The 72,089-nt window shown below is 32.1% G+C and overlaps 2 protein-coding genes and 1 long non-coding RNA gene across 4 annotated transcripts; all 3 read left to right on the top strand.

Moving 5' to 3' along the window:
• Window positions 1–15,585: 15,585 nt before the first annotated feature.
• On the top strand, window positions 15,586–17,523 carry LOC117931955 (probable inactive leucine-rich repeat receptor kinase XIAO). The gene is made up of 2 exons (XM_034853023.1): window positions 15,586–15,606; window positions 16,294–17,523. Exons 1-2 carry the CDS (start codon window positions 15,586–15,588, stop codon window positions 17,521–17,523), a joined length of 1,251 nt encoding a protein of 416 aa, XP_034708914.1.
• Window positions 17,524–19,402: 1,879 nt separating this feature from the next.
• LOC117932732 lies at window positions 19,403–20,093 on the top strand. Of its 2 annotated transcripts, none has more exons than XR_004654213.1 (3): window positions 19,403–19,562; window positions 19,664–19,882; window positions 20,013–20,093. It is a non-coding gene; the product is annotated as an uncharacterized LOC117932732 (long non-coding RNA). The 2 variants fall into 2 exon arrangements; XR_004654214.1 differs by having other exon boundaries at window positions 20,016–20,092.
• A 16,000-nt stretch (window positions 20,094–36,093) lies between these two features.
• Window positions 36,094–45,158, top strand: LOC117932132 (putative ABC transporter C family member 15). Its single transcript, XM_034853194.1, has 11 exons — window positions 36,094–36,956; window positions 38,157–40,504; window positions 40,663–40,749; window positions 40,830–41,480; window positions 42,192–42,356; window positions 42,803–43,097; window positions 43,221–43,435; window positions 43,576–43,881; window positions 44,089–44,152; window positions 44,240–44,479; window positions 44,586–45,158. Exons 1-11 carry the CDS (start codon window positions 36,920–36,922, stop codon window positions 44,708–44,710), a joined length of 4,533 nt encoding a protein of 1,510 aa, XP_034709085.1. The 5' UTR covers window positions 36,094–36,919; the 3' UTR covers window positions 44,711–45,158.
• Window positions 45,159–72,089: the final 26,931 nt, after the last annotated feature.

Raw genomic sequence — 72,089 nt, 5'->3', positions numbered from 1 at the left:
TATATGCAAGTATATAATAAACAAAATAAACACAATTGCATATAATTTAAAAGAGTTAGGGAAGAGAGAGTGCAAACACAAGAGTTTATAGTGGTTCGGCACTTCTTTGCCTACGTCCACTCTCCTCAACCTCTTAACCGAGTGAGAGTTCCACTATCTTGAAGCTTCAACCAAGCTTCCAATCTCTTTACAATTGGATTATGGTTCCAATTCACCCTCTTGGACTTTTGGCTCCAAGCACCCTTTACACTTCTTCAAGAGATATCCCACTCTTGAACAACCTCTCAAGTGATACCCCTCACTTGAGAAAATTCCTCTCAAAGAAATACAAAGATTGGATCTCACAAAATCCTAGTACAAGAACTTTTAAGCTCAAAGATACAAGAAGAACTAGGATTGAATGGTGCACTAAAGATATGCAAGTTATGAAACAATGGTGCACTAAAAAACACTCTTCCAAGGCTCAAATATAATCAAGAATTATTTGGGAAGGTTAAACTTATGAAACAATGAAGATTGGAGCATTTTTATAGAAGAAAAAAGTCAAACTAGTCGTTGGGGGTTCGATCGGTCGAGCTAGGGGTCGACCGGTTGACTAGCCGTTAGCATTTAATGCTTGGAAAGTGACCGTTGGGCCTCAATCGGACCTCGACCGGACCTCAACCGGTTGAGGTTCAACCTTGACCGGGAAGAAAAGGCCACTGGGAGAGAGAGAAACTTTTTGACCTCCCTCAACCAGTCCTCGACCGGACGAGCACAACCGATCGACCAGTTGAACCAGTTGAGCCATTTTTTGGCTCAACACCCAACCTTTTTCAACTTAAAACCTTTTAACACAAGTTTGAAAATCATTTAACACAAGGTTTTAGTTGAAAACATGAAATCATCCAATTCTTAAGATATTTAAAACAATATTACTCTTGGATGATTTTGGTGCATAAATAAAGAATGAAATGCATGAAAGTCCTAGTGCACCAACAATCTTACAAAGAGATCTGTGAAACCAAGGTTTGGTTAATCTTGATTTTGATGATAACAAAACAAGGTTTAGAACTAATGATCATATTTCAAGTGTGATTAGGCAAGACAACTTCCAAAGTGGTAATCCAAAGACAAATCAAGCCAAGGAGAAATCATAAAGAAGAAGACCACCTCAAAGAGAAGAGTTTTTCAAGACCAAAGCTTCTTATGATCTCTTTGTAAGGTTGTTGGTGCACTAGGACTTTCATGCATTTCATTCTTTATTTATGTACCAAAATCATCCAAGAGTAATATTGTTTTAAATATCTTAAGAATTGGATAATTTCATGTTTTTAACTAAAACCTTATATTAAATATCTTTCAAACTTGTTTTAAAAGGTTTTAAGTTGAAAAAAGTTGGTTGTTGAGCCAAAAAAGGCTCAACCAGTCGAGACTATGGCCATCCGGCTAAACCGGTTGAGGAACCAGTCGACCGGTTGTGCTCGTCTGGTTGAGGTCCGGTTGAGAGAGACGCAAAACTTTCTCTCTCTCCCAGTGACCTTCTCTTCCCGGTCGAGGTGATTCTCTTCCCGGTCGAGATCCGGTCGAGGTCCGGTCGAGCTCCAACGGTAACCTGCCAAGCATTTAATGCTAACGGCTAGTCAACTGGTCGACCCCTAGCTCGACCGGACGAACCTCCAAACGGCTAGTTTGGTTTTTCTCTTCTATAAAAAGGCTCCAAACTTCATTGTTTCAAAAGCTTAACCTTCCAAAATCATTCTTGAATATATTTGAGCCTTAGAAGAGTGTTTTTGAGTGCACCATTGTTTCATAACTTGCATATCTTTAGTGCACCATTCAATCCTAGTTTTTCTTGTATCTTTGAGCCTAAAGTTCTATTACTAGGATTTTGAGAGATCATTATTTGTATATCTTTGTGAGGAATTTTCTCAAGTGAGGGGTATCACTTGAGAGGTTGTTCAAGAGAGAGATATCTCTTGAAGAAGTGTAAAGGGTGCTTGGAGCCAAAAGTCCAAGAGGGTGAATTGGAACCATAATCCAATTGTAAAGAGATTGGAAGCTTGGTTGAAGCTTCAAGATAGTGGAACCCTCACTCGATTAGGAGGTTGAGGAGAGTGGACGTAGGCAAGGAAGTGCCGAACCACTATAAACTCTCGTGTTTGCACTCTCTCTTCCCTAACTCTTTTAAATCATATGCAATTGTGTTTATTTTGTTTATTATATATTTGCATATAATTGTCTCTTATTTTTGCATAGTTTAAATTTGTGAAAAAAAGACCATCACCCTATTTACCCCCCCCCCCCCCCCCCCCCCCCCCCCTAGGGTGATTACCATAGTTTGGATTAGCCTCAAATTCCTAACAAGATCTTATGAAACTTTGGTATTGAAAAACTCTTCTCTTTGAGGTGGTCTTCTTCTTCATGATTTCTCCTTGGCTTGATTTGTCTTTGTGATTGCCACTTTGGAAATCGTCTTGCCTAATCACACTTGAAATATGATCCTTAGTTCTAAACCTTGTTTTGTTATCATCAAAATCAAGATTAACCAAACTTTGGTTTCACAAGAATATTTATAAGCTTCTTACTAGGCTTAAGTGATTTGAACTTACCTTAGGTCCGAGTAACTTAATATATCTAAAAAATGGTCCTAATTGGTCAATTAACTCAACGAGGCTCAAATTGATCAATTAGCTCAGTCTAAAGATATAGTTTACTAACCCTTATGCAACCTTATGTAATTACCAAAATATCCTATGCACATAAGTGAACCAAAAACCCTCAACCCTCATAAATAGTGTTATCAAGGTATATGAGCTTAAGTCGGTACCATTGGGACCCAAAGAATAGTATTAGCTTTCTTAGTATCCAATTTTGAAGTTGATTAAATATCCCACTACAGAGAGTCGACTACACTCCAATATTTCATATATATTACAATGAGAGACTAAGTGTTCAAGTTCGTGACCTATTATCCATTATATACAATCTCCTCATGAACTAGTGTCCATAATCTACCAAAATGAAGATTATTAGCTTTCCAAGAGTATTTCTAGCATCCTTAAGTTACAAATCTTCCTATTATGCGATGATTTGACATGTCCTTACTCACAAAAAGCTTATGTCAAGTTTCACTTAAGGAACTATTATGTTACCTAAACACATATTCTTAGGATTATTAAAGGAGACACTATCTCAAAGTCCATGAGATATCATAATGCGTCAATTGAAAATACTTGTTGCTACCAGCTTCCATCAATAATAACTCAATCCATAGGGAATATATAATCACTTTACGATTCACCCATAAGTAAAAATCAGTGCTAACTTTGACACAAATTCAGAATTCTCTCAAGGTTGAGAGATAATATAACATAATAGCTTGGCGAAGTCATGACTACCCAATAACCTTACGTCTTGACTTACCATATGTCATGTTCAATGTGTAACCATACACATTAGTGCACTTACCATGAGATTTTCATCCCAATGGCCAAGACCAATCATCTATCTAATTAGGAGGTAATGCACTAGAGCCTCTAATGGATTACCTAGGTTCACAAATTAGCTATGAACAAATCATTAGTTTGCAAGGAACCCATAACTTGGATCTTTCATGCAACTCCTAATACACCCAAGTTATGTATAATGTAAGAGATGTAAGTCAAAATGCTCACAAGAATATAATGCATGGAATAAGGATAGATAAAAGTAAACCTAAATATTATTAAATAATAAATAATAAATCCACATTTGTTACATCATCCCATGTTTTTAAAAGTTCTATCTTAACAGTCTCATAAAGGCTTTACACCTTGGTCATCACCACAATTATCATCTATTTAGGACATTTTCAAACAATGTCATTGCATGGTGACAATAATAAAGGTGTTGATCTGTATCCCAATTTACATTAACTAAGCTTTAATAAATTGAATAAGGGCCTAACTCATCCTCACCTTAAACTAAAAAAGCATACACTTGTGGTACCATGAAGAAAGGATAAAAAAATTGAAAATTAAACATTGAAACACAAATAGAAAATACAATATTACAATTTTAGAAGAAGAAGATGTTTTTATATATATAAATAGACCACTCTACTTTCCTTCTTCATTTATTTTTCATTATTATTATTTTTTTATTGTTGGCTATTTATATAAAAGAGAAAAAATGAGTCGAAGTGGTTGTCATCTAGAGGGGAAATGCGTGTCATGATAGTTGGGACCATGGTGGTTTGTTTCTTTTGCTTACCATGGTGTTGCTATTGAAGTAGCAAGGCTTACTAGAGAGAGATGAGAAGATGAAAGTTGCAAGTAAAAAATGATTGAAGTGTAGGTTTGCAAGCTCAAATCTTCTATTAGAAAGGTGAAGACAGAGGGAGAGAGAGATGTCTAGGTAGCTAGTGGGGCGTTTGAATTAAAAAAATAAAAATAAAAAGCTAAAAAATTTGCAAAAACAAGTCATTTGGTTGTTAAAATCTAGCTTAATGAGCTCAGAGTTTGCCAAGTTAGGCTAGCATGTAGCTAATGAGTAGCCTAATAGAACCTACCAAGCTTGACTTTTTTTTCACATTTTTAAATGGTTTTTAAAGGGGACCAAAGAATTGAAGTGAGACATCTTCCTTGTAACCTTATTAACCCTTTTAAAGTGTCTCATTTTAATCATCTTTTACTTATGCCCTTACAAATTAAATTCACACAAACTGCTTAAGGCACCTTATATTGATAAAACATGATAAATCAAATACTTTTGTCCTTGTAATGTCATGATTTTGTATGATTTAAGTATGATGAGAATGAACAATTTTACACTGCTCAAATTGTATGTTTTAAAAGTCATTTTTTAGATATTTTATCTAATTAATAAACTTATTTATTATGAATTTCATGACACATCATAGAATAGTTTGTATTTATTTTAATACATAAATACTATATTAATATGTCTAGAGCTTAGATTGTAGATAATCATAGTGCATAGTATTAAACATTCGTAAATATTATGGTTTTTAGTTTTTTTTTCCAACTAAAACATTTTCTTTACAATAGGAAATAAGGTTAGAGTAATCAATTTAATTTATTACATTAATAAACAATTGTTACTTTAATAGTATGGTTTGACTTGGTTGTATGGATGGTGGAGTTACAATATGTGCATCAGGTTTATTGAATAGAGATTTTGGACTAGATATATAATAATAAGGTATTTCAGGGCACATAAGAATTGTGAATTTAAAAATTCTCTAGCAAACTTATGGTTAAAAATATGAAAAGGCAAAATTAAGATTACATGTGAGATTTGGATAAGAAATAATTTAGCTCAAATAAATGAGTTGAATTTGTGTCATTTTAGTTTTACTATAGAAATTTCTTAGGTAATTGGGTAAGTCTCGCCTATGATTAAAATTAATAGTGTTGGTTTTAAAGAATTAATTATGTTGGTAAAAATATGGGTGTAAGATTGTATATTTTAGAAATCAAATTTTTATTGAGAAATAAGAACTTCTAATTTAAAAAATGCAATAGTTAGACAAATATATATATATATATATAATGAAAAAAAATCAATTTTGGGAAATTGAAATATGATTGGGGTTTTTGCAAAAAAAAAAAAAAACTAAAAAATAGGGAGGAAGAGAAAAAAAAATGATTAAAAGTGGTTGACAGCCACCACCTAAGCAATAAAAAAAGAAGAAAGAAAATTTATTAATGAGTGGCAGGTAAGAAAGAAATGGGAAAAAAATGAACTAAATACAAGTGATGTCTAGTTTATCTAAATTCTCAAATTAGAAAAGAGTCTATCTATTATTTGTCAAGAATATATCCTTCATAGTTTTGATCTAGAGTATCAATCATGGACAATCTTGTATCACATTCATTTGTACCAATACTTTGAACCAATGAAAATTAAAATGACTAAAAAAAATGTCAAAGTCAATTTTTATCATCTATATTTTTGTAATTATCTTCTTATTTTTATGACTAGTAACACAAACTTCATTTTGAATATTTGTGTTATCTTCATCTAAAAACATGTCTTCTACTCAATAAATTCGTAAAAAAATTATTACAAAAAATGCATTTAATATGGTGACATCATACCATCTTTAGAGATTAATTTTAATGTTACCTTTGGTTGTGTTGGAAATTTTATATTTGTTTCCAAAAATGATTTCTCCACATATTGATTCATCCAGTTGCAAAAAATATTCTTTTCCTCACAAGAAATTTCTCATTGCTACAGTAATTTTTTGGGCATGAATAGTATTTTATGACAAAAAATAGACTTTTGTGATGATTTTTTTTTAAAAAAAATTTTATGTTAAAAAAAGTTCTTTTAGGGATAAAATTTTTATTTATGGTAAAAAATTATGTTTAACCACATAATATATTTATGGCAAAAAGAAAATTCATAATATTTTAGTATAAATCTTATATTCATAATAAAAAATAAATTTAATCACAATATCAGTTTTAAATGAATAATTTCTACAAAATCTTGTTACATATTTTTATTCATCACAAATAATTTTTACCAGATAAGCATTTAACCTAAACATAGGACTTGTTTTTAGATTTAATAGTGTTGTTTATTTGTTTAGGAAGATATCTATCACAATTTTCATTCTTATTGGTGGATTCATGATATCCTCTTTTACTTCAACAACGAATATGACCATTCCCTCCTTATTGAATATCGTGACCTTTGGTAGAGGTCCTACTTCGTAAAACCTACTTTGAATTAGAGAAGTTTATAAGAATACAATTATGTCACTTTTAAGCTTGAGAATGTGACACCCCAATGATATTGATGCTAAATGTTATAAAAGAATTGACCTAACCTTCATTAGACATCAATTGTTTTTCAAATGAGATAATAAAAATTTAATCCAAGAATTATTATTAGAACCAATGGTTGTAAGTTTGAGTCATGAGGGATTAAGGGAGTGGTATTGTTGGGATGCAACAACATTACTTTTAAGTTTGAGGATGGATTACCTAAATGACAACAATGTCAAATACCTAATGAACTCGTCAAATTTTCAACTATTGGAGTGAATATATCATTTTTTTTCCCTTCATTTTCATGACAAAATAATTAAATTTTATAATCAAATATCACACAATCTTCCCTACAACTCTCTTATCATCCAGGTTTCCTTTACCATTATACCACATTTTGTTTGATTAGGAATGACAATTTCGCGGGTTTCCTAGGTCACCCGCCCCGACCCGCCCCTATTGGGATGGGTATAGGAACATAGCAATTGGGGATGGGCCGGGTTTAGGATTTTTTTAAAAACCCGAATCGGGTTCGGGGCGGGGTCGGGTGTAGTTATAATTTGACCCGCCCCGCCCCGCCCCAAATATGAAATTACTACTTTACCCCCCACTTATAAATATTAGCTTCCTCTCCTCATTTTAGGTCTTCTTCTCTCAGTTCTCGTTCCTGTCGACGCTAGGGTTTTTCCTCCCACTCAATGGAGAAATCCATCAGATAATCCATTCGAAAATCCATTTCCTCTCGATTCATCCTTGTTTATCCCATATTCACAAGAAATCAAGAAATCACAACTATTATCTTCACGTATCTACAAACTGGTAAGATTTTTTGTTGATTTTTTGGTTGAATGATGCCTTGATTTGGTGTTGTATTCCATTTCTAATTCAGGAAAGAGATACGAGATTTAGGATTTTTCCATTTCCAGTTTTAGATTATTGAAGGGTTTTTTTTTTTCTATTAGTTTTCGGGTTGCTATTTAGGGTTTTGAATCCGTTTCTTGCGAATCTTAATAGGGGCTAAGCAGATCTTAATATCTTATCGTCAAAGCAGTCTAACTGATAAAACCCTCCATAGAGAAAGAGCAGAGTGTCCATTTAGATTTAAGTTCATAGTTTTCTCTGGACCATATGAACTTTCAGCTGCTTTTCATAAACATATATGATTGTATAATAGCTATTTCCAAGTTTGTTAAATGATTGTATATTTTGCTATATCTAATGGCTTTTCAATAAACTTTCATGTGTTGTCTCTAAAACAGGCAAAAGTTTTATGATAGTATTTTCTGTCAGAGCGACTGAAAACCTATATAATATTCAATGCATGTAATAAAATCATGTCTGTCGGGTGAATTAGATTCACAAAATTATTAGATATATTACTGACTTACTGTGCAGGATTCTGGAGTCATAATTTGTGTCGGTTGGATTCCAAGAATATGTTAGCTCCAAAAAGAATTATAAAGGATTCATGTCTCTGTTATTTAGTCATGATACCACAACAACTCAAGCACACATGCTGCAGTTGCCATGGCTCTGCTGGAACCAAACCCACCTTTGGAAGAACAAAGCACAGCCATTTCTCTTCAGCATTTTCTGAATGGTTCTATAATTATAATGAACAATTTATGTTATAGTGTACTAACCTATTAGCTTCATATTCGTGACAGAGATAACCAGAAAAACTGACACAAACCCATACTAGCAGCATTCTAGTAGCATTTTCACTTTTATTTTGTTGATTAGTCTATTATTATTATAGTTAATTTTTAAGTTTTCCAATTTTATTTGAGGGCATGAACTCAGATAAAATAGGCAGATTCTCATGTAGCTGAAACCTTTTTGTTGTTGAGGTGGTGGATGGATATCAAGATATTAATCCACTTGTCAACTGATGTTGCTAAACTATACATTGTGGTAAGGATGGAACTTATGAATTTACAGTGTTGTTTCTCACAATCATGGTTTTAACTTTTTGCTTCATTGAATGACTTTCAAATTGTGTTCAGAAATACTTAAGTTGGAAATGCTTACTACTAATCTGGGTTGGGTCAAATAAAAATGTGAAAATATTTGCTAGAATCAATTATCCGAGGAAAACATTAGAGAAGGTCCATAACCAAACCCATTCAGTCATACATATTGACATTTTGTCATGTCAACTAGCACAGTGTTATCACTACTTCACCATAACTACTTTGTTAAAAGTTCTATTTTCTTTTTTTATAATTGGAAGATTGATATGCATAGGAAGAAAATCATGATTTCTCTGTAGATTATTCAGAGGTGGTGTTGTTTGGGAAATATAGCCAGGAAAACAGTCATTATAAAACCCCAGCTATTTTTATGTTTTCTGTATAAGTAGATAGGTAGTTTTTAGAACAATCTGTGCACTTCTCTAAGATGTAAGATGCTGAAAAGAGCTTCCCTTTCTTGGTGGTTTTGAGGCTCTTGCAGAATTGCAATCAGAATGTCCCATGCTTTTAATTTCATAGAGTGAAATTTCTTAGGTTATATAATGCACTGATATTACAGCCACAATGGTGTACATCAACAATGTCTGATCTTGAAATTGGGTTGAGAAGGGGTCTAATAATTTTACTCTGTTGAAAAGAATCAACCATATTATTACCTTGAGGAGGAACGATCTTGTTATCATGAGTCTCCGTATATGCAAGTAATTGCAGAATTTCTTATAAATTAAAATCTTGTTATCATGTGCCTGTGATATATATCATGCTCTTTAATGCTGCTCTTAGGATGTATGATGGCATGGTAGACGAGTAACATACAACCTCGTATATAGCAAGACCAGAACCTATGGTTGTTCCACTCTCTCTGGCCTACACAATAATAAAGACCTGGATTTCTTATTTATACTTTTACCCAAAGATCAGAGAAAATTTCTCACAGTAGAAAGATGATTTTAATTATATCAACCAAAAAACAGAGGATCTTAGTAAAAAAGTCAAGACTACTGCTGGGAAAACCCCTGCATATAGAAAGTAGAAGTCGATATAAAAAATTATGTGAGAAGCATATTGGAATCCAGCATTAATTATTGAAATATTTATTTTCTACTGGTTATATGAAAGTTTAATTTTGTTTGACTCTAGAAATGCATTGAGGAATTATGGATTCTTATTGCTTCCATATTATGATAGCACAAAAACTTAGGTGGATCTAAAGGAATAGATAATCCTGAAAAATTATTGCCTTTTAAACCCTTGCTTCAAGCCCTATCCAAGCTTTAGGTTATTAATTTTGGTTTGAATGTTTTACTTGTAGACTTTATTTTATATTAAGAAAAATGACATCAGAAGAAGGGGAAAACTTTTCCATGCCAAGTGCGGGTTCAACTCCAATTACAGGCAGTACTTCAACTACTGATGGAACCTTGATATCTAAAAGAAGAAAGTTGACTTCGGTTGTTTGGAATGATTTTGATAAAATCATAGAAGATGGACAAGATTATGCTATTTGTAAGCACTGTAAGGGAAAGCTTAAGGCCGATAGCAAGAATGGGACAAAACACTTACATATACACATAGATAGGTGCATGAAACGAAGAAATGTTGATATTAGGCAACAATTATTGGCAGTAGAGAGAAAAGGTCATGGAAAAGTTCAAATTGGTGGTTTTACCTTTGATCACGAAATCTCAAAAGAGAAGCTTGCACGTGCAATTATATTGCATGAGTACCCACTTTCAATCGTTGACCATGTGGGGTTTAGAGAATTTGCTACTAGTCTCCAACCCTTGTTTAAGATGGTTTCCCGCAATACGATTAAGGGTGATTTAATGAAGATTTATGAGGTTGAGAAAGATAAGATGATTAGCTACTTAGAGAAACTTCAAAGTAGAGTTGCTATCACATGATTACTACCAAAAAGTGCTATTTTGTAGACCTAATTATAATGGTTTTAAGCACCTTTGAGTAGTAATCATATTCATTTAACCCAATTAATTCATTAAGGTCCTTAGTAATTGGTTTTAACCATTTTGTGGCAAGTTTACATGTTTATATCAGCTTATGAATCAATTCAAGCATGCCAAATGATGGAGGAGCTACTTAGACAAGCCAACCAAGGCAAAGAAAAGCAAAGAAAAGCAAAAGAAAAGCAAAGAGAAGCAAGGAGGAAATCTGAGGTCAGCAGCTGCAGTGTTCTTTGGCACTTTTGGAGCACTTCCTGAAGTCCATTTTTTACATGCTATATACCGTTTCAAATCTCAAGAAGTCAAGAATCCAACGCTTCAAACCGTGCATAATTTGGAGCTGAAACGAGGAAGTTATGACCTTCGGAAGAAAACTGCTTCAGGTGTGCGAAAATTTCGCACACCTTCTGAATGGTGTGCGAATTTCGCACCCCTGTGCGAAACCTCCCCTGTTTTGCCGACTCCACACGAGATCTTTTATTTTTAGATATTTTTGTATAAATTTCCATTCTTCTCCTTGTAATCCACCAATCATAAGATTTCTTAGCTAGGAAGGTTGGAAAAACTTCTCTATTTATACTCCTTTGCATCCGTTGAAACATAAGGAGAAATATATGTAATATACCCATATATATTGAAATATACCACAGAGCCTTGCTCTGTTTCTCCTTCTCTTCTCTTTCTCATTTTCTTAGTAGCCAAACATCCTTGGTGGATGAAATCCCCAAGTATGAGAGGCTAACCTTTTAAGTTTCTCAAAGTATGGATGTTATGTGATGGCTTGGATGCATTCCCATGGAAATTTCTTGCACCCGGAAGGTAAGGTAGTCGTTTTTCATTAATAGTTCATTAATGCAAAGTTTAGTTTTTATTTCCATTGAACAACTTCCAACGGCCAATACTTGATAAGCTTTTGGATTTCTATCCATTGGTTATCTCCTACGAGCTATTGGAAGGTGAGGTTTTCAATTCCAAGTTTTGCATTAATCCATTAGAACCAATTTCAATGGCCATTGAAAGGTGAGTTTATCACCCGGAATGACTTTGAGTTGCCAATATTTGGTAAGCTTTTGGTTTTAGACCATTAGTTATCTCTTACGAGCCATTCAAAGGAAGTCTAAGGTGAATAACCATTGATGAAATTCACTACCATCTGTTTTGCCATTTTAAAGGATTAAAACTTGATTTGCTAAATCCATACCGGTTCGGGAAGCAAGCATCACCATAGTTGCAACCCCAACGCGAGGAGCTTATCCTGAGATTTCCAATTTGCATAAGAGCCAGAGCATAACTATCCTATCTTTGAGAAACTTGTTTTTACACCCTTTCATTTTAGTCTTTAATGTTAGCTTAAATTAGTTTAAATCTTTCTAAAACATTTACATCTTCTTTTAAAGCTAACATCCATAAGAAAATCACCTATTTTCCTAATTTGAATATCACTTGTGTTTGCGAAAACCCTTCCCAATGAACGATCCTAGAACCACTATGCTATAGTAGCTTAGCTACTTTAGTAATAGTATCTAAGGTATAAATATTGTTGATACGCCTTTAAAGCTAAGCTACCATGAGTCGCATCATCACAACTGATATGTGGACATCAAATCAAAAGAAAGGCTACATGGTTATCACTGTACATTACATTGATGAGTCTTGGTTACTACACCATCATATTGTAAGGTTAGTTATGTTTTTTTTTTTTAACTTCCAAAGTGTTTTTTTATTTGATCCTTTAATGATATTGTTTGTGTTAATGATATTTTTTATTCTTAATTTAGGTTTGTTTATGTGCCTCCTCCACACACAAAAGAAGTTCTTTCAGATATATTAATGGATTTCTTGTTGGATTGGAATATGGATAGAAAAGTTTCTACAGTCACTGTGGATAATTGCTCAAGTAATGACGGAATGATCAATATCTTGGTGGAGAAATTATCTTTGAGCGATTCACTCTTATTGAATGGAAATATTTTCCACATGCAATGTGCGGCACATGTGTTGAACTTAATTGTTAAGGAAGGTTTGGATGTCATTGAAGTAGAAATTGAAAAAATTCGTGAGTGTGTTGCATATTGGTCAGCAACCCCATCAAGAATGGAAAAGTTTGAAGATGCAGCTCGCCAATTGCGTATTCCATGCAATAAGAAGTTAAGTCTTGATTGTAAGACACGATGGAATTCCACATACTTGATGTTATCAATTGCTATAACATATAAAGATGTGTTCCCACGTTTGAAGCAACATGAATATACTACATGGTTGTGCCATCAGAGGAAGAATGGAATATGGCAAAGGAAATATGTGGAAAATTGAAATTGTTTTACAACATAACAAAGTTGTTCTCAGGACGAAATTATCCCACTGCAAATACTTTCTTCATCAAAGTGTGCGAAATCAAAGAGGCATTGTATGATTGGTTGATATGCTCAAATGATGTCGTGAAAACGATGGCATCAAGTATGTTGCAAAAGTTTGACAAGTATTGGAGTGGGTGTCATATTGTGATGGCAATAGCAGCTATATTTGACCCAAGATACAAGATAAAGATTTTTGAGTTTTACTTTCCACTAATGTATGGGTCTGAAGCTTCAAATGAGATAGAAAAAATCCGTGGAATGTGTTATGAGTTGCTGTCTGAGTATCAATCAAAGTCTAATTTGGGGCAAAAAACTTCATCCTATGGCACTTCATCAGGGTCAACTCTTTTGGAGTTAAACTATGATGAACAAGATCCTCTTTCAAAGTTTGACTTATTTGTTCATAGTACCACTAGAGAAAGTCATACGAAGTCGGAGTTAGATTATTACTTAGAGGAGTCTATTCTGCCAAGGAATTCAAATTTTGATGTTTTAAGTTGGTGGAAGAGAAATGGTATAAAGTATCCGACTTTGCAGATTATTGTTCGTGATATCTATGTTATTCCGGTATCTACAGTTGCATCTGAGTCAGCCTTTAGCACGGGTGGTAGGGTGGTATCAAAACATCGCAGTAGGCTTCATCCAGATACGTTAGAGGCCTTAATGTGTGCTCAAAGTTGGTGATGGAAGGAAAAAGAAGGTAACCGATTTACATAATTATCAATTTTATGAATTGTTTTTTATTAAAATATTTAGTAAATTTTTCTAATATTTTTTTTGGTGTTTTTTTTTTACTAGGTGATTCATCAATTCATGACTCACAACCCAAACTCACAATGATGGATGAAAATGATGATTTACTTGTGCTTTAGATTTTTTACTTAAGATGATGTTAGAGACATTTTTTCTTTCTTTTTTGCTAACAATTTCTTTGTAATGTCTTTTTTTTTTTTTCAATGTTGTTAAGCTTATGGATATATTTTAATTTTGGATATTATATTTTGGTTGTAACTAAGAACCACATTCTTTACAATCAAGTTCAAGACTTGCAAGGTAGAGTCCTTATAAGGAAATGTGAGTGCAAGAACATATGCTAATTGAAGCCAACAATGCGTTGAAAAGGAAGGTACAAATTCTCAAATGAACCTGGTCTTTTATTTTAGATTGACATCCTGTGTTATAGAAAGAAACTTACTGAAAGGGATCACTGCTGATGAAAATACTGCTGCACATGTAAGATAATTTCTGAAAAAAAAGGATCAATCAGTAGGACTGTTCCTTGAATCCGGAATATTTTCTTTTTGAATTAGTATATATGAAGTGGTTTTCGCTAAAATGGTTGAAGAAAATTTTGCATTTTGAGTGCAGGATTTTGCCACTCTTGGTGTTGTCAATGTCAGATACTATGGGTATATAGTTGTGGTTAAACTTGAAGGGAAAGAAAGTAGCAAAATGGATACTCATTTTCAAAGCATTGAACTTCTTGATCAGCCTGAAGGTGGTGCAAATGCCCTTAATATTAACAAGTTTTTGTCAAACCCTACAACATGTCACTGAAGTATCTTGTGTAAGCTATGTTGTTCTCATGTTTTTACACTAGAAGTGGAGATATTCATTATGAACTTGTGAATATACTGTTACAGTTGAGGAAATCTTACCATTGGGTGGATTATTGGATTGCGTTGACAATTGAGAATTGCTTGGCGCCTTAGGAACTCATTATTCATGGATCTAGCCAAGGTTTTATTTTGTTTATTTATTTATTTTGTAGATAATGAGGAAATTATGTTAGTCCAAAAAGAATTTGTAATATTTCTTTTTCTTTTGTTTGAAATTTTTGTGAGATGGGAACTTGGAGCGTGCTGGATACAACATTTGCAGGATCAAAACAACACAGAGAAAGATAAGAAACCATCTACTGCAAAGACAAAAAATGAGATGAAGGTCGAGGGACTTGGTACTCCTCTTAAATCTCTTAAGAACAATAAGAAAAATTCAGATGGCAACAATATGAAAATGCAGTCTGAGAAATCAAAAACCCCTGTAGAGTCTGTTATTGGGGAAGCTGAAAATTCTACACTATCCTCAACAAAACCTCAGCTTGAAGCTAATGCAAATGAAAATGAACTTGCACTGAAGAGGATGCTGGTTGATGCAGCTTTTGCCCGGCTTAAACAATCTGAAACTGGACTCTACCGCAAGGTAATATTTTGTCAATACCATTGGAGGTATAAACTCCTTCTTTGTTCAGTTTCCTGTACTTATCCTCCCATGTCTTTGACAGTCTTTACAGGAACGAGTTGATCTGTCCCAGAAATATTACAGTGAAGTTGCACTTCCGAAACTGGTAACCACTGAATAATATCTTATTGAACTTGATTATGTCTGCATGAAAATAAGGTTGTGGTGATTTATGTTTCTATGTCTGCATGAAAATTGTCCAATTCAGGTTGCAGATTTTGGTTCATTGGAACTCTCACCGGTGGATGGTCGGACGCTGACTGATTTCATGCATACTAGAGGTCTTCGAATGCGTTCTCTGGGACATGTTGTAAGTGTTGTACTCCCCTAGGTTTTGATTCCTTTACATGTCTTAGTAAAATATTTATGCATCATAAAGAAACTCCTAATTTTTATCTCAATTTATTGATGCATTGCAACCTCTTGAACTTTGGCAAACTGTGTCTGCATCAATTGTTAATTTGTTATTTGAGGTCACAGTGTTGGACATCCTTCTGTCTATAAGTGTGTCTCCTGTAGCTATTTTCCAACCTTGTTTATCAAAAAGGTTTGAATCAATCATCACCAGTTACCTGCAAAAATTACCCAAACAAACACTTTTGTTTGTTTGGGTAATTTTTTATCTACCCCCAGAAGTAAATATCAATTCCTGCATGGGATATGTAAACAGTCAGAGACTCAGAAATTTGAGTCATAGATTGACAAGTCATCTGTTTCAGTGTCCTTTCTGAGAAATGGGAAATCTCATTGAGATTTATAATTAGGATTACAGAGATTACACAAAATTTATCAGCTTGTTAAGGTTCATTTCTCCATTTAAAACATTGTATTTTAAGAAAGTATCTTAAAATCTCATTGTAGCATTTTTAGTCTACAATATCTGCAAAGCTTGAATTTGGCTAACAACACCTTCAACTCTTCTCAAATTCCATCTGGATTCGGTAAGCTTGGCCATTTGATATACCTGAATTTGTCTAATGCTGGGTTTTTTGGGCAGATTCCAATTGAGGTCTCATGTTTGACGAAATTGGTTACTATTGATTTCTCTGTGTTTTACCTTGGAGTTCCTACGCTGAAACTTGAGAACCCAAATCTAAGAATGCTGGTTCAGAACCTGACAGAGCTTAGAGAACTCTATCTTAATGGTGTAAACATATCGGCACATTGGAAGGAATGGTGCCAGGCATTATCATCTTCAGTGCCTAATCTCCAAGTGCTGAGCTTGGCAAGCTGTTATCTTTATGGCCCTCTTGATTCTTCTCTGCAGAAGCTTCAGTCTCTCTCAAGCATTCGCCTGGATAGTAACAACTTCTCTGCTCCTGTTCTAGAATTCCTAGCCAATTTCTCGAATTTGACTCAATTGCGGCTCAGTTCTTGTGGATTATATGGAACATTTCCAGAAAAGATCTTTCAGGTACCAACCCTTCAGATTCTTGATTTGTCAAACAACAAGTTGCTCCTGTGTTCTTTGCCGGAATTCCCTCAGAATCGATCTCTAGGAACTCTGGTGCTCTCGGATACAAAATTTTCAGGGAAAGTATCAAACTCCATAGGCAATCTCAAGAGGTTGACTAGGATAGAGCTTGCAGGTTGTGATTTCAGTGGAGCAATTCCAAACTCGATGGCAGACCTTACACAACTGGTTTACTTGGACTTATCTTATAACAAGTTTTCCGGTCCAATCCCACCTTTTAGTTTGTCCAAGAACCTGACCCGAATAAACCTTTCTCATAATTATTTAACGGTTCCAATTCCTTTCTCTCACTTGGATGGTCTTGTAAATCTAGTGACTCTTGACTTACGAGACAATTCACTGAATGGAAGTCTCCCCATGCTCCTGTTTTCCCTCCCATCACTGCAGAAGATACAACTGAGCAACAACCAATTTTCTGGTCCCTTGAGTAAATTTTCAGTTGTGCCTTTTTCTGTACTGGAGACCCTTGATTTGAGTAGCAACAATTTGGAAGGGCCAATACCCGTATCTGTCTTTGATCTCCACTGTCTTAACATCCTTGATCTTTCTTCCAACAAATTTAATGGCACTGTTTTACTAAGCAGCTTTCAGAAACTTGGAAATCTTACCAACCTTAGTCTGTCATACAACAACTTGTCCATCAATTCAAGTGTTGGTAATCCCACTTTGCCCCGGCTGTTGAATCTTACCACATTAAAATTGGCTTCTTGCAAGCTTCGAACATTACCTGATCTTAGCACCCATCAAGATTGACACATTTAGACCTTTCCGATAACCAAATTCCTGGAAGCATACCTAATTGGATTTGGAAGAATGGTAATGGATCTCTTTTGCATTTGAATCTCTCTCATAATTTACTGGAGGATCTGCAGGAAACTTTCTCTAATTTTACTCCTTATCTGTCCATCCTTGACCTACATTCCAACTAGCTCCATAGCCAAATCCCAACTCCTCCCCAATTTTCCATCTATGTGGATTACTCATACAACAGTTTCAACTCTTCCATCCCAGATGATATTGGTATTTACATTTCCTTCACTCTTTTCTTCTCGCTTTCGAAGAATAACATCACTGGAGTTATTCTTGAATCAATATGCAATGCCAGTTACCTACAAGTTCTTGACTTCTCTGACAATGCTTTTAGTGGCAAAATACCCTCATGTTTAATTCAGAATGAGGCTCTTGCAGTGTTGAATCTGGGGAGGAACAAGTTTAATGGCACTATACCAGGGGAATTCAGGCACAAGTGTCTTTTACAGACACTAGATCTCAATGAGAATCTTTTAGAAGGAAACATTACAGAATCTCTAGCCAATTGCAAAGAGTTAGAGATTTTAAACCTTGGGAACAACCAAATTGATGATATCTTTCCTTGTTGGTTGAAGAACATAAGCAATTTGCGTGTCCTTGTTCTACGAGGCAACAAATTCCATGGGCCCATTGGGTGTCTCAAGAGCAATTCCACCTGGGCAATGCTTCAGATAGCCCTTTATTTAAGAGATTACACATGTTGTATTTTGCATCACACCTTCGATTTATGCCATATAGCCCTTTATTTCAGTCAAGAATTTCAGCACATAGCCCCACTGTTTATGGATAAAAATGACAGGCCATTTCTTTATTATATATCTTATAATTGCATGTTTCTTGTGTATCTTGTTGGGTTATAGAATTTGTTGCGTTGAGATTGCTTTTTTATTGGATTGGTTCATCAAACTAAAAACCTGGATAGAACCTTCTCAATATGCTATATAAATTAAGCCTACTTTTCAATGTTGGCTTGTATTTTTATCCTCATTTGGATCTACCTATCTGCCTAATTACCACCCTATTACAAGTAACTTCACTTAGATTGCAGTCTTAGAGACTATAAAGAATTCTGTGTAGATGTGTGCCAACTATTGTTCTTCTGAACTGGGGAATTTGTAATCCTACCATAGGTTGTAAGTTTTGGGTCTGTAAAACTGATTAGTTTATTACCAAATTATCTATGCATTTTGCTGATGTAAGTCTACTGTTTCTCTTCATGTTTATTATGATTGTTCAAGGTTGTAACAATGAATTCCTCGTTTATATGCAGGACCTCTGAACAAGGCTCTTCTGGTACGTATAACTTGCATTGAAAGCTCTCTTAGATATTCATAGTTTTTCATCCACCTATTTCTCACATACTAAAGTAGAAATACTTCATATTGTTCTTCTGAGGTCAATCATTGTTGGGCCTACCTTTTCATTTGTACATGGGGGACCACAAACCTGCATTGTTCATTCATTGGTGAGAATACTTGCAGGAGACTAAGTGAATCTTCTGATCTTTAAGTTGTGATGGTAGTGTTTGAAAATAAGCATTAGTTGTCCAATGACAATTTTTTATTGGTTCATATACCTTTTGTAGGAGTATGTCAATATTTGGTTGACGTATCATGTATGGTGGTTCCTCAGGATAGTTTAAACCCTGATTCACCCACCAAACTGATTTCTGGCAAAAACCTGATTTAATATGTTCTCCTTTGTAGCCACATAGCTGCTGAGTGTAACTCAACAACCATTTGTTGGAACTGTAAAGAGTCTGGACATCTTGCAAGCTAATGTTGTGATGAAACTCTAATTGCTTATGTTGCAGAAAAGCCATCTCCCTCCAAGCCCACATTTGGTGGTTTGGGCTATAAGAAAGGAGATTCTGCAGACAAGGAGTCTGGCAGCTGGAAAGGTCTAGGAGAATGGGAGAAGCATTGGGGGGAAACTTATGCTGGGAAAAGGCAGCCTGCACTTTTTGTCATCAATATTGAGAGGTCCAAATATACTAGTTTCTGCTCATGATAATGCTATGATAGGACAAAGAGGCTTAGGTTCTGGATTAGATGTTTAATTTTAACTTCCTTGTGATATACAGTGGCGAAGTGCATGCTGTTGAAGGAATTAGCAAATCCTTGAGTATAGGACAAGTTATATGGGCTCCATTGGCTGAAGGCTTCTCTCAATATTTGGTTTTTGTTGGGTGGTCATCAGAGACAAGGAAGCTTGGCATTAAGTATTGCTACAATCGGCCCTGTGCCTTGTATGCAGTCAAGGCTCCATTTTGTGAATCAAAAGCCAACGAACTTCAGTCCAAGTGGGTTACTTGCTTTGATTGATATGTTATGATTTGTCTATCTTTCTACTCATCAACACTCATTGTGTGTTGAAGACTATGCAAACAAACTTCAACTTTGATGTAATTTTACTTTCTTAATACATTTCAGCAGCAATGTAAATGAAGATTCAACTGTGGTTAATCTAACTCAAAGCATTAGTAATGCTTTCTTTCCAAGGTTCAGCCCAGCCCAACCCAGCCCAACCCAACCCAGCACAGCACAGCCCTGCCCTGCCCCGCCCAGTCCCGACAACACATACCCGGGTCGGGACGGGCCGGGGATGGGATTTAATTTTAACTCTATAACAGGGAATGGGAATGCCCCGCCCCGCCCCGCCCCGGGTTTGGGACGGGTTTGGGAAATAACTAAATATTTTGGAACGGGAATGGGATAGGGGTGACCTGTCCCAAACCCGCCTGTTGCCATTCCTAGGTTTGATTGTCCTTCATTTTGATCTAATTAACAAGATCATCATCTTTGTAAGATTTTTTTAGTATATTTTATTACTCCTTCATATTTTCTTCCTCCAAAATGATTTCGAATATAAATTCATCTATAGTGGTACCATTTTTTTTGTATCATTCTTTCAATAGCTTTTCAACAAATCTTTCTTCTCCATTGGAAGTGTTTTGAGAAGTTATCCAAATTAGCTAATGCGACATTCTCCTTCTCCTATAAACCTAAAACTATCAGTATCTACATAAAATTTCCATTGAAATATATTAATTATCGAAATTGTCACCTTTGAACTCAAGAATTTGGTTAGATCGAAATATTTCTTTTTTTACATGCATGACTTTATTAAAAAATTTGCACATTATGTGATCTTCTTAATACCACTTGTTTGAATCCAAAAATATAAAAAATAAAATAAAATAATAATGTTTGTCAATGACATTTTAGTAAACTAAAATTTAATTACTCTTTTTAATGTCACATGAATAGGAAACATATATTTGTAATCAAAATGATATTAATCTACCTCTTAGATAAATTTAGAACCATAAATAAACAAAAATCCTAGTACTTCTAAAATGTCATCTAATTCCAAATACTTTCAGTTTATCCTAAATAATTTCAACTTACACACATGTTAAATTTATCCTTATATAAAAATATTTTTTTGACTTCAATAAATTTAAGGGCTATTTGATTAAAAGAGTCATTAGAAACCCAATTTTGGAAATCTAACCCTTTATCATTTTTTGGTCTCATTTTGATAAAAATACACTTATTGTTAAAAATAAGAAGTATTTAGTTAAAATGGATGAAATAATTCTCAAATTGTGAATATAACCATTCCCATGTTTTTTCTTGAAAATAACTCATTTTTGACATAAATGCTTTTTACCATTCCAAGTATTTACATGTAGGTTTATAAGAGAGAGTTGTTTTTACAAGAAAATAATGTGGGCATTTTTGTCCAAATGAGGTCAAAAAAGGGTGAGATGTTAAATTTAAAAAATCCGGTTTTCAAAGACACTTTTAATCAAATAGTCCTAAAAATAATCCAATTTTTTAAAACACACTGTAAATACTTGAAATAATTAAAGGTATTTATGTAAAAAAATAAAAATAGGTTAGTCTTCAAACAAAAACATGAGAGAGAATAAATTCACAAATATAGGGAGTATTTAAACCCTTTTAACCAATTATTTCTAAATTTAATTCCATTTTTATTAAATTTGAGAAATATTTTTATATGAGACTACTATTTTTTATTTTTAAGAACTAAAAAGAAAGAGTGTATCCAACTAGAGTACTTCTTAGGTTTATTTGATTACAAGATCCATTAAAAAATTAATTTTGAAAATTTAACCCTTTATTATTTTTTTTTTTGCTTCGTTTTAATAAAAATACCTTTATTATTTTCTTATAAAAATAACATTTCTTTTAAAATCTACTTGTAAATACTTCAAATAATAAAAGACATTTATATAAGAAATTTATTATTTTCAAGTAACAACATGAAAATGGTTAATTTATCAAATTCAGGGGGATTATTTCATCTTTATTAACAAATTAATTCTAATTCCTATTACCTTTTTGAGAATAATATTGCTATACTTCAATTTTCTCTCTCTTTATTATTTCATCTTATTTATTTTTGGGACAATTGTGTTTTGGACTTAGTTGGGTTCAAAAATTAAGTTTTGATCCATATAAGTTTACCATTTAAGTCCAAAAGCTAGAGGAAATGTGAAAATTGAAAAGAAGGATATGAATTTTTTATCTTTCCAAAAATGACCTTTATTGACTATGAAAAAAAGAGAGTAGAAAAACATTAATTTAAATTTTATTCATTTTGTAAACCTCAATAAAATTTAATTTAATTTAGTGATTTGGAAAAAAAATACACCCTTTTCCAAAAAAAAATAAAAATAAATTATTATTATCATTATTATTATTTAAAAATCAAACATCTTGAAAAATATATATATATATATAAAATTATGTATGTAAAAAATAACTAAAAATATGTCAAAATTATTTTTTTTAAATGATATATTTTTAGAATATATTTTTTAAAAAAATTAGTTTTCTAAAAATAATAAATTTTCAGAATAATTATTAAAAAAAATTAAGAACAAAAAGTTTGTCAAACATTGTGGTAAAAAATATTCAAAATAATTTTGAATGGTATATTGATCTCTTCACATTTTATATCATTTTCATCAATTATACAACTTTTATAGGTCAAATCTTAATTTTTGAACCCAATTGGATCCAAAACACAATTGTCCCTTTATTATTTTTTTCCGAGTATTATGGAAAAAATTACTTCAAACAAAAAAGAAGCATTTTTGCTACTTTCATTTTTTTTTCTTTTATAAAAGGGAAAAGGATATTTTTGTCTTTTCCTTCTCCAATCTAATCAATATAATATTATCACCTATATTCCTTAACTTTTAGAAATATAACTCTTCAATAAAATTAAATTATAAAAAGTTACTTAAGAGTAAAGTGAATAAATTAATAATATTTTTTGCATAACTACTGATTTTTTTTTTCTTACATTTATTTATTTATTTAAATTTTCCATTTGACAAGGGGAAAAGGATGTGTTAGATTTGAAGATTGAGATTTCATTGGGCCTGGCTCATTCCATTAGGCCATCTGAATTTTTGGGCCTCTAGCCCATGGTTGTTGTGCACTCGGAGCTTTTACATGGATTACTGCTGCCTCTTTCTCTTTTCTTTTTAAAAAAATTTTGAAATATGAATATGTATTAACTAATGATATATTCATTATTAAAAAGTAAAAAAAAAAAAGACATTTTTATAAATTAAAATTAGGTAGAGGTTAAAGTTTGAAGGAAAATATAAGTGAGAAAAAGTAAAAACAAAAAAATTAAATAAATAAATTATTTTAAACTTTTTATTTATTTATTTAATAATTTTATATAAAGATTAAATAATTTAAAAATATACGAATCTTTTAATAATTTTAATTATATTTAACTTTTTTTTTTCTATAAAAACGAAAATCAATTATTTTATTTCTTTCCCGGTATGGGAACCAAACATAAGAAAAAGCTGATTTGACATGTGGGAACATGTAAAACCAAAGTCTTACACATCACATGATGGATAGCGACTCTCATATGTACTCTTAATCCCAATGATAATTGTTGGAACTTGAAAGACAAGATTTGAAATTTTGAACCATCGAAAGATTTCATTGTTTCTTATCATATACAATATATATTTGAAGTGGAATATAAGTTTATACTTCATAATAATTTATAAGCATGTAAGCCTATTTAAGACTTTCTGTATTGAAAAAATTAAAAGTATTTTTTAAGTTATGTTTGGTCTCAGCAAATACTAAAAATAGAAAAGAAAAATGTTACGGAAAAAATGTTTTCTTGTGTTTGGTTATACTATAGAAAATATGAAAAAAATAAAATATAATTAAAATAAGTTAAAAACTTATATATATTTAAATTATTTAATATTTACATTGATGAGCAAAAATAAGTTTAAAGTAACAAATAAAAATAATTTATTGATTTTAAGGCTATTGAATGAAAAAAAAATAGAAAAGAAAAATAAAAAGAAAATAAAAAATGGATTTGAATTTAATAAATTATTTTTATACTTTTCTTTAAACTCGTTTTATTTATTTCTTTCTATTATAACAAGATTAAATAATTTAAAAATATATAAATTTTAAAATAACTTTAATTGTATTTATTTTCTTTTATAATAAAACCAAAAAACCATATTTTCCTGCTCCCGTATAAATATTGTAGATATTGTCGGTTCTAAACCTTATATAATTAAGAGACACTCATACATATACCGATTTTTTACGATTTAAGTTAAAGATCAATATTGATATCATTTATTTATATATACCGATCCCCTCCTTTTTTTGTAAATATCATCCACTCAAATCTCTTATATAGCATCATAAAATATGAGATATCACGTTGAAAGTCGAAGTTGAAACCAAAATCACAATTTTTAAAACACAATATTTACATGTTTTAATAAATATGAAAGGATTTTTTTTATAAGTCAAAATAGAATTTTTATAAGCAATATTTTCCTAACTTTTATATACGAACTCTTTTTTAAACCATAAGCTTTTTGAATAAAATTAATAAACTTTTTTTTTAAAAAAAGTTTTTAGCTTTTTAGATATCCATCCAAACAAGGCCTAAAACGTTTTCTAATGCTCGTAGATTTTTTTTTTTTTTTTTCTAATAGAAGCTGAACTACTTGTAAAATTTCAAAAAATCACTTTGAAAAATTTTAAAATAATAATAATAAATTGAACTAACAGCTAGATATATGTACGTTTTTGAAAAGCATTATTGAAAGGCCCTAAACTTTACAGGTTGGGGGTGCTAAATTTATATACAAAGGCACAAAACACCCGTACGTAAATCTTGAAAAGATTTTGCCACACAAACGTACATGTGGAAGTCTGATGAATTGTCCTCCATCTGTTGTTAACATGAAAAAGGAAAAGTAGGCCAAATATGCATCTACGCATGTGGCTGCCAAGTACAAACAAACAAACAACCAAACTCTGCTTTTGAAATAATATAAGATAAGATGCCTTTGAATTTTGATTCCATCTCTCTTTCTAAGTCCTCACAGTTTAGCTCTTTTGTCACCCACTTTGCAACAGATGCAATGAATCTCTCTCCTTTTTTTCTTTCTTTTTCTTTTTTCTCTCATACTTTCTCCCCTTTCTTTCTTCTCCCATAAATAAAAGAAAGAAAAAAATGACAAAGGAATATAACGTGTTTTGACAATTTGCCTATATTCACGGAGAAGAGAAAATATTACAAAGCTCAGTCAAAGAATGACTCTAAAATAAATATAAGATATTATCACCCTTTGATAAGTCGATAATTATCAAAATTTTTAAATACAAATAATCAAAAGAGAGAAAATCTCTCTAAATCAACCATTGAATAGGAAACAAATATTCGGTTTCGGATTTTACTTATTTGGAAATATGATTTGGTCTTCTTTCCATCTTAATCTTAATACAGCCCTTTTAAAAAAAATTAAATATAATAATTTAAATAATATTTTTAAGTTTATAATCATCCGGTAAAAAAATTATATTTTCAAAGATAACTTCAATTAAATTTTGAATTTATCTTTTAAAATGACAGCTTTAATCATTAAAATAAATTTACTTTTTGAAAAGATAATTTTCAATGATCTTACAAAGCACCATAAATTTTAATAAGGATTCTCAAAGCTGTTGAAAAGTCATTTTTGAGGGCCATAGAAGGAAAGATACATTTTGAGATGGGAAACCACTTTTCAATAATATATGCTTGGTGTCTCTTTGTTCATTTTGTTCATCATTAGTACGCTCCTCTTTTAAACCTTTCTTCATCAATTTCACAAAGATTGTTTTTCTTTTTTTCTTTTTGCATTTTCTTTCATTAAAAATTAAAATCATAATTTTAACATTATAAAAGTTTGATCAAATATAAGGATTTTCTAAATTATTTCATGTGAGAATTATTTTGAATAAATCACTTCACGCGACCTTATAGATTTTTGAAGTGATTTTCAAAGGTTTATTAAGAGTTCGTGTTATAGTGGTTCAAGAAAATATTTTTAATTTAAAAAGTGGTTTTTTTTTTTTTTAAAAAAAAGGGAATTATTTGGTAATTATTTTAAAAAACAATTCATAAAAATAATTTTTTACAATAGTTTTTGAAAACTATTATTTGATTTTTACAAAATAAAAGTTTTTTTGAAAATATAAAATGTTTTTGCTGTATTTTTTATATTTTTAAATATGTTTTAAAAATAATTTTTTATTTAGTGTTTATTTTTTATGTTTACATAATTATTTTTTAAAATAGCTCTTAGAAAACAAGTGAAAATAATAAAAAAAAATAACTAAAAAGATTTCATATTCTTAAGAACAAAAACATAAACAATTTTTTATTATCAAATATGTTTTATATGTTTTTTGTTACAAAGAACATAAAATTATTCTAAAAATGTTCTAAAAATTTATTTGTAGTATTAAAAAATTAGAAAATCTGTGTTTTCTGGAAAAAAAAAAAAAAAAAAACACTTGATATGTGATTCTTTTAAAAATATTTTTAAAGTAAACATTTTTATTAAAAACACTTTGAATAGAAACATGTTTTGAACCGTACTTTAAATATCTCATTTTTTCTAACATTTTCAAACTAAAATTTCAAAATCATTTTTATATATAGTTTTTTACTACTGAAAAACAAATTCAAATAAGACAGACACCCAAGAATTCAAATAAGGTAGAATCCTCCTTATTATATAGAAAAGCATGAGTATAACATAGAATTTTAATATAGAAAAGCAAGGGTGTAAGATAGAATTTTCCTTATAATACAGAAAAGCACACGTGGAGCGATGACACAACACGTGAAGATGATCACATATTCTATATTTGGGAGACGACTACACAAAAACTAACTTATCTTGGTCTAAGATTCACGCATATATTGTGGACTCTATTATGTACCTACCCGCATAACGTCAAATTGATGAGCTTGGATCAATACAATCCTCATTAATTAATGATTCGGCATAATCTGTGTTGAATCTATGCTGGGTTTTGTGAGAGATGCAACGGGGATGTGCCTAGCAGACGTACTTCACCGATAAGTTCGGGAGGAAGTTTTAATTTGAAGTAAATATCATAATTTTTAAAATAAAAATACAAAAAAGTATAAATTTTATCAAATATAAAAAAATTTGGTGTAAAATTCAAAATAAAAGGTCTATTTAATAATTATTTTTTAAAATAATTATAAAAAATAGTTTTTGAAAACAATTTTTGAAAATTTGTTTAAAAATCTAAAATATTTTTTATTCGTTTTTAATAATTTTAAAAATAATTTTCATATTTAGTGTTTTATTTTTAATTATTTTACATGTTTGTATAATTATTTCTTAAAACAACTCTAAGAAAATAAGTGAAAACAATAAAAAAAAAATAACTAAAAAATGTTATTTGAGAACAAGGAAAAGTTGATTCAGATTCAGAAGATCAAGCAAAATTTAAAAAAATTTTTTTCGATAGAGTTTGTACAAATAAGAATCCCCTTCGTTACATGATTTCTTCTTCATATAGATAGATATAGGATCTATGGGGCAATTACTTAGAAGTACATTTTGCGCAACAGCCCTTCCTATCTGATAGAAAAGGATCCCATGATATTGAATTCACCCGACCCGATAGTACCCATTTTGGGAACGTCCAGTGCCAAAGTCACTGAATGGGTAAGTAGCCAATCCCTAAAACGGACTATGTAATGTACTTTATCTGCTAAATAGAAACATTAAACTAAAAGCCCATACAAAATGAGCACCTAGGAAAAAAAGACCATATGCGGATAATGAAGAACCATAAGACTGAATTACCTGGGTGGCGCTTGTACTAGAGTGACTGTGTCTTTGATCTCCTTTGGGAAGCTCTCGTCCTGGGGCTTTTCTCCACCAATTCTTTCTAGGCGAGCCTCTCGGTCTGTCATTATACCTCTAGAAGTAGAAAGAATTACAATCCCCATACCACCTAAAATTCTAGGAATTCGTTGATAGTTAGAATAGATTTGGTGGGGTGACAGCAAGTTTTGGTATGTTGGGAGATATCATTATTGCCGAACCCAATTCCTACATTGCATTTGCGGGTATACCATCAATAGGTTTCGCTAGGGCATTTATAACACGACCCAAATAAGCCTAAGAATAGCTAGGATTTCCAGAAGAAGATGTCATTCGTTTGATGAGAAATAAAAAGGAATATCGAAAATTCGAGTGGCTGAAGCTGAAGCAGCTACTTTCAAAGTAACAGAAAGAAAAGCAACGACTGAAGTACGAGGATTTTTGGGATGATTGAATTATATCGAAAGATTTGTCTCACAATTGACAGCGACTTGCGAACCTATTTGAAAGTTGTTGCGAAAAACACCGTATTTTATCTTTTTAAAAATTGCAAACAGAAAATAGTTTTCAGTGTCAAACATATTTTCTATATTTTTTTATTATGAAAAACAAAAAATTATTTTCAAGACAGTTTCCAAACAGATCCACCAAAGTTTATAGTTTGTATTAAACTCTTTTCAAAGTGACAAGCATTTTGAATAAAATTAACTAATAATTTGTTTGATATTGGTTTTAGAAAATACTTCTCCTATGAAAAACTTATTTATAAAGTATTTATAATAATTTGCTATGTGTCATAAACATATTGTCTATTTTAAGGTTAAACAATCTTTAGGAATTTAAAACATATTTATAAGATTAAAAATAATCCATACATATATAGTGTTAAAAACTTTTTCCTTTATTCCATATTAGGTATCACAAAATATTTCAATTAAAAGCATTTGAAAAAAAAAATTCCGGTATTGAGTATAAAAATGGGTATAATAATATTTTGAGAGTCTTTAATTCTAACTAGTATCATAAATCAATTTAAATATGGTTTTTATAATAATTTAAGCAATGTCAAAATTGATAATATTTTTTATTAGTTATTAAGTCCATCTAATTATATATTTAGTGAAAATTTTCATTTTTAATATTTATTTGGCATTATAACTAAAATTTTATGTGCATTAGTTATACAAATTGAAAAAATCAAAATTTTTCTCCACATTATCAAAGTATAGAGGCACAAAAGGTGTTAATATGTTGTATTAATAGATGTCTTCCAACAAAAAAAATTCTAAACTATAGATTCCACATAAACTAAATTTACAATTTCAATCAATGAAAATTTATGGTAGAATCTAAACATATAGAAATCAAATAAAGAAAAAAAAAATCAAATTATACATGTGACATATTATGATATGTCATATAAAAAAATAGATAGAAATTTGATGTTATAATGAACTTAAAAAAAAAAAAAGGATTAATTTCATTAATCTCTCTTAAAGATTTTGGCTAAAGATGTTTAATAATGGGTTTGCAATTTCATTAAACATTTCTCCCATCATTTTCATTTGTTGTTACCCTCGTCTTCTTTCTAATTCAAAATAAGATAAGTATTTGACGAAATTTCAAACGAATTATGATTAAAGTGACATTTGTTCTTTAGCTAAATAAAAAAAATCAAAATATTTTATTTTTTTATTTAAATAAAAATAAAATATTGATATAACCAATACAATTAAAGTAAATTTATTATCAATAAGTTCAATTGGATTATATTGATTGATATCAAAGGATTACTGTTAACTGAATGGGAGAAATGAGCCATTCACGTAAATTTTATTGTGATGAAAAAAGGTAGATGGGAGCTATCAGAGATGGGAGAGGTGAATCTAGGTTGGAGATGAGCACAAGAAGAAGAAGATAAGAAGAAAATGAAAAGGATTCAACATAAAATTCTCCACAGAATATACATCCAAAAGCGTAGTCACCAGTGCCACGCACCACTCACCATGTTTTGTGGTAACTGAGGGTCATACATCCCATCACAGAATATATTCTCCACTTCAATTGACATTACACCTTTTGTGCAAATTTTTTCCTTTTTCAAATTGTGATCATACGACAAAAGGTTTCATGGGTTGGAGTGGAATAACAAATGATGTTCAAAACTTCCTTTATTTTTAGCCATAAAATGATGTAAAGGTCTTCAACCATGTATTTTTAGAAATAGTTTTCTATGTTAGTTTTTTTTTTTTCTTTTTTCTCAAAATAGAAAATATCTCATTATATATGTATACATTGATTATAAAAAGAGTTTCATGATAATGTTATTGTATCGTCCACCAAAAATAAGGTTTCTGAAGTACCTTTTGAGATGACTAAGAATTTCCATTAATTGTTTCACTCATCAATTTCCTTGTCTCATGTCATGAATGCTCTATTACCGGAGCATAAATGCCTTAACCTTCATTTTCATAGGAAAAACTCCATTAATTGTTTCACTCATCAATTTACTCGTCTCATGTCATGAATGCTGTATTACCAGAGCATAAATGTCTTAACCTTCATTTTCATAGGAAAAACTAGAATATAGAGCATAAATGTCTTAACCTTCATTTTCATAGGAAAAACTAGAAAAATTCAAGATAGGATAAAAAAAACATTTCTTTCTAAGTTTCTCAAAGAGACAAATAAAAATTAACGTATATTCTTTTCTTATCTTTCTTTGAGAGGTGTCTTTCTCACAAAGAAAAAAAAAATATTATTTTTATTTTAATAATGATAATTTTAAAACTCCCAAAAATTACTCTTCTACTTAGATATTGGGTATGGTTTGCCCACTTGGACACTCAAACCCAACTCCAACAATGTAGTTTTTAAAAATAAAGTAATATTATTTTTATTATTTTTAATCCTTCTTTTGTTAATGTGATAAAGGATGGTGCTTAGATTTAAAATTTAAACTAAAAGTAAAATAAATATGACCAACTCTATAAATTCGACAACCACTTAACAATAGATAATTGAAAATAGAGCAGTCATCTAAATTATGTTTTTATTTATTAATATATTATTAAAAAAGGTTATTTGATTAATAGGGTCAATAGAAGCCCAATTTTAGAAATTGAACCTGTCATTCTTGTGTGACCTCATCTTAACAAAAAAAAAAAAAAAAACTCCTTATTGCTTTCTTGTAAAAATAACTCATTTATTTTAAAACATATTATAAATGCTTGAAATAGTTAAGACCACTTCTATTAAAAATGAGTTACTCTTTAAACAAAAACATGTGAGGAGATATAAATTCACAAATATGAAAATTATTTCATCTCTTTTAACCAATTGAATCTATTAAAAACACTTAAAATTTTTGTGTGTAAATGTATTCAAATATTAACAAAATCTTGATAAAGACATTTCAAGTAGAATTGCTATTAATAAAAGGGTAAAAAGGTAAAATGCTTTTATCCTAAATGTCCTTTGATCATTAATTTGAAAAAAAAATTAAGAAAAATATTTTTTTTTCTTGGGTGTTTTGGCTTTGTTATCATTTAAGAATTTATTGTCTAATATTATAATTTTATTATTAAATTCTAAAATTAAAAAATAAAAATAAATTTATCAAATTTGATTTTGAAAAATAGTTAGAATTTAAAATTTAAAAATGAAATGGAATCATATAATGTTGTAGTAATAACTTTTCTAACTTTTTTTTCCTTTTTTTTTTAAATATGTTTAATAATTATGAGTCTTCATAATTTTAAAACTTTGAGTGAAAAAATCAGAGAGTTTTAATAGATTTAACTTTATGATTTTACTATAAAATTTTAAAATAAAAAATAAAAAAAGTTTATCAAACATTATTTAAAAAACAATTAGAATTTTAATTTAAAAATAAAATTACAAAAAAAAGCAACTAACAACATTTTAATAAAATATTTTTAAAAATTAATTTTTGAATGCCATATTTATTTATAGAAATAAGGATATTTTGGAGAGTATCAATTTTGAGTGCATACCAACTTCAAGATAATTTTAAATGACTAAGATGATTTGATACTAAAAAGATGAGAACTTATTATTATTTTATTTATTTATTTTTTAAAATGAATAGTAAGGAAACTCTAGGCCTTTGTTGGGAAGAATTTTTTATAGCACTTTTAGTTTTCTAGAATAAAAAACATAGAAAACGGTTTGACAACCAAAAACTATTTTTTTTTACTTATTTTTTAGGGTTATTTTAAGAAATAATTATACATGTAGAATGATTAAAAATAAAACATTAGATATAAAAATTATTTTTAAAATATTAAAAGCAGATTAAAAACATTTTAGATTTCTAAACCCATTTTTAGGGTTATTTTAAGAAATAATTATACATGTAGAATGATTAAAAATAAAACACTAGATATAAAAATTATTTTTAAAATATTAAAAGCATGTTAAAAACATTTTAGATTTCTAAACCCATTTTTGTTCTACAAAAATCAGAGAACAAATTTCATATCGAGCACTTTATTTTTAATCATTTTGCATATTTGTACAATTATTTTATAAAATAACTCTCATAAAATAAAATAAAATAAACAACTAAAAGATATTATTTGAAAACACAAAAAATATAAAACAAAAAACAGATTCTAATGGTTAAACATGTTTTTTTTTTTTTCTAAAAAATAAAAGAATTGTTATTCGAAAACAAACTCCAAATAGACCCAATATCTCTATGGAAGTTCAAGAACACGATGATAATATCATTAAGGATAATGGAAGGCATGGAAGGAGATAATATGTGATATGGAGTAATTTGGTTAAGAAATTAGAAATGAAGGAAGAGCTTTTGGAGTGCCCACCAAGCAACCAAACAAGAGCTACCCATTACTCGCTATCTCAATGGACCCCTCTAGTCACAACAAGTCAAACTTTGGCCTACTTTTGCTCAAATAATGGGAAGAGGATATCCATATCATTCCCAAAATCTCTTTATAGTTGCATTTTATAGTTTAATAATTCTCTAGGGTCGGCTAGATTCTTGAAGGGTAACGTGCCATCGTCATGATACCGAGAAGTAAGACTAATTAGATCGGTTCATATATGCATTCAGATTTTCTTACTCTACATTCGATATGAACATTGATATGATTCTTTCGTACTCCATTCTCTATACTTCGATCCCATTAAATGTATCTTCATCTAATAATCTAATTTTTTTTTTTTGTACTTTTAATGATGGAGAATGGGAGTTTGATAAATATTGAATTGGTGCCTTAATTTTTCTCAATTCTATAAGCATATTTTCATTATTCATAAAGAAAAAGTTCATATCATTTTTTATTGTTGAAAAAATAGTTAATAACTTTTTCATATATATAAATATTTTTAATTTAGAAATTTATTTCAAAATAAGGATGACAATGGGATGGATCATCCTCATTCCAATCCCATGTTTATTCAAAATAATTATCATACCCATCTCATTAAAAAAATTTAAATAGGACAATGCGGGATAGGTATGAGAAATTCTCATACCCCCGTTTAACTTATTTTTGAATTTTTTTTATAAATAATTAAAATATTATGATTTTTTATAATTTATTTTATTGAAAAGTATTTTATTATTATAATTATAATATATATTAAAAATAAAAATATAAAAATTAAATAAAATTATTTTTTAAAATGAATTTTATATATAATTGAGGTGTGATGGGAGAAGGTAATACCCGAACCCATCATGCTTTAAAAAAAAAAAAAGAAATTTGAAACTCACTCCAAATCTGTTTATTTAAATTTCAAACTCATCCCACTAAAAGTGGAACATGTAATGAAAACACCTTGATTGTTATCCTTATTTCAAAGCTTCTCTTGGATAGCAATTTTAGAAATTCTGTCAAATTTTTTAGAGCAATTGTTTTAAGGTCATTGATTCTTTTCAAGGTATCTCCATATTGCTTTAAATTTTGAATCCACACACTTTTTAACTTAATTTATTGGAAAAAGTGAGTTATGACTCACTAATTTAAAAAAAAATAGAAAAAATAATCTCAACTTTTATAAATCAGTTTTATCTTTACCCATTTAAAAATATTTTAAAATACATACACTTTTCATAACTCAAATAATTATTTCTTAAAATACCTTTTTACTTATAATATTAAATAAAATTATCCAAAATTCATTTATCATATACAAATGTTTTAAAAATAGATATATTGTAAATTTTTTATTATATAATATAAAATATAAATCATTATGGAAAAATTCTCCATCATCTCAAGTAATAAATAAAATATTTCTATTCTTTATAATCCCTTAGTTAATAATAATTTTATGTCCAGAATTATATAAATCTCCTTATCTTCTCATATTTTTTTTTATTATAAAAATGAATAAAAATTTTGTTAGTTGATGTCAATAATAAAATAAGAAATTTTAAAAATTAAAAGTACAATTAAAACAAAAATACATAAAAATTAAATACAATTAAAAACCACAAAAATTTAAAAATGGATAATATTTTATTTCTATATTTTTAGTTTTAAAGTGTTTTTTTAGTTTTAATTGTATTTTTAATTAAAATTTTTATTTTATTTTATTAATCTCAAATGGGTTCTCATGATAAAAAAATGTTAATTGGTTTTTTTAACATCACAAGTAATAAGATCATTTAAGGAAATAATTATTTGAATTATGAAAAAATGCATGTATTTTAAAATATTTTTAAATAGATGAAGATAAAATTGATTTATAAAATTTGAGTTACTTTTTCTATATTTTTTTTCAAATTAGTGAGTCAAAATCCGTATTTTTCTAATTTATTTATATTTTAGAAAATTTGTGGAGAGACCCATGATTTTTATTTGATTAAAAAAATCTTTAAATATCAAAATTATTATATTTTCAAATACAAAATCAATTTTGCTTTTACCTTTTCCATAGGCAGCTGATTAAGTTGGAAAATTATCTCAAACAGATCTTAAATATCATTTGTCATTAAATAGATTTTTTTTTAATATATATTTGTCTATAACTACTTTAATACCACATTATAAGCATACCTTAATAGACCATATTATCATAAATTCAATATATAAGTTTAACTTCAAATACATTTTCTTATCATTTATATTTTTAAAAATTGAAAATAATAACAATTCTTACACAAAATAAAACAATTTTTGGATACTTAGGTTCTATTTGGTAACTAGTTTGGAAAATGGTTTTGAAAAATAGTTTTTGAGAACAATTTTCAAAAAACTGTTCTCTAATGTTTATAGAACAAAAATTTATTTGAAAATTTGAAATGTTTTTTTACTTGTTTTTAATATTTTTAAATATGTTTTAAAAATAAATTTTATATTTTTCGAACAACAAAATTGTTATAGAAAACAGGAACCCTTTGTTACGATTTCTTTATCATATAGATAGATATAGGATTTACAGGACAATTATTTAGAAGTATATTTTGTGTAATGACCCTTCCTATATAATAGAGAAGGATCCCATGAACCTAAACCGATCTTACCTTAATCCTAAGTTTGTCTATAAAAAGTAGAATTAATTGTATTAATGTTTATAATTGATTTCTTTTGTATGATACTATCAAACATGTGGTTAAATTTTCAAAATTGTTGAAAAAATGAGATGAGAAAAACTTTACAAAACAATTTTCAACAAGATAAGATAAGTTTATATATTTTATTTTTTATTTTAAAAACTTAAAATAAGCATAAATCCAAAACCTTAATATTATAAAAAAAAATATTTAAAGGACCCTTTTTATAAAATGAAAGATATTAATTCTTCATAAAAATTGAAAAAAGAAAAAAAATTATGGGAATGAAAGAAGTTGGGTGGAGCCTGATGATTAGTGTACCAAAGAATCTTGAGACATTAATAAATATAGGATTAGGACAACTCAGAGTGTTACGAGTGTAAGGCATTAAGACATATTTACTATATTTAAAAGGCGTGAGGAAGGAGAAGACAGGAAAAATGATGAGGTAAAGCCCACCGAATGAATGAATGAATGAGAGAGAGACACCACCCAGCCTCTCTACCATCCTCCACTACATGCAGTCTGTAGTGGGGTTGTTAGGAGCCCTGAGTGGAAGAATTTAAGCCCTATTTCTCTGGATCTTCCCCTAAATGTAGAACAAGTGTTTGACTAGACATCTTTTTGATTGATTTAAGGCCCTCTTTCTCTACATCTTCCCAGTTCCCCCAGAAGCAGAAAAATTTTGAATACACATCTCTCTCTCTCTCTCTCTCTCTCTCTCTCTCTCCCCCCCAGTGAAACTACAATAGTGTGTAAACTTTAATGAGATTCATTTGTTTCTCCATATCTGCCCCCTCTCACCACATAGATCTCTCTCTTTCTCCAAATATTGTAATACTCATTTATCACCTTATATGGCTTCTTCCCCCCTTGTACCACGGTATATTGCCCATCAATCAATCTCTCCAACCCATCCGTCGCTCACTCCAAAATCGATGAGACTCGTTTCTCACTGTCTCTCCAAACCTTATAAGACCTCCCTGAAATGTAAAACTTTGTTGTACCCATCAATCTCCCCGTCTCTCCAAACCTGATAAGATAAAACTCTCCTCCACCCCTCTGTTTCTCCCACTTCCCAAATCGTATACGTCCTCCTCTCTTTCTTTCTCGACTTTGGACTTTTGTACTGTAACTTTATAATAAGCATCCCAACATTTTGTTTGTTTCTCACGTGAGTTCAGACAAGAAGCCAAGGGGCCGTCCTCAAAGAAATCATCACGTGAAATCCTCTCTCCTCCTCTATCCGTCCTTTTCCATAGGAAGAAATGTATGCATAAAAATAATTCCACTACCCACATATTCTTGTGCTCTCCGAATCTTGATGTCTCCCTTTCTCCCTTTCTCTCTCCCTCTCTCTCTCCCCCCTCCCCCTCTCTCTCCAACTTTTGTCAGTGTCCTCCCCAAAACTGCATATCAACTCTCCAACTTGCTGTATATCATCTGTTCTTCCAACTTCTGCGCTGTTGGAAGCAGCTTTGCTCTCATCAACATCAGCAGAAGTTGAAGAAACAAAATTGAAGCTGTAAGCAGAAGAGAAGAGCATGCTTTTTGAAGATATGTTTGATTCCAAAAGTCCAAGTAAGTTCTTAGATAGGGAGTAGAAATTCTTCAAAAGGAAACTCAAGAACCATTCATAGCCATATAAATCATCAAGTGCAATACAATATATATTTACTCTGCCTTCTTTGTTTTGTAGTGTTGATAGATTACTGAAAATAATGAAAAAAAAGTACTATATGCCTTCTCAAATCTACCTTTTTCCCAAGCCTTACTTTATATGTACCCCTGTAATGATGCTCATTATGGAGGTGGGATGGTGATCATCTGACTTCAACTCCATGACCGAATCATCATAGTCTTTGGATTTTTGTTAACCAATTGGCTGCCAAATGTATTTCTTAATCTAGAAGTACTACTCCTAAACTAGAGCTTCTATTATAGCTTCATCAACCCACCTGCTAATTAATCCTTCAACTCTGTTTTCAAGTCTGCAGTTGTGCTTTCCTGGAAAACCCAAAAGAAGGAAAAGAGAACATAAGAAGCAAAGGAAATGGGAAGAACAGAAAAAGGGTTTTCATATAAACTAGGAGAAGTTTCATACCTTGAGGGGGGCATTTAGATTGAGTTATATGACATGGCAATGAACAAATTTGTAGTTTTGTAACAGAGAGATCACCATAACCTCCAAGTAAAGTACAATGAGGCTGCCTGTTGTAGTTTTGGAATTCACTTGCTTTATGCATATGTTGAGAAAAAGAAATAAACTTTACAGAGTGTTTTCACAAAGAACATGTAGAGCTTCTGCTTTCCTTCATGTGTAATACTGTATTATACATAGATATCTTAGCAGTCTTACACAAGCAAGGAATCTGATTAATATCTGACTTGGACAAACCAGTGTGCAGATTTGGACAGAAAAATTCCAAAAAAAGTGAAAAGGAAGAATGATCAAAACCACAATTAGTAATCTCAAATATCTGATTAAATAGAACTTCAAAAGTAGACCAAGAAAAACAATAGAGGGGGCTCAATATATTGCCTTTCTATGATTAGGGGTCTTTAACAAGATACCAAGAAAATGGGATTTTTCTTCAATCAAAACTAAAACTGAAATTCCTGCTGAAGGAGCGTAAGACCAGTAGAGAAATGGATTTCTTTTGACAAAAATCATGGAGGATGCTGTAGAAAACACTTACTTTTAATAGCATACCAGTAGAAGGAAATTTAAGATTTCATCTCTTGATTAATGTCCTTAATCTCTTCTCTAATGTATGCCAGACTTTAAGCAAGAGTTTCAGACAGCATGGCTGCAGCTAAGCTCGCCCTGTTTGTGGGAGGATGTCAGCATAGTTCTGCAACTTGGGTTCCTTGGAATCTTCTTACTCCATCTTGTACAAAAAATTGTGGGCCATTTATGGAAACACAGGACAACAGTAACAGATAAAGGCATAGAGATGTATCCCAATGAAGCAAAAGCCAGCTTCTCTTGCAAAGCCAGCATAATTTGTTCCAGTATACTACTGGGGATTCATGTCATTGTGCTACTAATGCCACCAAATGGAAGTGAGGGCAACTGCAAATCTCCAATCCTGGTTCTTTCATCAGAGGTCATGCAAGTGATGATATGGTTGATTACACTGATTGCAGTATGCAAGATTTCGACTAAGAAGTATGTGAAGTTTCCTTGGATTCTAAGAACCTATTGGCTATGCAGCTTCTTGCTTTCTGTTATCCACACGGCTTTTGATGTCCATTTCCTTGTTACAAACAATGGGCACCTGAGAATGCAGGATTACACTGACTTCCTTGGTCTCCTTGCATCAACCTGCCTATTTGGTATCTCAATCAGAGGGAAGACAGGCACGGTTTTGATCTCCCAGAATGGCTTAGCTGATCCACTTCTCAATGGAAAAACTGATAATCATTCAGAAGGCAAGACAGAATCTCCTTATGGGAAAGCTACTCTTTTCCAACTCATTACCTTCTCTTGGCTCAATCCCTTATTTGCTGTTGGGATCAAAAAACCCCTTCAGCAAGATGAAATCCCAGATGTTGATGTCAAAGACTCTGCTGAATTTACCTCTCATTATTTTGATGAATGCCTGAAACATGTTAGGGAGAGAGATGGAACTACAAATCCATCTATCTACAAGGCGATATTTCTTTTTATCTGGAAGAAAGCTGCAATTAATGCACTTTTTGCAATGATAAGTGCAGCTGCATCATATGTTGGTCCATATCTTATTGATGACTTTGTGAATTTCCTAAGCATGAAGAAAACTCGTAGCTTAGAGAGCGGGTACCTTCTTGCACTTGCCTTCTTAAGTGCCAAAACAGTCGAAACTATAGCACAGAGGCAATGGATATTTGGTGCCCGCCAGCTAGGCCTTCGCCTGAGAGCTGCACTGATATCTCACATATACAAAAAGGGCCTAGTTTTGTCAAGCCAATCCCGCCAAAGCCACACTAGTGGAGAGATCATTAACTATATGGGTGTGGATATCCAAAGAATGACAGACTTCATCTGGTATATGAACACAATCTGGATGTTGCCAATACAAATTTCTTTAGCAATTTGTGTTCTAAACATGAACATCGGTTTGGGGTCACTGGCAGCATTAGCAGCAACCTTAATGGTGATGGCTTGCAACATCCCCCTTACAAGAATCCAGAAAAGATACCAGTCTAAGATCATGGAAGCCAAGGATGAAAGGATGAAAGCCACTTCAGAAGTTCTTCGAAACATTAAGACTCTCAAACTTCAGGCATGGGACAGTCAGTTTCTTCATAAGCTAGAAAGCTTGAGGAAAATAGAGTACAATTGGCTGTGGAAGTCGCTAAGACTGGGAGCACTTTCTGCTTTTATCTTCTGGGGATCACCCACATTTATCTCTGTGGTGACTTTTGGGGCATGTCTTCTGATGGGGATTGAACTCACTTCTGGGAGAGTCTTGTCTGCATTGGCTACTTTCCGAATGTTACAAGACCCTATATTCAATCTACCTGATTTACTCTCTGTGATTGCACAGGGTAAAGTGTCAGTAGATAGAGTTGCTTCTTTCCTCCAAGAAGATGAAGTTCAGTCTGATACAATCGAGTTTGTTCCAAAAGATCAAACAGAGTTTGAAGTGGAGATAGACAACGGTAAATTCAGCTGGAACCCTGACTCAAGCAGCCCAACACTAGACAAAATACAGTTAAAAGTGAAGAGGGGAATGAAGGTGGCAATTTGTGGGACTGTAGGATCTGGGAAGTCTAGCCTGCTCTCTTGCATACTTGGAGAAATAAAAAAGCTGTCGGGTACCGTAAAGATTGGTGGTACAAAGGCCTATGTACCTCAGTCCCCATGGATACTAACAGGAAATGTCAAAGAGAACATCCTCTTTGGGAACCGATATGACAGTGTTAAGTATGATGAAACTGTTAAAGCATGTGCTTTAACTAAGGATTTTGAGCTTTTCCCCTGCGGTGACCTCACGGAAATAGGTGAAAGAGGGATAAATATGAGTGGAGGCCAGAAGCAAAGGATTCAAATAGCCCGAGCAGTTTACGAGGATGCTGATATATATTTGCTTGATGACCCATTCAGTGCTGTGGATGCTCATACAGGCACCCAACTCTTTAAGGTCAGTATTTCTTGACTATCTATATTAGGGGGTCTGGAATATGAAAAATGAGTCTTCAAACTTGGCTCAAGACAAAAATTCTCCTCTACTCTTCTGTATTAAAGCAGTGATTTACAGGAAACTCAATGTTGATTCTACTCTTTTCATACTGTTTGCAGGACTGCCTGATGGGGATTCTAAAGAACAAGACCATTCTTTATGTTACTCACCAAGTTGAGTTTCTTCCAGCAGCAGACTTCATTCTGGTATGTGATAGTTAGCATTAACACCATGATACTTACAGTCTGGAGTAAATCTGGACTATAACTAACTTAAGACTCAACAGGTGATGCAAGATGGAAGAATAGCACAAGCTGGAAGATTCGAGCAACTTTTAAAACAAAACATAGGATTTGAAGTTTTAGTAGGTGCTCATAACCAAGCTCTGGAATCCATCCTGACAGTTGAAAATTCAAGTAGAACATCGAAGGACCCAGTACCTGAAAATGAATCCAATAAAGATCCCACTTCAAATTCAGAAATGATCCATACTCAGCATGACTCAGAGCATAATATCTCCCTAGAGATAACAGAAAAACAAGGAAGATTAACTCAAGATGAAGAAAGAGAAAAAGGAAGCATTGGAAAAGAAGTTTACATGTCATATTTGACGATTGTGAGAGGCGGGGCTCTAGTTCCAATCATAATCTTGGCACAGTCAATGTTCCAAGTATTACAGGTAGCTAGCAACTACTGGATGGCATGGGCTTCTCCTCCTACAAGTGAAAGTAGGCCAAAAATGGGGTTGGATTACATACTATTCGTGTATATACTTCTTGCTGTTGGAAGTTCACTTTTTGTGCTGCTTCGAGCCTCGCTAGTAGCAATAACAGGACTTTCAACAGCACAAAAGCTCTTCGTGAAAATGCTGCAGAGTGTGGTCCGGGCTCCAATGGCCTTTTTTGATTCAACACCTACTGGAAGAATCTTAAACCGGGTGAGTAGCATATAGTTCAATGCAATTTGTTAATGACTCTGCAGTAACAGAACTATAATAGCAAATAAGTTATACTGGATCACAAAATTACATGATTCTTTGATTACTTATTGGTGCAATATTAGGCAATGTGAAACTTTTTTGAATGATATTCAAGAAAAGAGTCGATTGACAACGGAGACAGGGGATTCTCCTTCCACTTATGAAAGGTACCCTGACCTGAATCCAATTCATGAATATGACTAAATTCATCAAACCTCTGGAAGGTTGTAGTTGTATCCAAAGAATCCCAATAGAGCATGAAAACATTTTTTTCCCCAAAGAATCTGCTCTCTAATGCCAAAGAACTGCCTTAACATAAAAAATGAGCACTCTTTTGAGGAGGGAGACCAATAAATTTCCCGAAGATAAAGAAATTCCAAATCAAACCCCAAGTTTCATACTGCATCTTTCCAACCAAAACTCTTAACTCCTGGCTTCACAGTCGGATTTTAAAAACAATATCACCCCATGAGGCTGTGGAACAGGGGAGGAGCTGAAAATAATGAGTGAAGCAACTAGATAGCTTTGTCTAATTCATAGAGGTATAAGATAAAACCTGTAATTTCTGTGAGCCTGATTTCTTTTTGGCAGTTATATGAAATATGTACTTAAAAATATAGTACCATGATCTTCCAGAGATTTAACAGCTTTCAACTATCATATAAGCAGGCATCTATTGATCAAAGTGTGCTAGACATGGAAATGGCGAACAGGTTAGGCTGGTGTGCTTTTTCAGTAATACAGATTCTAGGAACAATCGCAGTGATGTCTCAGGTAGCATGGGAAGTATTTGTTATCTTCATTCCAGTAACTGCAATCTGCATCTGGTACCAAGTAAGATCCCTTTGTCCTGATCTGTATTTAATTTATCTGTGTTTAATTGGGATGTGCAAATCACATGGAATCAGAAAGAGTCAAATTCGATTCTACAGAATTTTACTGCTAAAGTTTGTAATATAAAAGAATGTGTCAATACCAGATTCATCAAAACACTAATAAACATGTTGAATCAAGATAGTGGCTAGAAAACCTGAAAATGCCTCTTCTTTTTCAATCAATACCCCATTCTGTTGCTGTTGATGAAAAAGAAGCAAAATAAGTTTCTTAGTTCTTAAAATTTTTGTTGTTGGGCTCCTGGAAGAACATAGTTGGGTTCGAACTTCCTTTTTCAATTCTTGCACTCCACTTTCTCAGCAATCAAATGGAGTATAGTAATACCCTTTGTAGAACTGGCCTTATGCTATTGGCATTGAACTATTGGTTAATGGTGATCATTTCAGCAATACTACATACCAACTGCAAGAGAATTGGGCCGTTTGGCAAGCATACAGCAATCTCCAATCCTACATCACTTTTCTGAATCACTTTCTGGAGCTGCGACGATCCGTGCTTTCGACCAAGGAGACCGCTTCATTCATGCAAATCTTGATCTTGTTGACAACTTCTCAAGGCCATGGTTTCATAATGTGTCAGCAATGGAATGGCTTTCTTTCAGACTCAACGTATTATCCAATTTTGTCTTCGCCTTTTCATTGGTTTTGCTTGTGAGCCTTCCTGAAGGGATCATCAATCCAAGTAAGCATCATAACTAGTTCATGATGTTTTATCTATCACAGATCATTTGCTTCCCACACATCACATATCTTACATTGTTAGATTAATCGAAAGAGTGCTTATCTTGGAGTGGATATTTTACAGGCATCGCAGGGTTAGCAGTAACATATGGAATAAATTTGAATGTTCTACAAGCTTCAGTTATATGGAACATATGCAATGCAGAGAATAAAATGATCTCAGTTGAAAGAATTCTTCAGTATTCAAAAATTAAAAGTGAAGCACCTCTTGTGATTGAAGAGTGCAGACCAGCAAATAACTGGCCCCAAGTTGGAACAATTTGCTTCCAGAATTTGCAGGTATAATTCTACCATGAGGTTTTCAAGATCAAAAGAATTCGGATTAAGACTTGGAGATGCATTTTGATATTAATCAAACCATAAACATTTGAAAATTTCTGTCCATACTGCACTAACATGCATATTTCCCCATGTTGCAGATCCGTTATGCTGAACACCTCCCATCTGTTCTCAAAAACATTAGCTGCACATTTCCTGGAGGGATGAAGATTGGAGTTGTAGGAAGGACTGGAAGTGGAAAATCAACACTCATACAGGCCATTTTCAGGATCGTTGAGCCCAGAGAAGGGAGTATTATCATTGATGGTGTGGACATTTCCAAGATAGGCCTTCATGATCTCAGATCAAGGCTTAGCATCATCCCCCAGGACCCGGCAATGTTTGAGGGAACAGTTAGAGGAAACCTCGACCCATTGGACCAGCATCCTGATGGTCAAGTCTGGGAGGTAAATTTCTTATAAAACCTATTCCTTTCTTGTATTTTCAGCATTTTTATTTCCTGTTCCTCATTCTTTTCAAGCTTCAACCCGAGACTATAAGTGAGAAATGTCCAAGCATAGTGCTAGTAGTTTTATGTTAGTCAGAGTAGAGTTTAATTTTTATTAAGAAGATGCATTAAGTCAATTGAAATGCGGCCCTTTCTCATCTTTCAGGCCCTGGATAAATGTCAACTAGGTGATCTAGTTCGGGCAAAGGAAGAAAAGTTGGATTCATCAGGTCAGATCCATTTCTTCAAACTATTATATGTGATTGGATTTGTGTATTTAGAAGTAGAAACTACTAACATAGAGATGGCTTTAACAGTAGTTGAGAATGGGGAAAACTGGAGTGTGGGACAAAGGCAGTTGGTCTGTCTTGGAAGAGCATTGCTAAAGAGAAGCAGCATTCTTGTTCTAGATGAAGCGACGGCGTCAGTTGATTCTGCAACTGATGGGGTGATACAGAAGATCATTAGTCAAGAGTTCAAAGATCGGACAGTTGTAACTATAGCTCACAGAATCCACACAGTTATAGATAGCGATCTTGTTTTGGTCCTCAGTGAAGGTAAGTACATCTAAATGTATATAATCTATGAGCTCAGTAATAATTGATTATATCACATTGATTAATGGAAGAGACTTAAGAATCCAAGATTATTTTCTATGAACAGGGAGGATTGCAGAGTATGACACACCAGCAAAGCTACTTGAAAGAGATGATTCGTTCTTCTCAAAACTCATAAAGGAGTACTCCAAGAGATCAAAAGGTTTCAGCAAGTTGGCAATATCGACATAAACAAACCCTGCTTCTTGGAATCAAAACTTGGTGTGCTATTTTCTCATGAAAGGGACATCATAGGTTCAGGGACAAATTGCCAAAGAGCAACTAGACCTTCAAAAAGTGTTTGAATGATCTATCAGGCATGACAAGGAGACGGGTTCAATTTGGTAGACTGTGAAGCAGCGTTTCTGTTAGTGAATCATGCAATAGGTAATAACAAGCCTGAAGCTATTCTCCATGACAGTTTAACTTTATGATATAAATAAAGAAGGGTACTCTCCAAACCCTTAGTAAAATTATCCAAGATCTACAAAGACTATGATAAGCAAATTTTATGCATTATTTTGACTAAAACGAGAAGTAGCTAGCATTTAATTGACAACTTATGTTGCATGGATGATTCAAAATTCTCCAGGTTCTCAAACTTAATGTATTCTGATTCCATTAAGATCTTTCAATAGTATGAACTGTGTCATTACATTAATCATTTTCAAATATCATTGCATTAGGATTGAGTTTGGCGAGTGTCTTGTCATTGAGGTCATCTTCAAGGGTACTGAAATTGGCCAGAGAGGCAAATGCCATTATCTAGAAAACAATTTTCATTTGGTTATTGCCCTTAAAAATGCTGAAAGAAATGGATGCAAGAATTATAAATCTTCAAGAAATGAAATAAATAACGTGGAAAACCATGAAAAGGACCTTTAATGCTATTTATGAATCCTTTCATCCTCTTCAATTGTCCTCAATGCATGCACAAGATGGAGGTTTCCTCTGTTGGGGGATTGTTCCTCTGGGGGATGCGGTGATAGTAGTGTGGGATACCAGTGAGTTAGGGGATACTGAACTGCAATAGGGGGTAGAGAACAGATATGGGGCACACTTATGTGACAGGTAGAATAACCCTCTTTTCACCTGTACCAATCAAAATTTTCTCCACAACCACAACAACTCAGCATCGAGCAATAATAAACCAAAGATATATCAATAAGGAGACATTGTATATAATGTAGAAAAAGACTCCTAAAGTAGGTAAAAAACCCCGGTGGAATTTTCTTCCATTTCAACAAAAAATGAGAATACAAATTCCTCACTAGCTTCTTTGACAAGGAAGACCGGTGGAAATATATCAAAGCTTGAGATGGAAACCCCTCACTTAGAAACATAGAGAGATTGAAGGGAGTTGAGAGATTTTACCACAAAGGCTTCCACAATGGTTGAAGGAGAGGAAATCATCCATGGAGCTCACCTTCATACTTGGATCAACTCTCTTTAGCCCTTGAAAATGCCCAGAAAACAGCCTTGGTTTTCTTCTCTTCTCTCTTTTTCCTCCCCTCTTTTCTCTTTCATGATCTGCCTATAAATTTACTTCTACATCTTTGAAAAACATAGCCCGAGATGTTAACAGATCGAGCTCAAAAACCAACCACCAAAGCACCCCAATATGTGGACTTAATAAACTCTCATGGGTTGGAACCCATATATGAGCTAGCCCAACAATGTTCCCCTCTAGCACATGAGGGAGGGATGGCAACCTGTAACTCCATCACAGGCAGTTTAAACACGCCATGTTGACACAATTTAAGCTTCTTAGGAACCACCTTCGTCAACATATCTGAAGCATTCTTTTCAGTATCAATCTTCTTTAGTTGAATGGCTTTATCTTCAACCATGGTGGTTCAGCTGAGATCAATAGCACTTTAACTGTCACTACATGCCACATATACATCCTGCTTTAAACCCAACTCTTGGAGAAAACCCTTCAACCATAACAACAACTCCATTTCTTTAGCAGCAACTATAGACTCAGCCTTTACTGTGGATAAGGCAACACACTTTTGCAACTTAGACTATTATGACATAGCTCCCCTCGCAATAATCATCGAAGAACTAGATGTAGAACTCCTACTATCAATGTCACCATCTCTGTTTGTATCCATAAACCCTCGTAAGAGTGTTTAAACTCCTCCATAACACAAGAAACACTTGAGCTACTTGTCAAGTACCTGAAGATCCATTTCACTACTTCCCAATGCTCTTTCTCTAGGTTGGATAGAAACCTGCTCACAACCCTAATTGTATGAGCAATATCTGTCCTCGTGCACAACATTGCATACATCAAGCTCCCTACAACGAAAGAATAGGGAATTATACTCTTCATCTTCTTCTTCTCATCATTTGAATTAGGACAAGACTTCTTGATAAGCTTGAAATGATTACCAAGAGGAGATCTAATTGGTTTACCTCCTTTCATATTAAACCTCTTAAGCAATTTCTTAATGTAGCTTTACTGAGACGACCATAGCTTCCTAGATTTTCTGTCGCACTTGATTTGCATACCCAAAATCCCTTATCTGGCCCAAAATCCTTCATATCAAAGGCACTCGACAACTCTCATTTCAACTTGCAAATCAACTCACATCTTGTCCAAGGATAAGAATATCATCTACATACAATTGCAGACACATTAATCAGCTGATATTCTCCTACAACCGTGAATGAATTAAACTTCTTATACCATTATCTTGGGGCTTGTTTCAACTTATAAAGGTTTTTCTTCAATTTCTAGTGCAAACACTTTTGGTTGTACCATGTGAATCTCTTCCTCCAAACTGCCATAAAGTAAAATTGACTTCACATCCATTTTCTCAAGCTCAAGGTTCAGGCTAACTACTAATCCCAAGGCAACTCTGATGGAAGTCGTCTATACTATTGGGGAGAACTTCCCACCGTTGTCCTTTTTCAACTTGGACACTAATTTGCTTTTCAATGCTTTTCTTCCTGTAAGAAATTTTACCGACTCATAAGTTTTATTTTTCTATAAGAAATTCATCTCAACTTGGCATAGCTCTCAACCAACTGCTACTATCCTCATGAGACTTAGCTTCCTAAAAGTTTTCTAGCTCCTCCCCATCTGCAACTACTACATAGTCTATGAAAGGATATCTAGTATATGGATAGTGCTCTCTGGTAGACCTCTCTAGCTCCTCCCGATCCCTCCTGATGAGGTGACTACTCTACTCGGTCAACTAGCTCATGTGTGGATCAGTGGATATTTTCATGGAAATGTTGAAAAAAAATATAAGAAATGATAAATAAAAATAATATACATATTTAAGTCTTTTTATATATATATAAAAATATATGTATAATATACTTTGTGATGTACAATATAATATACAGAATTTAAAAATACATTAAATTTAAAATTATAATATATTTAGTTTGGAATAAGTTTTTATTTAAAAGTATTGATGATTTTATTTATAAATTTATATTTGTTTTGTGTTTAATTATTATATACAAGATATGATAAAATAATTAAAATTGATTTATTTATAATAATTTTATTTTAATCAATGTATATAATATATATTTATTTGCATGTGAAAGCATAGCACAGATTAAGTGTTAGTCTAATGGTTGTAGCAAATCAGGCTCATGCTTGAGCTCTTAGGTTCAATCACTCCAATGTTTATGCAATTAAATTTTGGTTTCTTGGCTTAAGAAGCAATCCCACATCGGAATTGTAGAGGAAAAATTAGTTGAATTTAAATAGAAACCCATCATAATGAGCTATAGCTAGATGTGTGGGCTGACTAGGTTGCTTTAATTGGGCTTAGAGCATAGGCCATAAGGACTCTCCCATTAATATGTTGTTGATATGGCCGATTAATTGATAAATATTTATCGATGATATTGGTATTTCTTGTCAAGCCCACCCGATACTCGATATTTTGACAATAAATTGGTGTCCTTGGGTGCAGATATATCTTTGCACCATCGTCTTTGCCTAACTCGTCAACTTCTTCCTCATTTGTTGGCTCTGTGAGGAAAAAAGAATAGGTGCCAACTCAATGAAACAATCACATGTATATTTATAAACTACCCAACTTTATCAACATCTTCTAATGTTTCATATGTTTTTAGAAGATCACATTTCAATTTCTCACAAACATCTTTCTTGTGTAAATCCAAACTCTTCATCACCATTCCCAAAAAAGACGTGATGTGAGACTACCTTATCATTAAGTTTAGATCTCTACTTTTTGGGAACATATATGAAAGTCTTATATCCAAAGGCATTTATGTAACGCCCAAGTTTTTATTTTTAAGGGTAATTTAGGAAATTATTAATTTAATAATTAAATTAATTAATTTAATAAAAATGAAGAGGGGTGAAAAAGTAATTTTACGAATAAATACCCTAGGTATAAATTAGAATTTTGTTCTTCCTGTTCTTTTCTGAATCATGTTCCTGTTCGCAGAGAGTTCCTGAGAAACGTAAGATTGGAGTCGGATTTCAGGGTTTGAAGAACAGATCTCTATAGGTAAGATTATAACCCCTAGATTAATATTTTAGATTCATTAGTTAATTTTTAAGCACATTAGATATTTTTGGAAAACCCAAATCTAAATTAGGATTAGTTTATTATTATTTTTAATTCGTTTTAATATCAAATAGTGAAAATTTAAGATTTTGATTTATTGTTGGAATTGGGGAGATCTTAAGGTTTTTTTTTTAGAAAAAAAAAAAAAGATTCCTGTGAAGATTTCGATTTAGATTAGGGTTAGTTTATTATTATTTTTAATTCGTTTTAATATCAAATAGTGAAAATTTAAGATTTTAATTTATTGTTGGAATTTGGGAGATCTTAAGTTTTTTTTAACAAAAAAAAAAAAAAAAAACGCGTGTGCACTAGTTGCATGCGTGTGGGAACTATGCATCAACTTTTTTTTGTAAGGATTTCATGGTTGAAATCTAGTTGGTGGATTTTCACACACTCTATTATTAGGCTTTGATGGATACTTGGGTATGTAATATTTAATAGTAGCAGGACTCCGTATTGTTAGACTTTGATGGGTGCTTGAGTACTGAGTACTGTATTATTTAATAATGGCAAGGCTTTGTGTTATTAGAAACAAATTGAGAATTTATTAATTTATTTCAATAAGGAATAGATTAGTTAAATTATAGATAAATAGTAATAGTTATTCCTCTTATATTTTGTTAGGTAAAGAGTAGATTTTCAAGATTATTTTCTCTCCAAAGTTTTTGAGGACTTCTTTTGAGGTAAGGGAAATTAATGCAGTTGTTAAATTCTTTTTTTAAACAATATATATATATATACACACACACATTATTTGAAAACGTTTGAGTTATATTCCGTTTTATGCATGGGTCAAACCTGTTTTGCATGAAAAGTATGTTAGAATTTTATATTATGTTTTTGACAAATAAATGTGGAGATATTATATGTTGTAAATTTGAATAAATGAAATAAATATTTGACTCTGGTTTGTTTGGCCCTTGTCAACGAGATATAATAGTTGACTTTTGGTCCTTGTCAATGGGATATAATAGTTGACCTTTACATTTCTTGGTGGGGAATGTAATTGATTTGAACCCCAGCCTCTAGGGGTTTCGATTAGAGGTTACTAGTACTAGTAGTGTTTGGTTCCGTCCACCTTAAAGGAACAATTTGAGGCTAGCCACCCATTTGAAAAGTCCCACCTAATTAGGCATCCTTTGATGTTTGATGACCAGAGTAAATAAATTATTGGAATGTTTTGATTGAATTTGATATGAAATTGTTTGAATCAGAAATAAATGCATACAGTTAGAATTTTGAATGTATTGGCAAAAAAAAAATAAAAATAAAAAAATACTCACAGCTTTATGAAAATGATTGATTACAATATCTCATATTTTGCAAGTTAGTTTGAAATATTTGATCCATGGACTGCATTAATGTTCCTTATTGGGCTGTGAGCTCATTCCCATTTGTTGACTAATTTTCAGGTACCCTTAGTTCGGGTGAGGGGTGATGACTAGGCTGAGGAATGGTCATCATTAGGATTTGACTTAGGATTTTATGTTGGATTTTGTTTAACTGTTAGTTGTGTTCATTTGGATCTTTTGGTATTTGGAAGTTATTTGGATATTGATCCTTCAAATTTTATGTTAGATCAAAGTTAAGTTTTGGAGATTTTGAAATTTGTTCTAGTACTTGAATTGTTTAAGTTTGCAAATATTTGGACAATGGATTTTGGATAGTGGATGTTTTAGTTTTGAAATTGAATTTTGAGGATTTTAGATCTTTTTCCGCTACTCTAACTGGTATTTGGTAATTGGTAACTTCCGATTACAAGATAATTGTTTGGGTCAGGTTACACTGTAAGCCTTCGGGTTTGAAGTGTGAAATGACCATCACACCCTTGGAGTGGGTCTTGGGGCGTGACAGAGTGGTATAAGAGCACTAGGTTGTGATCTTGATGGGAACTTGTTTAGTGTACCTTTGGGAATAGATGAATGACGCATTAGTTTAAGTTTCAACTTCATCTAGTCTGATTTCTTTTATTCCTTACAATTCCAATTTGCTTATTTGACTTCTTAGTGACTAATTTAGTTATACCTGTTGCTTTATTGGACATCATGCCACCAAGGAGACCTGCATCTTCCCAAAACAGTCAGGCTAATGATGATATATCTCCTCCACCTGAGGCTTTGCCCCCTATGAGTACTCAAGGGCTTTATAGATATTTAGGGACTTTGGTTGGCTTGGTTGAGCGTCAGGCTAGAGCTACTGGAAGTAATGGTCAACAATAATCCTCATCTACTAGGGGTAGCTCCTTTGACGACTTTAAGAAGTTGGGTCCCCCTTACTTTTCTAGTACTTCAGATTTAACAGAGGTAGAGGCTTGGATTATGAAGATAGAAAAATTCTTTGATGTCATTGATTGTTCTGAAGAGCAAAAAGCCTCATATGCAGCATTTATGCTAGACAAAGAGGCAGACCATTGGTGGCGCATGACTAAAAGGCTTTTGGAGGATCGGGGCCTATTGTTTGGAGTTAGTTTAGGGAGGCTTTTTATAAGAAGTACTTTCCCGACAGTGTTCGACGACAAAATGTGGGAGAGTTTGTCCGTTTGGAACAGGGGGATTTGACTGTGGCCCAATATGAGGCTAAGTTTACCAAACTATCACGTTTTGCCCCACAGTTGATTGCTATAGAGGAGGAAAAAACATTAAAGTTTCAGGATGGACTGAAACCTTATCTGAAGAATAAGATATCAATTCTGAAGCTTAGTGTTTATTCAGAGGTGGTAGACAGAGCCCTTATTGCAGAGAAGGATAATGAAGAGCTTCACCAGTATAGGGAACAACAAAGGAAGAGGAATAGAAATGATGGTGCTCATGGTAACCAAGCACAGAAAAGGTTTGCTCTAAGTAGAAATCAGAATAAAGGAAAAGCAGCACAAAATTTAGATGGGATTTGTCCTACTTGTGGCAAGAAGCATGGGGGTAGGCCATGCTATAGAGAGACAAGAGCTTGCTTTGGTTGTGGAAAACAGGGACATATGGTTCGGGATTGTCCAGAGAGTAGGAAGTTTGTATTTGGGAAGCCTAAGAAGGAGAATAAAGATGATAGACAAAAGCCCAGGGCTCAAGGGCGGGTATTTGCTATGACTCATAGAGATGCTCACGCTACGTCTGATGTAGTGACAGGTACTCTTCGAATTCACACCTTATTTGCTAGAGCCTTAATTGATCCTGGATCAACACACTCTTTTGTTTCTGTATCTTTTGCTGGCTTGTTGGGTATGCCGATTGATAATATGGACTTTGATTTATTTGTTGCTACTCCTTTGGGAGATTCTGTTGTGCTTAATAAAATAATTAGAGATTGTTGTGTGATGATTGGGTATAGAGAGATGATAGTTGACTTAGTACTTCTGGACCTTCAAGATTTTGATGTGATTTTGGGGATGGATTGGTTAGCTTCTTATCATGCTTCTGTTGATTGTTTTGGGAAAAAAGTGACTTTTAACATTCCTGGTCAGCCTGATTTTAGTTTTGAGGGGAAGCATGTAGACAAACCACTGCATGTGATCTCAGCCTTACGAGCTAGTTCTTTGCTCAGGAAAGGTTGTCAAGGCTTTTTAGCTTATGTTGTGAATGAGGAAAATGATTTAAAGTTGGAAGACATACCCATTGTAAGGGACTATCCTGATGTCTTTCCAGAGGATCTACCTGGCTTGCCACCAGAGAGGGAGGTGGAGTTCACCATTGATTTGGCACCAGGGACAACTCCTATCTCTAAGGCCCCTTATAGGATGGCACCTATGGAGCTTAAGGAGTTGAAGATTCAACTCCAAGAGTTGTTAGATAAAGACTTCATTAGGCCTAGTGTTTCACTTTGGGGAGCTCTTGTTTTATTTGTAAAGAAAAATGATGGATCTATGAGACTTTGTATTGATTATATAGAGTTGAATAAGGTGACGGTGAGGAACAGATATCCCCTTCCTCGGATGGATGATTTGTTTGATCAACTTCAGGGTGCTTGTGTGTTCTCTAAGATTGATCTTTGGTCTGGTTATCATCAGTTAAGGGTTAGAGGTGGATATGTACCTAAGACTGCTTTTCAAACTAGATATGGGCATTATGAGTTTTTGGTTATGCCTTTTGGTTTGACTAATGCACCTGCTGCTTTTATGGACTTAATGAATAGGGTATTCAAGCCATATCTAGATCAGTTTGTGGTAGTTTTTATGGATGATATTTTGGTGTACTCAAAGAGTAGGGAGGAGCATGAGCGCCATTTGAGTATTGTATTACAGACTCTCAAAGATAAGCAATTGTATGCTAAACTCAAGAAGTGTGAGTTCTGGTTAGACAGAGTTTCTTTCCTTGGGCATGTGGTGACCAAGGATGGCATCTCAGTTGATCCTGGAAAGGTAGATGCTGTGTCAAATTGGAGAAGACCTACTACTGTGACTGAGATTCGAAGTTTCTAGGGACTGGCTGTTTATTATAGGCGGTTTATCGAGGGGTTCTCTAAGATTTCCCTACCTCTAACCAGTTTGACTCAGAAAGGGGTTAAGTTTGAGTGGTCTGATGATTGTGAACGTAGTTTCCAAGAGTTAAAGAATAGATTAGTGACAGCTCTTATTTTGACTATCCCTTCAAGTTCAGGAGGGTTTGTGGTGTATAGTGATTCCTCTCATCAGGGTTTGGGTTGTGTTCTTATTCAACATGGGAAAGTTGTGGCATATGCTTCTAGGCAATTGAAGCCTTATGAACGAAATTATCCTACTCATGATTTGGAGTTAGCTGCAGTGGTTTTTGCACTTAAGATATGGAGACATTTTTTTTTTTTTGTGAAACTTGTGAGATATTCACAGATCATAAGAGCTTGAAGTATTTATTTTCCCAAAAGGAGTTGAGCATGAGACAGAGGAGGTGGATTGAACTACTTAAAGACTATGATTGCATTATTCAATATCACCCAGGGAAAGCAAACGTTGTGGCTGACGCCTTAAGTAGGAAATCCGTTGGTTCCTTAGCAGCTATTAGAAGTTGTTAGAGGCAATTATTAGGAGATTTGAGGAGTTTACAAGTTCATATCAGAGTTTTAGACTCGGGAGCTCTTGTGGCGAACTTTAAAGTGCAGCCAAACTTAGTTGGGAGAATTAAGGCCTTACAAAAGAATGATTTGAATTTAGTGCAACTTATGGAAGAGGTTAAAAAGGGCAGTAAGCCTGACTTTGTTTTATCAGATGATGGGATTTTGAGGTTTAGGACTAGACTTTGTGTCCCAAATGATGGAGACTTAAGGAGAGAGCTTTTGGAGGAAGCTCATTGTTCTAGGCTTGCGATCCACCCAGGAGGGACAAAGATGTACAAAGATTTGAGACATAATTATTGGTGGTCAGGTATGAAGCGAGATATTGCGCAATTTGTGGCTTAGTGTTTGGTGTGTCAACAAGTGAAAGCTGAGCATCAACGACCAGCAGGGTTTTTGCAACCACTTTCTATTCTCGAGTGGAAATGGGAACATATTACTATGGATTTTGTGATTGGGTTACCAAGGCCTTTAGGGGGCAATAATGCAATTTGGGTGATTGTTGATCGATTGACAAAGTCTGCTCATTTTCTGCCTATGAAAGTTGATTTTTCTATGGATCGTTTGCCTTCTCTTTATATTAAGGAGATTGTGAGAATGCATGGTGTACCTGTTTCTATAGTATCTGACAGAGATCCTCGTTTCACTTTTAGATTTTGGCATAGTTTACAAAAAGCATTAGGTACTAAGTTGAGTTTTAGTACTGCTTTTCATTCGTAGACTGATGGTCAATCAGAGAGGGTAATTCAGGTCTTGGAAGATTTATTAAGAGCTTGTGCTTTGGACCTATAAGGTAATTGGGATGATTATTTACCCCTAGTGGAGTTTGCCTATAATAATAGCTTTCAAGCTAGCATTGGGATGACACATTTTGAGGCGTTGTATGGTAGGAGATGTCGATCTCCTGTTTGATGGGATGATGTTGGAGAGAAGAAACTTTTGGGGCCTGAGCTTGTGCAGTTGACTGTAGAAAAGGTCTCTTTAATTAAGGAAAGATTGAAAGCAGCACAAAGTAGACAGAAGAGTTATGCTGATAATCGTAGACGAGATTTGGAGTTTGAGGTGGGTGATCATGTTTTCTTGAAAGTTTCACCTATGAAGTCTATAATGAGATTTAGAAGAAAAGAGAAACTCAGTCCTCGTTTTGTGGGACCATTTGAGGTATTAGAAAGAGTAGGCACTTTGGCTTATAAAGTGGCCTTGCCCCCAAGTCTATCTAAGATTCATAATGTATTCCATGTTTCGACCTTGAGGAAATATATTTATGATCCCTCTCATGTTGTGGAGTTGGAGCCTATTCAAATTTCTGAGGACTTGACCTATGAAGAGGTACCCATTCAAATTGTGGATGTGATAGATAAGGTACCACCAAGGATGAAAATGTCTGTAATTACGGATATATCGGTATTTCAATTTTACGGATATATCAGATATATATTCGGATATATCGGAGATATATTGTTGGGCTTTGTGGAGCCTAGTTTTGTTTGATCCGGTTTGACGACCCAACCCGAATAATATTGCATGGCTTTTTATTGGGAGATTTATTGAGGCCTGTTGGGCCTGTTTAGCCCATTGTGGAACCACCTTTTGTAATTAGGGTTTTTTTGGTGTGGTGGGGTTGCCGTGTTATATATATAAAGAGAATATTATAGCCGCCAGGTTGTACTCTGAATTCTTCCCTGATAATAGTGATATCCCTGCAACTCCGTGGACGTAGGCAAATTGCCGAACCACGTAAATACTGTCTTGTGCGTGTGATTATCTTTTCTTTGGCGTGTGTTTTCTTTAATTTTGTTTCTCACGGGTTGGGAATTCGGTTTAATTCCCTACATATATCGGTGGATATTTTGACATAAAATATTGGTAGACCTAAAATTGACCAAAACTTATAAAAATATAAAATAAAACTTTTAGAAATGAAATTAAAGTATAATAGATATTTTAAAGTTATTTTATTAAATAAATTAATGTATATATATAATATTGTACGTGTCAATAAAAAATATAAATTTGATAAGTGTATATTGATTATTAAATTATATTAAATATTATTTCATTATTATATTGTGATATTTGATTATAATATATTTCGATGGATATTTTAACACAAAAAATCCGTAAACCTAAAATTGATCAAAACTTATAAAAATATAAAATAAAACTTTTAGAAATGAAGTTAAAAACATAATAGACATTTTAAAGTTATTTTTTTCAAATAAATTGATATATATATATATATATATATATATATATATATATATATATATATATATATATATATATGTTAATAAAAAAATATAAATTTGATAAGTGTATATTGATTATTTAATTATATAAAATATTATTTGATGATAATATTGTGATTATAATATGTTTAATTTTAAAATCTATTTAATATTAAAATTATGATATATTATAAATAAATGATGATAAATATATAAATTTTTAATATATTAATAATATTAAAAACACCATGAATAAAATTATGATATTTTTTACTAATCAATTAAATGAAAAATTTTCATTTAGTTATAAAATAGTTATAATTAATTTATTATTTAAAGTGTTTTTTTTTTAATATTTTATTTATATCCTAAGTTTTAATATATATTTATATAGTGCATAATATTTATCAAAGGGCACGTTTGCCCTAGTGGAAGTGGAGCTGCATTGGAAACCTTTTGTTGGGGGTTCGAATCCCCCCAACAGCAGGATAAAAAAGGCTCAATTTTGAGCTTTGACAGTTGATCGCTTGCGTTGACCAAGGGTTGACCGACGATATATCCTTACTATATGTCGTGTCGGCACCCACCGACACACCACACCGATATTTCGCCGAAATATCGCCTAGTTTCAGCAATATTTTCTTCCTTGGGTACTACGACATGCTGTCGTCAAGTTGGTAAAGGTCCAGTCCTTAATTATTTCAAGACTCAGGTATGTCAAGTTTAGAGGACTAAACTTTTGTTAAGGAGGGGAGGATGTAACGCCCAAGCTTTTATTTTTAGGGGTAATTTAGGAAATGATTAATTTAATAATTAAATTAATTAATTAATTTAATAAAAATGAAGAGGGGTGAAAAGGTAATTTTACGAATAAATACCCTAGGTATAAATTAGAATTCTATTCTTCCTGTTCTTTTCTAAATCACGTTCCTATTCGCAGAGAGTTCCTAAGAAACGTAAGATTGGAATCGGATTTCAGGGTTTGAAGAACAGATCTCTATAGATAAGATTCTAACCCCTAGATTAATATTTTAGATTCATTAGTTAATTTTTAAGCACATTAGATATTTTTGGAAAGCCCAAATCTAGATTAGGGTTAGTTTATTATTTTTTTTAATTCGTTTTAATATCAAATAGTGAAAATTTAAGATTTTGATTTATTGTTGGAATTGGGGAGATCTTAAGTTTTTTTTTTAGATAAAAAAAAAAAGATTCCTGTGAAGATTTCGATTTAGACTAGGGTTAGTTTATTATTATTTTTAATTCGTTTTAATATCAAATAGTGAAAATTTAAGATTTTGATTTATTGTTGGAATTTGGGAGATCTTAAGTTTTTTTTTTTAACAAAAAAAAAAAAAAAAAAAACGCATGTGCACTAGTTGCATGCGTGTGGGAACTATGCATCAACTTTTTTTTTTGTAAGGATTTCATGGTTGAAATCTAGTTGGTGGATTTTCACATAATCTATTATTAGGCTTTGATGGATACTTGGGTATGTAATATTTAATAGTAGCAGGACTTAGTATTGTTAGACTTTGATGGGTACTGAGTACTGAATTATTTAATAATGGCAGGGTTTTGTGTTATTAGAAATAAATTGAGAATTTATTAATTTATTTCAATAAGGAATAGATTAGTTAAATTATAGATAAATAATAATAGTTATTCCTCTTATATTTTGTTAGGTGAAGAGTAGATTTTCAGGATTATTTTCTCTCCAAAGTTTTTGAGGACTTCTTTTGAGGTAAGGGAAATTAATGCAGTTGTTAAACTCTTTTTTTAAACAATATATATATATATATATATACACACACACACACACACATTATTTGAAAACATTTGAGTTATATTCCGTTTTATGCATGTGTCAAACCTGTTTTGCATGAAAAGTATGTTAGAATTTTATATTATGTTTTTGACAAATAAATGTGGAGATATTATATGTTGTAAATTTGAATAAATGAAATAAATATTTGACTCTGGTTTGTTTGGCCCTTGTCAACGGGATATAATAGTTGACTTTTGGTCCTTGTCAATGGGATATAATAATTGACCTTTACATTTCTTGGTGGGGAATGTAATTGATTTGAACCCCAGCCTCTAAGGGTTTCTATTAGAGGTTACTAGTACTAGTAGTGTTTGGTTCCGTCCACCTTAAAGGAACAATTTGAGGCTAGCCACCCATTTGAAAAGTCCCACCTAATTGGGCATCCTTTGATGTTTGATGACCAGAGTAAATAAATTATTGGAATGTTTTGACTGAATTTGATATGAAATTGTTTGAATTAGAAATAAATGAATACAGTTAGAATTTTGAATGTATTGGCAAAAAAAAAAAAAAAAAAAATTACTCACAGCTTTATGAAAATGATTGATTACAATATCTCCTATTTTGCAAGTGAGTTTGAAATATTTGATCCATGGATTGCATTAATGTTCCTTATTGGGCTGTGAGCTCATTCCCATTTGTTGACTACTTTTCAGGTACCCTTAGTTCGAGTGAGGAGTGATGACTAGGCTGAGGAATGGTCATCATTAGGATTTGACTTAGGATTTTATGTTGGATTTTGTTTAACTGTTAGTTATGTTCATTTGGATCTTTTGGTATTTGGAAGTTATTTGGATATTGATCCTTCAAATTTTATGTTAGATCAAAGTTAAGTTTTGGAGTTTTTGAAATTTGTTCTAGTACTTGAATTGTTTAAGTTTGCAAATATTTGGACAATGGATTTTGGATAGTGGATGTTTTAGTTTTGAAATTGAATTTTGAGGATTTTATATCTTGTTCCGCTACTCTGAACTGGTATTTGGTAATTGGTAACTTCCGATTACAAGATAATTGTTTGGGTCAGGTTACACTGTAAGCCTTCGGGTTTGAAGTGTGAAATGACCGTCACGCCCTTGGAGTGGGTCTTGGGGCGTGACAATTTAAGTGAGAATAGAAAACATGTTTCTTGCATGCATCTTTTTTGGAGCCTCAAAATTCAATTGAGGGATATGTTTATTAAGTAGCATGCAATCTAAGCAGCCTCATCCTAAAACACCTTAGACAACCTTGCAATCTTCAACATATACTTGAATTTCTCAATTATTGTGTAATTCATTATCTTAGCCACATCATTACATTATGGAGTGTCAAGAACTATTTTCTCATGCCTTACGCCTTTAAGCAATAAACTATAAACTCCCTTAAGGTGTACTCACCCATATTATCATACCTAAGGCACTTTAATTTCTTCTCAATCTCCTTTCAACCATGACATGAAACTATAGAAAGTATTGAAAGACTTGATCCTTTGATCTTAGTAGGTAAATCCATATATTCTTAATAACATCATCTATGAAGGTGATAAATATTGAAATATTTGAAAAAGTTCATTCTAAGCCCTATATCACAAGGATGCATGCGTCTAGAATCTTATGAATACTATATCTAAGGCAACAAAATAATTTAAAACATAAATACTTAGATCTAGGACTAAAAAAATCTTTACCTTTGGATTTAGATGGTCCTATATTATACTCTAATTGATGCAGGGATCTCAAAATTTGATCTTCCACTTGATGGTTTTGTACTCAAACCTTAGCACATTTGTAGATTGACTATACACTTGAGAGAGAGAGAGATGGGGGTTAGGGCTCTTTCTCTAGAAGAATGGAATGAATGAATTGACTGATCCTGAGGATCTTTAAATCTATGTAATGGAGGCTTTACATATAAATATTGTAGATCTATGAGTATAAAAACAATATTTAGGATCTAGATGTTCCTAGATCAATTCCAATCGATGAAGAGTTTGCCAGGGATCTCAAATGCCTCGTTATCTTCTACTTGATAGCTCTCTTTCCTAGTCCTTGGCATGTGAGGATGGTGGGGTTTTATTTTGTTTCCATTTATAATTAATTCTTACATTTGTGTGTGGATGAAATTATAGTAAGAATAGAATTTTTTAGTTATCCTTGACAAAAAAATAAATTTTCATGAAATAAGGTTCCAAAGTTGAAAATATTTATTAAAATTGGAAAGATGCAACAAGGAAAATAATTTATATGAAAAAAAATATTTTTAAGAAATGCATAAGAGCTAAATTTCATTTTTGTAAAATTATTCTTAAAAGATTTTAAAAATTCTATCAAAATATTTTTTTATGAGAATATTTAAGAATTATTTATTTATTTATTTTATAATAAATATGTTGCTCTCAGGATTTTCCAAATTTTTTTTTAAAAATATTTTCTTATTACATTAGAATTTCTATTTTGAGAGGGTAAATATAATTTTGGAAATTTTAATGGTAAATAATTTGTTATTAAGGAGATCATTGAATCTAAAATAAAAAATAATATTCCAAAAAATTAAGTAGGAAAAGGCCTTAGCAAGCTCACAACGTCCATGATAATGCCTATTTTGATTTTGGTTATGCATGGCTAAAGGTTCCTCATGTATGATGGTTATAACATAGCAAAGATCTCTTTAGTGACAGTGGTAATCTTTCTTATCTGGATATTTTCCTCTTTGGGTTTCTTATTTGCTAACAAACTCTTCTAGTTTCCTAGTTTTTGTTAACTTCTCCACAAATTGTTTCAAATTCTAACACTCATCAATCCAGTATCCTCAATCTTCATGATAATTGCAATACTTATTGGGGTGTTGCTCTATAGTTCAAGTGACAATGACTGAAGGGGTCAGAATTCTTGTATAGATATGATTTCTTATAATATGCATCAATAGGAGACTTTGAGTGGAGTATAGGAGGGATAGGATTGACTATTCATTCGAGCATTACTTTTCTCACAATCTTGTTTCCCTCTAGATTGTTCTTTATGGTTTTTTTCCTTTGTTCCCTAGATGTCGGTTGTTCCTAGTGGGATATTTCCCTACTAGGTAGGCAACCATGGGTGTTGGTTGAATAGTTCTCCTAGGTTAGCATCCAACTCAACTACAATAATACTTTGTACATACCAAAACCTTATGATTCATTATGAGTAACCCATGCTACAAAAGTATAAAAACAAACAAAATTACATCATTTCTTAAAATATAAATAAATAAAAAAACTAGTTGTCTTATGATACAAGGGCAAAATCCTTAAAAGACTCTTAACATGAACAAAATAACATCTGATCAACAACACATGCCAAACTCAAGCATTAATCCCAACGAGTGTTTTTTAACCTGCATTTAAGAGTGGATGGGATAAGGTGAGTTCACAACTTAGCGAGAAAGTTTATGATCATCCTATGTTTATCCTTAAAAACCTTGAATTAAACATATGACAACTTGCATAATAAACATTTGATAATCATTAACAAATAAGCAATAATGTCAAATATGCAAATATTGTTGATGGTTTCATCTCTACTTTGTCTCATCCATTTTCCCACATATTAAGCTAATGATTCCCACCAATGTACATATTATCTGTTAATGCTCCAAAAGATGCTCTACCACAAATAATAACTACTTTAGGACTATTACTCAATGACAAGTCATATCCCATGTCTTTTGGGACTCAAACCTAATGAAAGAACCAATTCTTGGTCTTTAAGGACTAAAACCCAAGGGTAGGACCAACCCCGTATATCTACATCAAAGTGTCTTCCTCGAGGGCTTTAAGGATTTTGACCCAAAGATCCACAGTCCCACATAAATAATATATTTAAGGATAGTGTCTACAACTTCTCATAGATACTTCACACATACTAATTTGTCTTCTAGATATTATTTGTCATTGTTTCATAACATGAACCATTTCCACAATACTTAAGTTGTGATTCATCATACCAATACATATCCAGACATCATCGCAACATTTTAAAACAATAATACAAATACACTAATAACACCATGACACATTGAAATACTTCATAAAAGCATATTAAATATATGGATTTTCAACAAACATTGACTTCTCATTTTCAATTCTTTTATGTAGACTATGACCCTTAGTTATTACAACGAACTAAAATAAAACAATATAATTTAGGTTTCTCAACCATAAAAATTACACAGTTAAGTTCTATGACATTTTTCCTTTTTACTAATTCCAACAACTTAATGTTGATGATTTTAATTTCTACTTTCTCTAATCTACATGCCTACAAGTTTTTAAGTCAAAATTAATGTGAGTAAACAATCTTTCCTGTGCATACTTATATTCTCCAATTAATTAGCATGCTTTAATTATTTTGGTTTTCCTTAAACTCAATCCATTAGCATGCTCTAAGTGTATAAATAAGTCTAATTAATCACGTGATTCATCAATCTATTTTTCATCATTTCAAACCATTTGTAAATTTTATTAATTAAAGCAAACTAAACAAGCAAGTATGTCGATTCTTTCTTTAAAAGATGATTAAATTAAAATACCTAAAACTTTAATTATTTTAATTAATAATTAAAAAATTATTATAATAATTAAATTTAGTTTTCAAACAAACTTTACCATTTATTTGCTTCAAAAAGTTATTTGGAATCCAAATATACCAAAATCACAAACTTTGTCTTCTTCCTCACCTTCATTCCTTCACTTTTTCTCTCTAACTTCTCTATCTAGACTCACCATTTTTCTACAAAGATTGGGGTTGAAAATGAAGGCTAACAACTCTTTTATATGGTCTAAAAGCAAGCATGAGATGACAATCTCTGCACTAACCCAAATTTTCCAAATTGCCCTTTAGTCCCTCTATTTATAATATTTTATGTTTTTACACCTATCAATCAACCCCTCAAGTCTTCTTAATTGAAATTAAACCTCATGGAACTAATGCATGTGCTTAAGCTGTTTAATTACTACCACTACTACTTAGGGTTCTCTTTTGGGATTGTAGGGAGGAAATGACAAGGCATGGAAACCTAACCCCTAAAAGGCTATTTATAGGTTTCCTATGGGATTAAGTGACTTAACTCATTATGGGCTTGAATCACTTAATCTAACTCAAAAAGATTTCTAATTGATTAATTAACTATACAGGCCCCTAATTAATCAATTAACTGAATCCAGATATACCACTCACTTATACCTGTGCAACCTTCCATGATTACCAAAACACCTTTATGCACAAAAGTGAACTAAAAATCCATCCAACCCTCATAAATCGTGTCATCAAGGAATATGAGCTCAGAATGGGAACCATAGGAATCCATAGGAGTATTGGCTCCCTCAAAATCAAATTCTAAAATTAACTCAACATCCCACTATAGATAGTCAACTGCAATCCAATACCCTTTGTATATTACAACGAGACACCAAGTGCTCAGGTTCATGCCCTATTATCCACTGTATGTAGACTCCCCATGAACTGGTGTTTATAATCTAACAAGGTAATTCTATCACCTATCAAAATTACCTCTTCAATTCGTAAGTTACATATCCCTCTTATTATGCGATCAAATAACATAATCTAACTCCAAGGAACAAATGTCAAATTTCACTAAAAAAATTATTGTGACCATAGATTTCATGATTACATGTCTTTTAGATCACCCAATGAGACACATTATCTCAATCCCATAAGATATCATGGTGTCTCTATTGACAATACTTGTTGTCACCAACCTTCATAAATAGTGACTTAATCCATAGGGATATATGAACACTTTAGGGTCTCACCCATGTAGTATAGTAGCTTGGTGAATAATGACATTTGATAGCCTTGCATCACGATTCATCGTAGGTCTTGTCCAGTGTGTATCACATACACTAGTGCACTTACAATGTGAAACCCATCCCAACGGCTAAGAAAAGTCATCCCTCCAATTATGAGGTGGTGCACTACAATTTCTATTGGATTGCCCAAGGGTATTGAGATTATTCTTAACATAGCTTGTAGCATGATTAGCTCGATGGGTTAGGGTAATCGACTTGGTTTAGCCAACCGGGGTCAAATAAGGATTCATTATCAACTAAGAGGATGAGATTTTGTCGAGTTTGTTTAGAGTTTGCAAACTTTCGCTCTTGAACTTGGCTTCATTCTCCCCATTCTTCCTTACTAGGCTTTTTCGTGACATCTACGAGCTAGGCGATTGGTACATTGACCAACTCCATTCAATCTAAGCTATGCTTTCTTGCGAGCAAGGTCTTTATTTCCTTTGTTAATATCCTTTGATCACTATAACATTTCCTCCTTTTCTCGATGGAATCTTCTTTCCATATCTTCCATGTGTTCTTATATTCTTAGCAATAACAAGATTTTCAAGTTTGGAGGGTTTTTCTTTCCATTCCCATAGATGACACCAATCTATTTCGTCTTTTGTTTACTCACATATGTATTTTGATTAATCTTACAAGGAGGATAAATCAAAGGACATCATGAGCTTACAAAGGATAAAACAAATTGGAATGAAATTGTTCCCCTGGTCACCTTAGGACATGTATCCCTTTATAAGCTTTAAGAGAATATATCATATTTTTTTTAGAATGACGATTATGATAATGATTGAGATTGTTGGTTACAAGAGAAGTTATTTTGTTGTTAAAGGGTTAAACATGATCAATCAAAATATATAGTGAGTAGAAAAATGATGAAATAGATTAAAATGAAATTGCCCTCTTTATCTCATTGAAACTTATGCTCTTTTTATAGGCTTTAAGAGAATATATCATATATTTCTTGGAATAGTGGTTACGAGGGGCATACTATAATGGTTGAGATTATCAGGACAGGATAAGTCATCATGTTATTAAAGAGACATTCGCTATACCTTTGGGAATTTGCATTATGCATTAATAACTTTGTGTCTTTTTTTATTATTGAGGAGTCATTTGTTGGGCATGTCATTAAAGTAATGTGCATGACTATCATAGTGGGACTAGTGGCGGAACTAGGAAATAAATTTGGGTTTGGGGTTGGGGTTGGGGGAGGGAGAGGAAAAGGTGGGGGCGAGGTGGCAAAATTTAAAAATATATTTCAAAGGGAGCATAAACTAATGAACTTACCATGTGGTGTAATTGTAATGAATGAGATTTTTTTCTTTTCCTTTGGTAAAGGGTTCAAATCCTCCAATGTCAATTTTAATTTTTATTTTTAATTTTAGGGGGAGCATTTGTCCCTCTCGGGAATTATGTGGCTCCACCCTTGAGTGGGACACACCTAGTTACCAAAATGATGAAGATAACCAACTCATATTTAATATGTTATGATGAAGGTGACTCTAATAGTAGTGATATGACTAGTAGATGCTCTGAGTTATTGCACCACTTCTTGTTTTGTTTAAAGGACGCCACATGTCATCAAATTAACTCATCCCTAAACTTATCAATCAACTACCATATAAGAACACACAGACCCTTAAACTTGTTTTGTGTCAACTATCAATTTATGAAGACATGTTATAAAAAAAAATCAATATTATAAGTGAAAATGTGATATCTTAAATGATTTTGACTTTGATAATAATTTCCTTTATTAGATATACCAAATTTCTACTTGGGATTTAGATATTCCATTTGTTTGGTGCAATAACTTTGATTTTCTCACAATCTAGTTGGTTAAGCTTTTGTTTTGTAGTTTGTTTCTTCCTATTTTAGTAATCAATACATTGCTTATTACATGCCATGTTTCATATTCACTTCATATGTAATTATAATTAAATTCAATCAAACTAGTTATATTTTTATTGCCTCAATATATATATAACATAATCTTGGATTTCACAAAATGGTAGTATAAACCTCATCGATATGACCTTAACCTTGTACCAAACCATTTATCCTACCTAACCCTAATAGAACCATAAACAATTCCAATGATTCAAACATAAATCATAATCTCTGATCTTAAATGTCTAATCATAAACTCTATGAAAATAATATATTAAAAGAAACCCCGTTAATGTGTTTAAAATGACATGTTAGCATTAGATAGCTTAAAACCCTAATAATAATAATATTTTTCAAGTTTTTTTCTTTAAATCTTAAAAACACTAGCAATTTTTGTTAGAAAATTTTAAAAATACTAATAACAATAGTAATATTTAGATTTCCTTTTAAAACCTTTAGAAAAAATTAATATCATGAGCTTTTTTATATATAAGGCTAGGCTTGGTCCGCGTGCAAGTCACGTGAACTCCTAGCTAATGGTGCATTTTTTTATATTTATATTTGATTTTAATAAAAACTATAGAAAAATAATTTACATCTATTTTATGGTTGTGCTCTAATTTATTTTATTTAAAACAATTATATTTATTAAATAATTATATTAATAGTTAAAATCATATCCATTGAGAAAATTAGATATTACAAAAATTACATCATTGTATAAAAAAATATATCTATTTTATAAATGTCAATTTCATTCATTGCTTTGAAAATGAATAATATTTAAAATTATAATTTAATGATATACAACCTATAACACAATTGAAATTAAATGTTATAATAAATTAATAAACTATTTACTTATTTGCTATATTTATTCTTAATTGAAATCAAGTTTTATATAATTTAATAAATTTATCACTTATTGTTCTATATTTATTTTCATTAATATTTTTTCTAATTAGTACATTCAAATATAAACTCAAATATATAATGATTGATTAAAAATATTAAAATTATTTTTATCTTTTGAAATAGATAATTAATCTTTTAAAAATATTATCCCTATCTCCAATAAAATATTTTCAAATATAAATATTAAATTTAGAATCAAATTATGCAAATCATAAATATAAAATACACTTGTATATAATTGGTAAATATTGATGAACTCTAATATTTAACCTAAAAGTTTATTATTTTTTCCCATTATCTTTTCAATGCATATATATATATATATATATATATTAACTTATCTTATATATTGATTTTCACATTACAATATTTTTTTAACTTATCTTATATTCTCATTTTCACATTACAATTGTAGTCCAAATTAAAATTAGGACAAAATATTTTTTAAATTTTGTATGATTTTATTTTTTATTTTTTTAAAATGGTTGAACTTTTGTTTTGATTTCCAAAAATAGTTTTCTATTCTCAAAAATGATTAATTTCACTCATCTACCTTGATGTTTTAGTCAAATACAACTAGTTTCCATTGGTAAAAAAAATTGTCAAATACCTTCCTTATTTTTAATTATAGGGGAGGCAAATGAAAATATCAAACGAGATGGAAAAGGGAGGTATTAGATAAAATTTCAAATCAATAGGGACTAGGCATATTTAGTCGAAACCTGAGGAGAGGTCTATGAAATTAATCCTTTTTTATTTGTCGTATAGTCAATGATAGTTTCATAAATAATTGAATAAATACGGATGAAGGGTGAAGAGACAATATAATAAAATTGCACAACACACTTCCATCGTATAAATATCTTTTTATAAAAACTTGAAAATGGTAATAAAAAATAGGAAAATTCTATGGTACCGTATTGAAAAACATTTTTGGCCATTGGATGTAGGTGGTTCAATCCAGATTGTTCAAACTGCTTATGCATTAAAAAATAAAATAAAATTGTAGACTCTTCATTTTGCCCATGACACATATAGGTTACTATCCAAGTAAATTATTGTAATTCATTGACTTGTAGTCTCCGATTCTTCCTTAGGAGCTTCTTAGAGGACAATTGTGGAATTTTGATGTGATCACATAAACCTCTAAACTTGTAACTTAAGGTTTTCTGATTGTTCGAACTTATCATTAACCATAATTTGAAACAAAAATATTAAATCCTTGTTTTAAAATAAAGTGAAATAAGTTGCTTCTTTGAATAATAAACATGCCCAAATATTTATTCATTTACTTATTCTTATTAATAATTCATGACCTAAAATAATTTTTTCTTTTTAACATCTCATGAATTATAAAATAAAATAAAAATAAAATTAAGATTGGAGTTTATTGTAGATATCAAATTCATGCTTTAAGATATATATTAAAATGAGTAATTTCTTTTAATAATATTCATACTAAAACAATACTTTTTTTTTCACTAACCATAAATTGAAACAAAAATGTGTATATTCTTCCTCGATACCTCTTGAATCCTAAATTAAAGTAAGAATTAAAGTTTTTTATATATATAAATATTAATTCCATGCTTTCATAATACAAAAATAACATTATTACTCTTATAACAAATATTTCATTTATGAGCTTTGATAATTAGTTTTATATGTTACACAATTTTATATACTTTAATAAACAATTTTAAAAGTATTCTCTAACAAGCCATACACAGTCAACCTAAATGCACCTATTGTTTGAAACCCATACAACCCATACAACCCATAACCCATAACCTTATATAGTTATCACCAACCAGCTCCTCATTCATCAAGTCACCCATTCTCTTCTGCTTTAACCCACTTTCCAACTACCCAAGACCACCTCAATACACATGCCATCAATTGTCCTTCCCTATTGTAACCATACCCATTTTTCTAGTTGCCCAAGGCATCTCAAATCAACTCCCATCAAGTTGTCCACTTTCAGTGCTACAATTTTTTTTTAGCTGCCTAAAACCTATGTCAATCATTCTCACTTGTCCTCCATTCTTGCCACAACCACACTCTCTTTTGAGCTACCGAAACTACACCAACTCACTTACTAGCTGGCCTATCCTACTGCATATAAAATATTAGCTCACCTTTACTCATCAATTCTAGCTATGTTAGTCGTAATCAATAGTTTTTCCACGTTTAGCTTGCAGATGAATTCTAAAATATCTTGTCTAAACTTTCAAAAGCCAACACCCATGCTGCTAACCTTTACGCTAGTCACTAGGCCTCCATCGAAGCCTTTTCCTTTTCCAAACTAAGTACTTCCATCACAGCTACCACTTTCCTCTCCCAAAACCTATCATCATAGAACACCATATGCCACCACGATAGCTTCATCTTCTTCCTACCTCCAAACCACTACACCACCTTATCGTAGGCTCCACGACAACTTCATCTTCTTTCTTCCTTCAAGTTAAACACCACACTACACCACACAACCTCACTGCAACTTCATATTCTTCTTTCCTTCAAGCCGAACACCACAACAATTTCAATGTGTAGCAAGATGACCCAAAGGTGGTTGCCATCATAGTTCAAAGTCGTGGTATCGGTCACTGACTTGGAGGGTCCCAAGGCGTATCGGTCTAGGTGTATCGGTTTGGTATCGGGTGATACGTAAAATAAGCTAATTAGAAAATTAAAAAAAATATAAAAATATTATGTAAATCATCAGAAAAATATATACAATTAAATAAGCTAAAAAATTAATAAAATAAAATTGTCTCACATTTAACATTATTTAAATAGTTATAAAAGTATCTGCTCAAAGTTATTTATGATAATGCTAATAAAAGAAAGTTATTTTATTTCAAATATAATAACATTTTTACTAACAAACATACAATACAATAATCAATTCCATGTTGAATGACGAGGGGGTTTAAAATCATCATCATCAGTCCTACAACGAGTACACAAATTGGGGTGGCAATTCCCGTAGTGAGGATATGGTTGAAAGAGTTGTTCATAACTCGAATATGTTGGGTAAGATGATTGGCTTGATGATCCATAATCAGGAAAATATGGTTTCGAAGGCTGTTCGGGATCAACACCATATTGATAGCATCCAAAATCTCGATAAGCAATGCTACTGCTACTAGAAGATTGATCATATCCATATGAGTCACTAGCTCGTGTTCCAATATTTGAATATCCCTCTGGTTGCATCATTGGAAATAGATCAAAATTATTTCTACTAAAAGTACTGGAAGTGCTATCACGGTCTCTAAAGTTGTGATATGATCTATCATCTACCCCTCTGAAATATGGCCTCGATCCTAGACCCAAATTTTGTAAGTGCTTGTCAATACGATGATAATTTGATCTATGATAATCATGCCCACTAGAATAATCATCATCGCTGGGAAATGTAGTTAGTATTTCCAAATGCTTTCGTTGTTCCCATATCCCTGGTTGATATCCATGATCTGTATCTTGTGTGGCATAGTAATTTTCACCTCCTTGTGCCCTTGACATGCTAGGATCTACCTGACTAACATAATCGCCCTCAGTGTTACCATCTCCTCCAATACCCTCACTAGTGCCACCAACTCCTCTATTGCCCCCACTGGTGCCACCACCCTACCTACTGCCCCTATTGTCACCATCATCACTACTAGAACTTGAAGAAATTGTTCTAGAAGCCTTACCTTTACGATGGGAATCAACATCTCTTTCTCTATCTTCTTCATTAGTGGGAAGACCTTTATCCAACCAATCCAAATTATCAGATGATAAAATAAGCTCCTCTCCTTCTCGTATCCACTCATCTAATACATCATCATCATTAAAGATATGATTCAGATCAATTGGATTGTATAAATCTTCATTGCTTCGCTCTTGCATCAAATTCTTAACTCGAAGTCGCATATTGTAGTGCACATAAACTAACTTATGCAACCTTTTCATTGCCAAACGGCTCTGCAACTTTGTGTGAATCAATGACCATGTGCTCCAATTTCTTTCACAACTTGATGAATAACAAGTTTGGCTTAAAATTTTAACTGCAATCTTTTGTTGATGTGGACCTTCGTCGCCAAAATTGTTCCACCATTTAGCTAAATAAAGAAAATGCATACTTATTAATCACTATGATATATTTAACAAAAAAAATGATGATAATTTCTTATTTTTAATAAACGTAAATGTATTGAGTACCTGGAAGAGATTGATTTATTGCTTTCTTTGTAAGTACACTTCCAAATTCTCCTTGACTTCAACAAATAATTTCACCTACATCATTAACATTTTTTTTTTGTTAATGCACATTACATATACAAAATGCATTATATGAAGGTCACAAATTATTATTATACCTCGTTAATAGCTTTTGCTTGTCTATCCAAATCTAGCTCTAATTTCTTGACAACCTCCTTTAATCCAACTTTAATTTTCAGATGGTTGGAGAAATGCTTTGAATATTGGAACATTGGATTTAAAAAATATGTTGCCATAAGTTAAATAATGATTAGTTTATAATAATTTGTACTTGAAAAAAATAATAAAAAATATATAAAGAATTTTTTTATTACCTGCAATATGCAAATATATGTGCAATTGACCTTCCCACCTTCTATCAATGACTTGCCAATACTTTTCCCTTGCTTGACAGATGCCTTGATAGCCAATTTAGCTCTATCCATTGCTTCATAAATGATTGATAGTGTGGGATTTTTATCTTGATCAATCAATTTCAATACTTTGATGAGAGGTTCCATGATGGTTTGAACTTCCCTACCTTCTTCCAAAATTGATCAGTTAAGATAAGGTTGGATACCTTATCTCTTAGACTTTTTATGCTCCTATCTTTATTGAATTCACGCCACTCATTTGTTGTGCACATTCTCTTCAAATCAACCTCATAACGTAGAAGACTTTCAAGTGAAATGAATTCAATGGCAAAACGAGTTATTCCTGACCTTAACAGATCTCTATCCTTGGTGAACACTTTCATCAAATTCACTACTTTCAAGCTATTATAAATAAATCCTGTGATCATCTTAGCTTGATCTAATGTCTCCTTAATCTGCTTCATGTTTCCAATATCTTCAAGCATTAAATCAATACAATGGGCTGCACAAGGAGACCAAAACAAATGCTTCCACTTCTCCATCAACAACATATCGGCTGCTTTAAAACTTGCCTCATTATCAGTGACTACTTGAACAACATTTTCCTCCCCAACCTCCTCTACAACTTTATCCATAAGGGAAAATATGTAGTCTACTGTCTTAGGTATGTTGGTAATGTC

The sequence above is a fragment of the Vitis riparia genome, chromosome 15, assembly GCF_004353265.1.
Source record: "Vitis riparia cultivar Riparia Gloire de Montpellier isolate 1030 chromosome 15, EGFV_Vit.rip_1.0, whole genome shotgun sequence".
In the NCBI taxonomy this organism is placed as follows: Eukaryota; Viridiplantae; Streptophyta; class Magnoliopsida; order Vitales; family Vitaceae; genus Vitis; species Vitis riparia.
This window is presented reverse-complemented; position numbering and strand designations above follow the sequence as displayed.

Excerpts from the sequence above, each read along its gene's own strand:
- LOC117931955 (XM_034853023.1), top strand. The coding sequence starts at position 15,586 with ATGCGTTCTCTGGGACATGTT. Across the intron at positions 15,607-16,293 it reads TGCGTTCTCTGGGACATGTT|ATTCCAATTGAGGTCTCATG; the intron begins GTAAGTGTTGTA and ends TTTTTTGGGCAG.
- LOC117932132 (XM_034853194.1), top strand. The coding sequence starts at position 36,920 with ATGCTTTTTGAAGATATGTTTGATTCCAAAAGTCCAA. Across the intron at positions 40,750-40,829 it reads CAGCAGCAGACTTCATTCTG|GTGATGCAAGATGGAAGAAT; the intron begins GTATGTGATAGT and ends AAGACTCAACAG. Across the intron at positions 43,098-43,220 it reads TGAAGGGATCATCAATCCAA|GCATCGCAGGGTTAGCAGTA; the intron begins GTAAGCATCATA and ends GATATTTTACAG.